Consider the following 72089-nt stretch of genomic DNA (forward strand, 5'->3'; position numbering starts at 1 on the left):
AAGAATTAATTTTCACTCCAGAGGAAAATTGAGTTGGTTTGTTGTGCGAGTTAGGTGAAATTGAAAAATGAGGTTCATTTTCTGTTTTACTGTCCCCTCTATGATAACATTACACAGTAAAATCAGCAGTGTTGATACAACACTTAAAGAGTCAATTTTAACACTGAGTCCATTAACATATGGTCCCTATCTACAGAGTGTTAAAGTAACACTCAACGTAGTGTTGAACTTTCACAGTCAATTCAACTCTCATAAGAGTTAATATTCTACACTGAGAAGTGTTAATCAAGTTTTACACTACAAGGGAAATAACACCCCTAATGTAACTTACATTTGACACTGAAGGAATTAAGTGTTAATCATAATTTACTCTTCTAAATCAACTCCTTGAGTGTTAAAACTACATCACACTCAGTGTTGATTAAGAAATTACTCTCAAAACATAATTTTTAAATGACTCCTGCCAGTGTAAAAATAAAACTGCTTTTTTACTCCCTTTAAGTGTAATTCTTCAATTCAATTTTCTATCTTTCCATGCCCAAGTAAGACTCAAACAACTTAAAGGTGGGAACAACAACACACAATTATATCAATTTCTAATAGAAATGTATTAAACACAAACATTAAATCCCAAGGTTTAATCAATTTAAAATAAGTTTCAATTTTCTTCATGTGCAATAGCATTCTGACAATGCGTTACATCACAACATGTCAACATTTTCAACAAAAAAACAAAAAGGTATTTTCAGACAACGCAGGGAGGATGTAAGACAGCAGGATGACCTCAGCCAGTCAACAGATAACTGTTTATTTCCTGAATGGTGACTATCAATACAATGACTGACTTTTTATTAAGTATTTCAGTTGGAGTTTAGAAAGAAAACTTCACAACAGCCAGATTATTTGGCTATCTTACTGGAGTCATCCTGCTACTTTAAATATCCTCCAGAGAAAATGTCTGCAATGTAAACATCTGGAAACATGTGGACAACTCCACTACAGAAATACAAAAACACTGTCAACATTGCTTTGACACTAAACACACTGGTCAAAGCTGCATTAAATGACAATATGGAACTACAAAAAGGGAGGAATCTGTTGGTCCATATGACATCTGCACATCCACTGGTTTGATGTAGAAAAAGTCTTGAACGTCAAACACCTTAAGCGCCTGGACTGGCTTTAACAAGATTTTAAATGCATGGTAATGTTGTTGTGAAGCATGTGATTGTAATTGGTACAAAATACGTAGTGTACCTTGAAGAGTTCATCAAAAGCTCCAAGAGAACTGGTTGACTTGCATGGTATGACCTGTTTGTCCAGGACGATGAAACACTCATGGATGGTGCTTCTCTTCATCCAGATGGCAAGTAGATAGGGCTGAGTGATGCTCTTGATAGCGTCAACATTCCTGGAGGCTTGTTCCACTCTGAAGATATAAAAATGTGTTTAGATTTAAATTAAATGCTTGAATTAGATTTAATAGGTTTAAATATCTAGTTAGGTCTCCCTAAGTGAAAAGGGAGTGGGCGTGTCTTCTCAGAGTACTTCATGGCTTTCAGAGTGACTTACTTTTAACACCATGGCCTGCTGGAGTACTTTTTTACTCTGCGTTTTTAACTCCACAATTTTTCACCAACACTGGGGAGCATGTTACTCAAGCTGTTGTTAGAATAACTCTGACAGAGTATCAGAACTTTATGACTGCATATTTAACACTGCTGATTTTACTGTGTAGGGATATGTCTTCCATTATCGTTGATTTCTTCTGGTTAGATGATTATGAAAAACTAGAGTTGTGTTTTAGAAGAGGAACCTTTCATGTGGCAGATTTTATCTGCAAATCCTGCTGGGAGATAAGGGAGAATACACTATTTCGAGGAAGAATGTGAGACATTTTACAAATAAATATATCAGAAATCAAGTACCGTATATCCTCTGTAAATGTCTCTCTGAATCATGACTCTACAATGAGTGAGAAGCATGAGCCTATAGCTGACTGTATCGTTGTGAGAGCCGTGTTTACATCATGTTTAAATAGACGGGACGGCCTTGCGCATGAAGCTGTTTAAGTCAAGGACTAGAGAAAAGAAGTTGCTGCTGGAGGAGAGTGGAGGCTTCAGAATAATGCAGGTGTCACCAAAAAACAGTTTGTTTTGGTTTAATGCTGGTGCTCAACGGCGACATCTACTGGATCAAAAAGTGGCACATGCTTCCTTTATGTAATATTAGGTTGACTGCAGCTGTTAAAGGAGCATGGGACTTTGTAATGTAATGTATTGTTAAAACCACTGCAAGGGAATCTTCCAGTGTCTTATACAGTCATGAGAGTTGTGTACTTTGGGTGCATGACGCTTAAATAAAATACAGTCAATCAATGCTATCTGCAATTTTAATAAGTCGTATATAAAAAGAGGAGTTAGTAACCTCCTCCCTACGCATGTTGATAGTTTTTATACCACCTGCATGTTGCAGTAACAGTGCATTATTTTCTGTTTTCACCTCGAGTACCACATTTTGTGTGTATGTATGTGTGTGTATGTGTCTGTAGCTCTTTCGATCTGTCACAAACTGCAGTAATGTTTAGTGGCAGAAAGCTAAGAGGTTTCACTCCGCTACAGACAGTATGTCCCCAAATATACTGACAAGAGATTGAGGGGAGAAGGGGCTAAAAGCTGAGAGAGCAACACAAAAAAAAAAAGGTTACACTCACACGTCAAGAAAGGCCGGGATAGACATGGCGAGCAGGAGATGGGAACCCGTCAAGGAAAGACGACAGAAAAGGCTTCACACCACAAAATCATTTTTAAAAAGATGAATAACGAAAATAAAAAAAAATCTTACATTGCCAGCCCTTTCCCCCCATTAGGTTCCCCCTAGTAAACAAAATCTGAATGAAAGAGGTGGCAAGTTGGGGAACAAACGACACTGCACTTTTTTACAAAAGTTACAAATTACATAAGTGGGCCTTGGGTTCTTTAAGGTGGAAGTAGAACATAGCCCTTCAAACCCACTAATTCTATCAAAATGATAGACACACATACCATTGGGGTTTTGGGGTATACCAAAACAACAAATCAGTAGGAGTCAAAGAACAGAGGGGGGTAATGGAATGAGTCACAAAATGGCCGAAAGGAAAATGTATAGTAAAGAAACCTCCACCTCCCTGAGTATCCTCCCAGCCCAGCTGATTCTAATCAGCCATCAGGTGAGGAGAGCAGTCAACAGCTTCTGACGAACAAGGAAACCAGTGACAATAGTTTCTTTGTGAATCTATCCATAACACCATGACATCAGGATTCACACCTGCTTAACATACTGCTGGTGTGCTACGACTGTGAGCCGTAATGTGCATTATAGGTTGTGTTTCTTGCTGTGTTGTTTTCCTTCTCGTAAAAAGGTGTGCCAGTCCCAGGAGCCAATTCTGCCCTACAAAGGCAAAAGACCGTAACTTCAATTTTTTTGAAAATGAGTTGTTTTCATTTTTGGAACATTACAGATGTGCTTCATCATGTGGACAAATATCTTGAGTCAATTCTGTTTATTTTGTGAGAAAATAGCAGGTCATTATTGCCTTAACTTCCAAAAGCCCACAAGAAACCAAGGCAGAGTCCCGTAACTTCAGAACGCTCAAACTGAGTTAAGGTCTTCTGCCTTTGTTTTACTGCGGATCGAAGTGAAGTTACTGTTTTTCCGCGGTGGAGTTAAGGTGTTATGCCTTTGCTTATCTGTCATCAAGCACTTCTGTCATACACAGCAGCTTCAATATGTAGAACATATATTATAGTGTTGTGTTATTTTAACCATGACCGATTGCTCTCGAGGTAAAATGTTGGTGGAGATGGCTTTGAAACGCAGACACCAAGATCAAGGTAAGAACAATTATAGCATAAATTAGATTTTTATGACATTAGATAGATCGACAATTTACTTGTTGAATGGCCAACTATCCACTAGTGTAAGCTAGCTAAAGATCAACAACTAGCCTTAACAAAACTGCTCTCATATCAGAATGCCAACAAACCATTTCAAATTAACAATAACTAGATGAATTGCCACGAAAAAAGCAACCTCATTCATCATCAATCAATCAATTATCAACATACTGTTTTGTGACTTTCAATGAATGTCCAAATTTTAGAGTACGGCTCAGTGTTTTATTTATTATCATGATGATCAATCATAATTGAATGGTATCAATCTTATAATCAAAGAAAAATAAATCATGTATCAAATTCCATTATTATGTCAATATAACTATTTATGAAATTTTAGTAAGATTTGATTAAAAAATCTTTTTTTTAATAATGATTTACAATTATGATGAATCATAATAATAAAAGAACTGAGCCGTAATCGAAAAGTTTCACATGAATTGAAAGTCACATATCAGTTACATTAAGAACAGGAGGTGCATGTTAATTCATGGGAATTGCTATTTACTGTATTAGCCTACACTGCATTATTCAATATGTATTCACAAAATAACATTGATGGTGACAGTCATACACCTATATGTCACGTAATGTATGCCAATATAATATCAATTTCCGATGCATGTCTGTAATTATTATTTGCTTTATTAATTTCAGGTTCTTGTGAAATTCCTTGCAAAATGCCCCCTGCAGAAGAAATAGAACAGACAGAGTGGACAATTCTGGACAATATTGATTCCAGTTTTTCTGATGATTATCTGTTTTACGGAACAGATTATCTACTCATCACCAGCACACCTGACTCCACCCTTGCCCTAGAGCTCACCCTTCCACTGACTGCCCGAGAAACTACCCTTGCTGCACCTATTACACCAGAGCCCTCTGTTGCATTCTTCCTCCAGTCACACCAGACCCCACTCTTCCTCCAGTCCCACCAGACCCCACTCTTCCTCCAGTCGCACCAGACCCCACTCTTCCTCCAGTCACACCAGACCCCAGCCTTGCGCCATCCCCAGAAGACCTCTCCCTTCCACCACTGTCTGCACCAGAGCCGCCCTTTACTCCAGCTACTGCACCAGAGCCCAGTATTGCTCCATGCCCTGTGACCAATCACAAGCCACCAATAGGAGAACCATGTGGCCCAAAGTGCAGAAGAAAATGCAGTGAGAAATTTTCAGAGGAAAGGCGAAGAGAGATCTGGGTCAAATATTGGGACTTGCCATACACAGCGAAACAATCGTTCATCTTTCACAGTGTAAGCCAGGTACCAACAGCAAAAGTCTGTGCTGATAGAAGACCAAGTCGGCGGGGCAGGTCTTTCATCTACAGGCTCAAAGATGAAGGCCATGTCCCACAGCAGGTATACAAAAATTATTTCTTGTCAACTTTAGGATACCAACCGTCCAATGACAGCCTGGTCCAATCAGTGATGAGAAATCAAATTACATCCCAGCTTGCGCCACCAAAAGATAAGAGAGGGAGACATTCACTGGCAAACAAACTCGACCTGGGGCCAGTGAATGTTCACATTGAGGGCTTCCACCCAACTGTAAGCCACTACCGAAGGGAGCATGCCCCTTGCCACCTCTACCTCCCGAGTGACATTAGCTTCAAGCTTATGTATTCTGATTATATTGAAAAAGGCAACAACTGCTCCTACGAAACAGAACATTGGCTTTACTAAGCTTGGAGAGGAGGAGTGTGAGTGTCTGCTGCAGGAACAGCATGGGACCACCAGGGGGAGGCTGCAGCCAACTGCCTACAGTGTGAGCGGTGGAAAAAACACATAGATTCAGCAGCAGAGAGCTGGCTACACTACAGTTCAGATGCGGAAAGGGACTGGCCAGAAGATACATCGACCAGAAGTGTCGACCTGCAGAAGGTGATCATGCTCCCACGAATGCCTGGTGTCAAGTCAGCCGTGTTCGGAGTGTTTGAAGACAGATTGTGGCATATCACGAAACCTTCGCGTCTGTTGGAAAAAAGACAAACAAAAAGAAGACCATCTCTGTTGTCTGGCATGAAGGAGTTGCAGGTCGGAGCGGAGTGGCGATAACATCAGCTTATGCGGTGGCATTGGAGAAGGAGCGTGACATCAAACACATTGTTTACTGGGTAGACAATTGTAGTGCGCAGAATAAAAACTGGTGCCTTTTTTCCTCGCTTGTTTCCTTGGTTAATTCCGACACCATCTCAACTTAAGTTCTTCAAGCCAGGTCACACATTCATGAGTGCAGACAGTTTCCATCATGGCGTGGAGCAGGAGATGAAGAGCAGACCAGGACCTACGATTTCGAAGACTTCCTCTCTGTGGTGGGAAACTAATTCTAAAAAGGTTGAGGTGGTGGAGGTCAGAAACGACAGCATCAGGGACTGGAGGGATGGCCACTCTGCAGCCAGAAGGAGGAACATATCAAAATTGGCAGAACTTAGATTTGTGCAGTTCCGACGGGGTTCAAGGAAAATGTATGTGAAGATGTCTCATGAGGAGGAGGACTTCACAGAGTTGAATTTCCTGCAGAATAAATTCCTTCTCAAGATACCCACCACCTTAAGGCCACAAGACAAGGGCATAGAGGAGGCCAAGAAGAGTGAAATTCTTAAGAAGCTGTGTCCCCTCATGCCACCCACCAGAAGACTATTCTGAAGCTCCCTGCCAGTGAGCAACATGGATGAAGAGTAGTAAAAGAAAGAAAAAAGAAGGATAAACACATTGAACTTAATTTGTACATGTTCCTTTTTTTCTGGTTTTGTCTGCATGCATGTTTAATTTAATATTTACTTGGTTTTCTGAATTTGTAATATGGGAGTTAGATTTAACTCATATCTGTTATGAAGAATTGTGGGAAATATGTCTTTGTAAGTTTCTTATGTTCATTTCTGTAATTTCAAAAACTTTCATAGCTATAATATGAAATTACATAGTTCCATAGGTAATCTGTTTCCTACTTTTTTAAAGCTTGACTTTAGGTTAATTAGATGTTAGGATAAGATAAGCATTACTTATACTCTTTGAGAGCTATTATTTTAGATTATAGATGATTTTGCATTAAAACATTTACATTTTACTTTCTGTCTAAGTGAATTTATTCTTGTGTGACTTTTATGAACTATTAGAAAACTTACACACAACATCATCAACAACAATTTTAATGCACTGTATGTTTTATCTGAAAACATTTACTGATAGGCGTAGTTATCTTGGCATTACAAAATCAGTTGCAAACTGCTATTTAAGGATTATGAAGAGAAATTGTCTTTTGTTTCAATTCAATACAACAATGGGGTTATAAAATAGGTCCTTTGTGATCTTCAAATATGCATTAATTAGTTCTCATTTACATTAAATTATAGTTATATCTATATTTTATTAATCTTAATTGTGCCATGATCACTCGATTTCCTGTATATGTTATCATTATTATCATATACTGATTTTATATAGTGATCAGCAACCAAGGGAGATATCAAATGGAAGTTACTGCCTTTTGCCTTGGCACGACCCCTTATTACTGTACAGGCAATGCAAAGGCAGAGTACCTTAACTTCCAAATAAGGGTCAAAGGTCAAGTTTGAGTTCAATATTTTCATGTACATTAATAACCTCATTAAAAAGACAAAGAATTACCTCATTTCCAATATTCTGCCTGCAACTCATTTGGCTGGACAACAAAAAGACTTTAAAGTCATTTTTCTAAGTTCTACATTCTGGCGAGTTAAGGTCTTTTGCCTTTGTAGGGCAGAATTGGCCAATCAATTTCCTGCTCCTACCAATGGTGGCGGCGCAAAGGGAACCACATCTTCCTGGCATTCCAATCGGACACGCCAGGTTTACTTTGTTAATTTGGTCTTAGTTTGTTTTGTGTTTAATCGCTTATTACTTGAACCTTGTTTTCTCATGATTTGGTTAGTTAGGGAGGTAAGTTGGTTGTCTTTTGTCCTCTTTGATTTATGGGGTTAGTTCGCTTCACCGGTAAGCCTCTGTTTTGTTTATGTATGGACACCAGTTCACCCTTATTCTTAGTTATTCACTATCCTTGTTTATTATCTACTTTATGAAAATAAACCACATTCTGATTGAAAGATTGAAACTGTTCTTTATGGCTGCTTGGGAAGTGAGGGATTTGGGTCTTTGTTCATGTTGAGTTTTGGCTTCCCCTAGATGGGGCATTACATGATGGAATAATAGATCTGTGTAGCCCAGTCCGCTTACAGTGATCGAAAAAGAAGCCCCTGATGTGCCCCTTAAAGAAACGTTCAAACAGCTCAGTTGACAAGTCAAAATTAATATACACCTTATGACGTCAGACATATTACTTTTTCTCTTTTTCTCTTTAGCCGGTGTTACAAATTAGCTCCTATTTGTAACAAGCAGAAGGAGCAAACAAACTTGACTGTTTTAAGTGCTTTATTTTAACAATTCTCACTCCCAACATGGGAAATAAAATATGCCATATCTGTGAGATCAGTGATGTTGTGTGTGTATGGATGAGTGAGACAACAAAAACACAATCTGCAAATAAGGAGCTGGTGTGCTCCCTGGCTGTCCATCTGAGAATGAGCGAGAGCTCTGTGTCTGCAGCTTCCTTAGCTGCATTGGAGTCAGTGAGCCAGGTGCTCGTCATTGACCTATCGACCTCCCTTCTCCACTCACTCTGCAGGTCACATAGCAACATAGGTTAATTAAACACACCAATCAGGACAACCTCAGGGTTGTCAAACTGGTTTCATCAGGTTTTTGATCTGTAATGAGATGTGGTTAAAAAAAAAATGAAATAACCTCCGATCTAACGGGAGTTCCTTCATTTTTTCACAGAGCCATTAAAAAAAAAATCACCTCCCCGTACAGTGCGTGTCCCTGATGACAATGTTTTTGTACCAGGCTGTAAACATGTTACTTTCTGCTTTAAAAACAGGATTTTTTTTAATATGATGTGTATAGCCGTTTTCACATATGCACTCCGGATAATATCTAGATAATTACAGGAGGACTTCCCAGGAGATTCTCCCGACCTAGTCGTTCACATATGCTCCTCACAGCGGGGGACTTTCCCTGTCAGAGGGGAGGGGGATCGGGGATTTCCCGAGGTAAGACGTGACGTAAATAAACAACGCGGAAGTAGTGGCCGAAGCAACAGAGTCCACTACACGACACTACAAGGAGAATATTTGCCTTTATATCAATGTTATGTGTAATACAATGAAATGACAACATCCACAAAAGAGAGGAGAACAACATACTGACCAACAGAAAACAGAATGCAGACCTTTAATTACGTGCATGGAGATCGTAGTGGTCGCGTGCAGACACTTTAGGCAGTCACTGTATATAAACCTCATTCACTTTCTATTGGCTCGAGTTGAAATCTCCAGAGTATATTCGGCCGCGTTCAGACATCAAGCTCACTCGGATTTTCTGCGGAAAAAATACTAGGGGTCTGGCCGGAGAAACTCCAGGTAAAGTCTGCGTGAAAAATTTGGCTGTTTGCGTTCACACATAGCACAAGACCCTACGGGTAGCCAAATCTCCGGAGTTTTTCAGGAGATTTCCGTATGTGTGAAAGTGACTTCTGGGGTTCAATTTTGTGTTGGCTTCGTTTTTCAAGACCGGAGGTTGCTGCTTGCTGGTGATTTACATAGGAAATATTCTGTAAACCAGACTTTCTCACTTCTTTCGGGCCTGAGTAGTCTGCAAAGACTGGATCCTTTTAAGAAAGCTATCCTGAATTGGGATACAGCTAGAGACACAGATATGTTTCCAAAACAAATGCCAAATGATAATATCTCTGTTGTTTCTGTTCTCTGCTCTCAACAGTAAGCCAGCTTTAACTGTTGCCCTGTTTGGCTGCTGTTAATGTAAACTTCATGTTATTAGGCCTGAAATCAAAGGCCTAGACGCAGTCTGTCTTCATCAAATTAAAGCAAACTTTTTATTTCTGAGATTGCACTTGAGACAGACAGTGATTTATCAGTGAAGAGGCTGGTAAACAGTACACCGCAGACAGTGAAGGATGAAGGTACGTGATGAAAAGCATTAAGACAGGCTTGGCAATGCACAACAGTGAAGAGAAGGATTTTTTAGGGGAGCAAAGGGCAATGAAACTGTCATGAATGAATCTGTCAAGGGGTCACATAGAGGGTATGGCCCTAAACAAATCCAAATGGGGCTGACATAGGGACCATCATGATCACCATACCAAATCCAGATGCTTGTTATGTACAATGAAGACCACATTCATTGACCTGTCTGTGCTGTTTATCATTCTGTCATCTCCTCTCCCTGTAGGTATTATCATTTCTATTGTATATTTCTCTGCTGCTTTCTTTTATTCTGTATTTCTATGTGCCTCACACACACACACACACACACACACACACACACACACACACACACACACACACACACACACACACACACACACACAGGCGCACAGTCCTAATACCCCTTCCAGACAGATATTGTTATAAATCCAGTAAGAATGAATGAATACACGAGCTGTTTCTGCTTCCTGAGACCTCAGACAAGGAGCCATTGTTGTATTGTATATAGATGCATTGAACTAAATGAATTCCGCAGGGTAGGAAATAACGAATGCTGTTGGAGTCGTTCTTTGGTGTGATTGACCAGCACAATGTGTGTTTTTGCAGCTTGCTTTTGATAATATTCAGGTGAAGGACTTTTTTGGAACAAATCCATCTCCCATCTATATTGGAAAGGGGGTTGTAAAAATGTGGTCATCTAAGTGTTTAAAATCTCAGCCTGAAAAATGATCACGTGTGTCCTTAAGTGTGAAGAGTTCTACATTTTGTAAATGGAGGCACACAATTCCTGCATAATCTAAGATCACTGATTGCATTAGGTGCTTAAATGAAACTGCTTCTTTTATATTGACAGTTTCAAATTCACCCCTGCTGTTCCTGCTGTACTGCTAACAGTGTGTTGTGCTAATTGTTAAAACTTGGATTTCAACACAGTTCCAACATTTGTTCATAATGTGTCATAGGTATTGTTGTTTGTTGTGCCCTGAGCTCCCCTGTGTTCTCTTGACGTCTCGCTTTGAGCCAGTTGTAGACTGTTCCAAAAGCAGGAGAAGTTTATTTTGGGTACATTGGTAAATGAAAAAAACGCTGTTACAGCTCCCGTCTGGCAAATAAAAGTTCCCTACTGTCTGGAGAAAGCTTTGTCAAAGCAAAGAACTCGCGGCCTTGCCGATTGTGCTGCTGCCGCTGCCACTGCTTCTGCCACTGTGCCTGTGACACACGCTAAGAGTGGGAGTCCAAACTTTTATAACTTCCACCCAGAGAGCTGTCATAACATCCAGACCTCACATGGTCACATATTCAGGCTGTAGAAAACTGTTTTTTTCTTTGTGCCACCCTGCTGCATTTTCAACATCTGCAAGTGTAAGACATATTTTGCTTTCTTATCCTGAACTATTCTATCCTGTGCAAATGATGCCAAGTCCTTTTTTAAGCTGAAATCTGCTGTACCAGCTGCCCAAACTTAAGCCTCATGCTTCTACCTATACTGAGTATTAACATTTAATACCTGAGCTATTGTTGCACACCTATTTATAGCTAAGTGCACTTTTGACTAAGTCTAAATCATTAATCAGAGTTTCATTCCCAATACCAGGTGCTTCTCTTCCCTCAGTGTATATTTCAGCCTTTGCATTAATATTCTGATGGCTACTAGTTGTCACCACAGTGAAAAGCATGTGCATTAAGATTGTGTCTTCCGGGGATGTCCTGATATTCTCCTTACAGATGTGAAAACCATTTTACTTTAAAGGCTTTGTTCAAAATCTGTCTGGTGACCTGATGATTTTTGATCACAATGGGCCTCATTCAAGAACAGTTATGGAGAACCAACCGTTCTTAAATCCTAGTGTGAACTTTTGAAGAAGATTCAATTGTATAATAATTTTATAGGGTTAACATTACAATATTTTGTTTCATAATTTGAAAAATGTTAATTTAATAAGTATTTTTATGAACCCGAGTGGTCTTTTAAAGGAAGAATGTGCGACCTGTTGATCCAGTGGATGTCGCCCTTGAGCACCAGCATTAAACCAAAACATACTGCTGTTTGGCCACACCTCCACTATTCTGAAACCTCTGGTCAGTTATCAATTAGAACACATCATACTTAAGCACCATTAACCGCAAGCAGTGGACAAAATTGACCTTTGCTTGAGCTGCAGTGGCCTGCATTGTTATGTTAGCAGGCTAATGTTAGCACACTTTGGTTAACTCATAGCTTCATATTGCATGTAAAGTGACACAGAATGACAGTGATCTAAAGACACTTATGTGACATCCAAATAAGCAGTGAGCAGGCTGTGTTTTTCTTCTAAACTGTTTTTTACACAAGGCCGTCCCGTCCATGTAAACATGATGTAAACACAGCTCAGACAACAGTACAACTGGTGGGACTCAAGCTTCTCTCTCATTGTAGACAGTCATGACTCAGAGAGACATTTACAGAGGATAATTACGATTTCTGCTGTGTTTATTTGTAAAATGTCGCACAATCTTCCTTTAAGTCATTTAAGAAGACTTTGATGAACCTTTTTAGAAATCTTCTTAAGAATTACTTGAAAAAGTCTGAGGAAAAACCAAACAAACATATTGCTGATTAAGGCACATTAACATCAATTCTGACTGAAGCCAAAAAGAGTAATGTCCATTTCTGTGCTGATAAGCAAAGAATAAATGCCACCAAACAAATTACCATTGTTTCCCTCTTTGATTCTGTGGTATCTTCAATGACTTCAAGGAAAACGGCCTTCTTCGTTGCAAGGATATTTATTGAACAAATAGTTAAACAATGAGTACTGAGGTCTGCAAAGTCCAGAACTGAATAATACACACGATACATGCATTATCTCAAATACATTTGTATATCGATTAGGGCTGGGCAACGATTTAAAGTTTTAATCGCGTTAATCGCATGTGTTCCTGTGATTCCCCCTTCCTGCTTTTGGAAGGGGGAGGGGCTCACGGCAGCACCCACTGCTCGTTGAGGACAGTAACTGCAGAGTAATATGTGCTTTCACGTCAGTTTTTTACACCGAAAAAGTCTCCAATAACACCAGAAAAAGTTGCTAGATTTGTCGCTAGTAGCTGTTGACAAAAAAAGTCGCCGAGGGGGTTTAGAAAGTCGCCAGATTTAGCAAGAAAGTCGCCAAGTTGACAACACTGTTTCCTCTTTCTTGTGAGCGCTGCAGCAGACATGCGCAGCAGTAAGCAACATACTAGGCTCGCTCACGATGGAATTTTACAAAATAAAAGCCAGTGAGCAACAGACTTTTACAATAAGAAAATAAATAATAAAAATTGCGTTAATGCGAGATAAAATAATTGTTGGCGATAATTAATTAATGAGTTAACGCGAAAATAACGCGTTAACGTGCCCAGCCCTAATATCGATATGATTTTCCTCCCCCCGGTAGATCTTATTAACACTCTTCTCTAGCCAAATCCAAACTTCCTGTTTTAACATAAGCATTATATCTGTCCCTCACATTGATCGTCCAAAGTTTAGGTTTTTTTTTTTAACCTGATGCATTGCTCAGCAATCCAAATACCACATTGACGTAATGATTATACAACATCGTATGAATCCATCATAAAGTGGAGAACTTAATGACTTTGTTATTGCCAAAATCATTTTCTTTGGAAGGAAAATCTCCGTTCACTGAGCCCAAGGTCATCCTCCCCTGTTCTCAGTGAACTCAGCAGCAGATCTTATTATGTTCCTCAATACAAATTGTAACTGTAACATGCACAAAACCTGGAAGTTAGCATTCATGCTAAAATGTTCAGTCTACTGAGGTGGACCCAAAAAAATGCCCACTTCCACCAGATACGTGTGCATTGTTTGTCCGTCACGGCTCGTTCTCAGCACAGCCGGTCCGCTGTAGTGCCACGACAAATGAATTCCTGTGGTAATTTTACACATTTACACACGACGGCTCAAGATAATATGATGCATCTGGTATAAAACTCTTTATAAACCTTAAAAACTCAAACAAACACACAAACGGTCATTTTTCTGAACCATCAAAACGGAGTGTTGTTCTGTAAATAAACCAGATGTTTCAATGTTGTTTCGGTGTCTGACAGTGTCCCGCTTAGTCTTTTCTCTGCTAAATCGATGCGTCGTGCTCCAACATCCGGCAAAAATAGAAGCCTTGCGTATCTGCTACGGAGGGCTCCGGACTGCCGGAGCTGAAATGCTTTTGTAACATCTCGATTAGCTTTCCACACAAGCTAGAATGGAATAAATGTGAAATTTTCCCATCAAATGTTTTTTTTGTTTTACAGACATCTAAACCAAGTAAGGAGACAATAAAGGAGAGATGCACAAAGAAAATACAAATTAAAAGAGGAGATCAGCTGGTGGAAATAAACTAAACGTACAAGTCTTGTCTTGCACAGCTAGTATCAGGGGAACTGATCAAACAATATGGATTAAGGACCTACTGCAAGACGCTTTTGGTTTTGATTCTAAAGCCATTAGAAAAACAAGGCAAGTCCAATAAACTGGCAAACAGAAGAAGACAGCAAAATCAGTGAGACAAGTTTTCCTCAGGGATGATGTCTACAGACTAACTACAAGAGGGTAAGGAGACAGAGAAGGCTACTGTCTGAATCCGTGCTTAATCTCAACAAGAAAAATGAGAGCAACAACAAACTTGTTATGCTTTCTTCTGTCGTCAGAAACCATTTGGATAATTTTCATCAAAGGAGAGCGATGGAGAGATGTTCCAATGTAAGAAACAGGAAAACTTACATTTCATGGCAGACATTATACAAGCTTGGCATTGCAAACTCTAGAAAATGTGGAGTAAATGTTGAACAGCACACTCTGCAGCAGCTCCTCAGGCATCTACATATCCCTTGAACAAGTCTTCAAGTAGGGGGGTGACCCTACCCCAGTGGAAAGACAAGAGTAAGAACAATCACTGTCAAGACAGATACCCCAATGCAAGATGTTGAGCTTGTGTTACAGTGCCAGGATAGACTATTTTAACTTCAGGAGGCATATTTAATATTAGCTGGTAAAACAATGCATACAAGAATCTGAGAGAACCTCACTGCTAAAGATGCCCTAATCAAAAAGTCAGGCCCTGATGCCCTTCTGCACCATCTCCCCCAGTAAAAGGCACAACCCACCAGCTATATGGGCTCATTTGGACCCTATTCTTCAGCTCCTGAAAAAAACCCATACAGATGCCTTAAATCTGCACTTTTTCAGTGACAGACATGCCATACAAAAACCGCTCAAACTTTTACATCATATCCACTGAGCCACACCAGAAGAGATGCTCGATAGTGACGTGGAACTTTTTCAAGGCAAGCCACATAAAAGGTGCACTGTGATCCTTTCCATAGCAGTCATGAACTTCTAACCCACTAGCTCAGCTGGTACGAAAGAACAAGGAAACCAAAGAGGGCACTTCGGAAGACTGAAAGTTTCAAGCGGGGGATTGTACAGGGTTTTTTACGTATCCAATGATTGATTTATTTATCCAGTGTTGTCAGCATACAATTGCATTACACATATAAAGGCTAAATAATAGGGGCCCTAAGACAGAACCTTGAGGCACAGCCATTTTAAACTTGTCACAGAAAATCCAATATGTGTGCCAACCATGCAAAGCTGTGAAAACAAATTTCCCCCCTGGGGGACAATAAAGTATTTTATTGTATATATTACTATTGCAGAGTGAAATTTTGTGTCATTGTATAATTTCAGCCCACTCTTGGCCATGTATAGCTGCTTAGTTGTTACTCACAGTTGGTGGGGTTATATGATGGTAATGGTATTGGATTGCAAAGAATCCTAATCTCCCCTGGGGCACTTAAATGGCCAGAGCTGGTCCTGTTTTAAGTTAAAAAGAAAAAACTGAAAAGAGTTTCTCATTGTTCAGAGCTTTTAACACAGGAGAGATGAGTCACTAAATCCTCAGAGTTTCGGAGATTTTGGAGATAGAGTCGCTGAGTTCTTGTAGTTTCTCAGAGTAAAGGAGATGCCACTCAGTCACTATTTCTTGGAGTTTCTGAGTTTAGGAGATGAGTCAATATTTCTTGGAGTTTCTGAGAGTTTAGGATAGCCTAAAAGTTGCAAATAAGAAGGGTTTGCTGAATGTAGGTATTAAGCTAAGTCATCCTCAGATGTACAGAAAGTGCTCGGATAACTGCCGTAATCAGCACAAAATGTGATCGAGGCAGCTTTTTCTTTCCCTCCCCTTTGGCAAAAAAAGTCAAATGTTGTGGACATGTCCTTGGAGAACTAACTCCATCAAATCTAAAATAAGATCTTTCAAATTTGAGATTTACGATCAAGACTGGATTTGACCACTGCGGCCCCACCTCATCTGGATGTTCCCCCATCACTTGGAAAGCTTTTCCATCCCTATAGCTGCTCTATCTCCCCTGTGACAGCAGCAGGAGTGGCTGCAGTAATCCAGTTAGAGGAAACTCACTCACTCTAAATAGCAGCCCACAGAGATTATTCCTCCGGGTAAAATGGCACTACTTTGTGTGTGCATGAGTGTGTTGCGGCATGTGTGTGTAAGTCTCGAGGGAACATGCAATGTAATCACAGGAGGCGATTACCTGGTAGCAGTCAGGCTTTTGCCAGTGTGCGTGTGTGTGTGTGCAACTCCTAGGAGAGCAACACAATGTAATCACAGGAGACTGTTACTCAGTGGCAGTCAGGTGTGTATATGTGTATGTGTGTTATTTGGTTGGAGAGATAAGAATGTATGCACTAAGATAAAATATGAGCTCTGCAGAGGCTGCATCACCAGGCAGACACAGGCACAAACACATCAAATCTTCCCCCATCAGCAGTCTGCAACCAAGTGAACTTCAGATTGCAATTTTTAAAATGTATTTTTGAACATCAACATTTTCACTAAAATGAACATCAATGAATCACTCTGAATCCCACATTCATAAAGTGTAGTGTCTGCATGAAAACCAGGAGTGATGCAATCCTTCCATTTACATCAGTGGAAGAACTGGTCGACTGTCGAGTCAAAAAGTTGAGTGTTTGGTTCCTAGCACCTGCCGGCACATGTCAAAGTGTTTTTGGGTACTGAACCTCAAATTGCTCTTGCTGCTATCCCAGTGGCTTTTCAATATGCATGAATGGAATAGTACTGACGGGCAGTCAGGCCTTTTATGTGGCAGCCTCTGTCATCAGTCTGTCATCCAGGTTCGCTCCTGAGTGTGGTGTTTTCCATGGTGACTGTGCTGCAATGCACACTTACACAATCATTTTAGTCACTATAACAACGTCCTGCATCTTTAAAATCGTCAGGTGGGAATGTGTCACTATAGATAGTGATAATCAACATCTTGGCATAGACATTAAAAGTGGTCAAAGATGTTTTAAAATCTTTTTTTCAGTGAACAAAAAGCTCACTGAGCATGTTTGACGAATAGCTTCTCCATCGCCCACAATACGTTACTTCTCAAATCCTGCTTAGCATTCCTAAAAATTTATGAATGCTACTTCTTTTCAGCTCGACCACACTTGTTATCAACTTCTGAAATTATTCTTTTCTATTTGTCCTTCTTCGATTTCTGTTTGGTGAGGGCACAAATGTTTTTCTTCATTTTCAATTTTTTTTCAAAATCAGAATATTTGACTTCATAAACAGAGTTTTTAGTCGTTTACTGGTTCTCCTGTGTGTATTATGACTTTTCGGTACTTTCTCTGAGCAATTCTGAGTACTATTTTTGAAATCAAATCACAGGAAAAGCTCTAGCTTTTGAGAGTGATAGACCTATGTAAACCTTCTTCAAGCTGTCAACTTCCATCTAAACTTTAATACCTGACATTTACTTCCTTATTTTTGTCCTTTCCCTTCCTTTCCTTTTCTGTTCTCAACTTTGCTTTCTTTTTTCTTTGTTCTGTCTTTCAATCTTTTTCTATTTCTCTTCAGCTTATTCCATGCACATTAGCACAGCCTAACATTTATATAATAAATACTGAGAATGTTGTCCATTATTAAGTCAAACCCTCCTCAGCTGTATTGAGTAAGACTTTAGCTCACAGCTAACCATTGGCTCGGTTGCTTTACAAAAAATGATAAAAGTCCCAAATAAACCAGAAGCTTCTGTTAAAAAAATAAGGAGACTGCACAACTTGAAAGGATACACTGCAGGGCAGGACACAAGTGGAGGCAAAACAAAGCAGCTGCATTATGACATTTTAAAGGACAGCCTTACAAACTGAGTATTAAAGCATCAGAGCTTCCAGGCAAGTCTTTGTCACCACACTCCGATGGCTTTCCTTTTAACTGTGTTCTGTATCTTTTTCCTTTTTTTAAAAGAAGTTCTAAAAAAGTGTTAACCCAGATCCTGGCAACATCCTGACAACCAAGGTATGCAAGTTGCACTTGTTGTCGAGCCTGTGGGGTTGAAAAGAAGCTCTTGCCCAGAATGTGTCAGAACACAAATTACTGACATTGTTTTTTATTCCACTTCTTTTAAGGAAACCGACCACGTTGTATGAGGCTTCTTGCATAAACCAGTCTTCCCATTTCAGTGGGATGAAATAGGAATTTTGTTTGGAACGCTGTGGCACCAAGTGAAGGTCTCTGATGTAAAACACTCAGTGCTGTTGCTTTCCCCTCATAGAGGTTCTTATATGAATAGATTGACCACTAGAACCATGGCAACCAGCTATCCCTATACTCGTGACTATAGTACATTTGCTTAGCACCAAAGGGGCATTGAAAAAAAAGGAAAAGGTACTCTGTACATAATTTCCCTCCGGAGACAAGGAACGACCTATCCCACAACCCATTGTGAATAATATCTCTTCTTCTTCAATGTAACATTTGTAGTTGTTATCATGTTTAAACTGCCATTACAAGGTTGTAAGATCTGGTGGTTTGTGTTGTTGAATATATAAATTACATTCACTGCCACATAACATTAGTACATTCGTGTTAGCTAACTAACTAGCTAGCTTGCTCGCATTTGGCACCGAGGGTCGGGAAACATTGCCACGCTAACAGTGATGACATGTTGCTGTGACACTACATGATCGTGTGTAGTTCTTTTCCCCGATATCGAGAACAAATATTGTTTTTCTTAAAACAAGTTTGATATCATACGAATTTGTGTCTCCTACAGGAGCATATACCATCGTTTCACACGCAGGTAGCTTGTGGTAGCTAGTGGTTAGTCTAACTTGGATAGTTATGACATCATGGCTAACAGTCAAACCTGCTATGTACAAAATTAATGTGATTTTAACTTCCAGAACCACACTGTTGCGCCCTATTGTCACCACAAAGGGCATGTTTATTTTTTTTTTTTCTCTTTTTTGATTCAACCAATTACAGCTTTTGAAAGCTTGTGTCACCTTGAAACAGAGTCAACTATGTCTCCTCACAGTGATAAAAGTTTCTGTCACTTCCTTGCTCAGAGTTGCTCAGTCAATGTTCCTGTAACTCCTTCGCCAGGACTTATTATTCATTTGTTTTAGCTAAGTTAGAAGCGCTCTGAGAGGAATCTTACAATGTTTGAACACTCGCTCAGATTTCTTACTTGCCTTGTTAATACAATTTTATCACTTTCTACTTGGAACACAGCTTTTCTTCAAACATATCTAAACTTGGATCTTTGTTGTTTCCTGCTTAAGTTCAGGAAGTCTGATGAGGATTCAGCCACATTTGAAACAGAATCTGAAGGCATGCCACTGTCTGCTCAAACCAGGGCGCTGATGTCCTGGCCATGCCCCAGTTATGGAAGCTATAGTCCTCCGACTGGCAGCCCGGTCTCAAGGCTGACCTGTGGCTCCTGTCCTGCATGTCATTCCCCACTCTCTCCCAATTTCCTACTCTATCCATTGTCCTATCAAATGAAGGCAAAAAGCCCAAAAATAAATCTTAAAACAATAAAAACATGACTACACACCATGAAGCACAGACTTGTTGAATGTTGATACCTAAAACAAAACCAACATATCTAAAAGTCATTTCTGATTAAAGATTAAAGTTCTGCCTTCAATTATGCCTTTAAAAAGGTTTTCAGTTTTATCCACCATATCAGAGAGGAATTAGTATAACTAAGTCTTAGTCACGAATATTAAAGTTTGAAGTTGTGTTCCTAATATTTGCATACATGAGAGGGCCAGAATAAGGGAACAATCTTTCAATATAATAAACTCAAGAGCTACACCAGAGCCCACTTAAACCTCAAGAATAAACACAAAGAAGAATGATTGATTCAGAGTATAGCTAGTTTATTTGGAAGGTGTACCTAATGTACCCAACAAAGAGGTCTGCCATGCTGGCATCTTTTTTTTATGGATAATTTCACCTGTGAATATAAATATCCCATGCCTAATGCCCCACGAACATTCAGTAATAGGATAAGGCAGCCTGTATTTACACTGAGAGGTGAAATGCAGGGCATAAAAGTTCCCAAAGCTATTCCTGCAGCACTCACTGCTGTTTATTTAGTTTATGTGATTGCATGTTAGTAACAGACACCTTAAAATATGAAAGTGAGAGTTAGAAAAAAGGGCATAGAACATAATGTAAGTGCATATGTGGAAAGCTTGTTAGTGTAACTTCTTGGTTGTTTACTGAGTAGTGGTTATTTTACTTACTTTCCCCAGAGTATGCACAGTTACATCATGCTGCGTTGCATGTTGGGCCATGGGCACCATCTGCCAAGGCGTGTAAACAAACTCTGTCAAATTCTCCTACCCGTTTTGTTTGGTTATAAACAGTGAAAAAAAATCAACATGGTAGGGCAATTACTGCTGCATTAAAGACTGCCACGGCATATCCCATTGAAACAAATTATATAGAAATATGTATTCTGGGCCACAAACAGTGTCACCTTACCTTTGTGAGTACAACTGTGCTGTTTCAGGTCTTCAGCTTGTGAATTTGCAGATCTTTCGCCGATCCACTGCAAAACTGCTCATGAGCTTCCAATGGTTTAGAGCTTTTGAACTCATGCAAAGTGTATACACTCAGTCCAAACGTAAGGTAGTTAACAATGTCCGGATATGTGAGTGGTGGTATTTTGTCTGGGATCTGTATAATTTTTCACATGAAATCTCTCATATAGCCTTGTTTCATGCTGAAATTCAGCTTTTTCCAGGGGGCCCTTTTGCATTTGCCTTTTGTTTCTCAATTCCTTCCCTTCTAAATCATATATAAATAATTTAAAAAAAAATTCTTTCAGCACAGGTGACAAGTAGCAGGGAGTAACAACACACCAAGCATGACTGCACAGTTTCTAAAGTTATTTAAACAATGCTTTATTGAAAACTAAGGAAAAAATATTCTAATAAAAGAATACGCAGTCTGTAGATGAGTTGATTGCAATGGTGAATGTGTGTGGTGTTGAGGAGGCTAAAAAAAGACCACAAACCATAGTTAGTTTCGATAAGAGAGCGATAAAGAGACTGAGAGGCCAACATGTTAATTGTGTCTCTCCATTATATCAATTTGTGTCCCATGACACTCCCTGTCTGTGGTCATGCTTGTCATTTTCTGTCTTTCTCTTCTCCCATGATGGAAACAGATGATCTGACATACAGGGGTCTGAAGGACAAAAAAGCAGAATACTCAAAAGTAAAGGATTCCACTTGACCTGTGTCTCCTGGCCCATGTGACATAAAGCCTCTGAGCAACAAAGCAGCGCAGCATGGAAGATGGATCACTGCGGAAAGATGTTTGGGTTCTTTCAAAGCAATATGCTTCCTGTTCACATGTATCAAGAGAGGGAGACACACACTCACCATCAGATGGCAAGCTGAGAAATTCCCATCGAAGCAAAAAAATCACATTCACGCATTTACTCTTGATTGCCCGTAGTCATCCATGCGAGAGCTACCACACAACACACACTTCACACACAGACACACACACATACACAAACATTTCTCCTGTTCACTCTGGTGCACCTCTGCCCCTGAAGGTATTCAGGAAACACACACACACACACACACACAAACCCCAACCATCCCCACTACCACCACCACATACACTATCTCCAGTGGATCCAGAGAGAGACTGTCTGACATGGTGTCACGCTGAGTTCACCTGTCTCGCCTCTGATTTGGTTGTCGGGCTGGACAGGGCTCTGCAGAGATTTTTTTTATTGGTCTTGAGAACGCTGCACGACTGCTCATAACCTCAGTTGAACCCAAACAACTTCAGCTAAACATCACATCCACTGCAAAAAATCATCTTTAACCTTTGAGTAAAGATTTGCTTTTAGTTTGGGAAATTATTAATAATTAGGTGGTTTCAGTTTGTTTCTTGTCATGTACAACCTGCTAGAAGGTGGGGCGTACTGTGTGGTCTTCTACTGAACATGACCCCAGTGGAAACACAGAGGGGAATTAACAGAAGAAGAATGATAAAACAAAGAACTTCAGTAGCTTTAGCTTTTATCATGCCACTGAAACCTGAAAGAGGAGGAACAATAGTAAAAGGGTGTATCATAACTCCCAAGAAAATTCCCCAGGTAAGACTTACACTGTTACAGTCCCAATAAAAGCTATATAAGGTTCCATGTAATAGTGAAACAATAATGGAATGCTAACATCAGCATGATAGCTTACCCACAATGGAAATAAAAGCAGCCTGTGCTGACATACTACTAACTTCTAACTAGCACTAAGCAAAGTGGACTGTTATTTCTTTCTAATGTGAAAGTAAATATGTCTACCAGTTTTCCCACCAATCAACCCAAAAGTTGTTTGAGATGAAGTCAGAGGATACCTAGTGTTATCAGAAAACTGGTAAACATGACTGGATAAAAGTCTGACTTAACCTGCTGTTTATGCAAATTTATAAAAAATCAATAATTGTAAAATCTTTTTGGGATTAGCCTATCACTGTGTGACCCATCAATATTTGTACCTAATTTCATGGCATTGTATCAATGTTAAGTCAACCAGGAGACTGGAAATGCCATCCCTAGATCGACACAGTGTTACCTCTTCTATGGTGACAAAGTCAGCAGCGTAATCTGGAAGTTCTTGTGAGTAGATGTGTGCAGATGTATGCAATATCTCCATGCTACCATATGTGTCCAATTTATGTATTTATGTACAGATTCAGAGTTCTTCGTAATCTCAAAAAGGAACATCTCCTTTTCCTATTTTTATAATTGCTAATATGGTGTCCTACGTGTTCAATTTTAGGCGACAAGAGATGTTATACAACAATGGCGGAAAGTTTTCAAGACAACCTCATAGATAGGCAACTACATAGGCAAGTATGTGAACATTTACGTTCACGACGCAGCATGTTGTCTAAGTGTTCGACGGTTCAAAAGCAAGTATATTTGTTCATATGTGAACTATATATTAGTTCACATATGGAAGCCTGTTACTCAATGCATAACTTGATATCATGAACCAATCAAAATGATGTGACAACTTGTGATCTTTTTCCTGCATGATGGACTCCGTCAGTCCTACATCTAACATGATCGATCACTCACTGTCTGAAGATCACAGAGAGCTGTTGTTAAAGTTGTATGAGTGCAATCGAGTGGTCGACAGCTACAGTATATGTGCTCATCTTGTGTCCGCATGACCGGGCCAAATGATGAGTGTTATTACCCTCACTGTCAGAGACATGCTTGGTGTGACACAACTGTGTGAAAGAGTGACTTTTCCATTATCCAACACGTTTTACTTTTACTACCTGGACATATTCAGGAAGATTTGCCATGTAGGAATGAAGAGGTAACATGTACTGTACTGTTACAGTAGCTTGCATTACTGAACAAGTCTTAAATTTTAGCAAACCAAAGGCTAAATAGTTTAGAGTAGCATATTTCAGTTTAACAAACATAACGTCTCGAACCATGGATAGAAATGGTTCAGAGTTAGCTGCATAGAATCTTTACAACTTAGCCCAAAATGTAAGTCAGATTAACTAAGTCCATCCATTCATTAGTCCATCCATCCATTTACTTTTGTTTTAAAGAGGTCAGGTCTTGGTGACAGCAGGCTAAACTCTGCGTTCTCAAGAACAACAGTCTCTGATTGGCCTTTTTTACAGATGGTATCAGTGTTGACATCAGAGGTAAGTTTTTCAAAAAGTATCATACCCAAGTATTTATACTGACTCACTGTCTTTACAACTATGCCAATAATAAAAGGTGGTGCTGTGACATGTGGGTTTGTGCTGAAGTCAATCAGCAGCTTTTTTGTTTTAGAGGCATTGAGAAGCAAGTAGGAGTCATCACACCATTTTATAAATTTGTCCAGAACAGGACTATGGCCCACCTCATGGTCCTGCAGGAGGCTAACTATGAGCGAATCACTGAAAAATGTATGATGAATAACAACAGTCACAAAACACACCCCTGAGGTGAACCTGTTGAGCCCATCAATGCCTCAGAAATAGTGTCATTAACACCAGCAAGAATATGGGGCTGAAAGCAATTAAAAGCTGACAAGAAATCAACAAAGCACAACATGCATGCGTTTTCAGGCCCTCCAAATGAATAACAACAAGATCCAAGCATGTCGTAGAGGCATTGTCTACCTTTTCTGGCTTGATATGCAAGTTGGAGTGGGTCGTTATGCTTTGGTGTATGTTTAGTGAGCTCCTTTTCACAATACATTCAAAACCTTTCATGACTAGGGAGATGAGAGTTGAAGGGCGATAATTATTCAACACGTTGGGCTTTGTAACCTTGGCTTCTAGTACCACAGTGGATTATTTCCATAACCCAGGAACCTTTATATGTTATAAAGAAAGCTGGAAGTTCCTCAGTAAAATCATGTGAATCAAATCTTAATTCAAACTTTTTGACTCTTCTGCCAAACTAGAGTCAGGCTTATCACGATTTAACAACTCCTTTTTTGGTCCTAAATACCCGTGCCAGCTTTAATTCCCCTCCAGGCATGGTGAGAATTACCAATCCTTATTTCATCCTCTACCTTTGAATTGCATTTTGGCCAGCTGCATTTCTTTTTTCACTAACTTCTGACTGACAGAGTATTACAAATCCACATAAAAGACCACATTAAAAGCACTCGTAACTAATGTTGCTTGTCGCTGCAACATGAAAGCACCATATTCAATGGATTTGTATGTCCACAGTATACTGCTGATGCTGTACCAACTGTCTGTCAATCTCAAAATCCCCTTAAGGGTCAGCTCCCTCTTCCCCACAACCATTATGTTACGATTCCCAGGAATGGTAGAACAGCACCTAAAATGAATCCTGCAAAATACAAGGAAGGTGCAGCAGCAATGAAGACACGAGAGCATTCACTTTGCCTTCCAGGCTGCATCTCTTATTGAAACTTCATTACGTTCTTACAACATACATGTGCATTAACATTTGTTACAGAGTACTTCAAGTACAATATTATTCATCTTTTCTTCCACAGTTTTTACAGAGCCATATATCCATTCAGTCAACATATCAAAATTACGTGCATTTGGTAAAGTTTTACTGTTTTTTAATCTGAACAACATAAAAGTACACATCCACCTATTCACAGGTGTTTCAGAGCATAATAGAGCAACTTACCTCTCACTGTACTTGTAGATAGCTACATTTAGCTGTCTTGAAATTCAAAACAGTTTTTGTTATGCTTTTATTTTGTCCTGTTGGTACTTGACTTCCTTTTTTGGAAGTAGGAAAAAAATTTACTTCCCATAGCTCATTAAGGTACAACATGAACTTTATCACAGAAAAAAAAGGAACTTGTTACAGATCATAAAGTCCCCTAAAGGGGACATTAAAACGGCAGATTTAAATTTTAAGTTGTAAACTGAGATGTCTAGAATTATTTAAAAGTGAACTGAGCCATTTAGAGGCACAGTGGTGGTCTTCATAATAACTGTGGCAAAATGGAAAGGCTGTGGCAGCTTACCTATGGTCCACCTAAAGGGACAAAAAGGCATGCAAATAATGCAAATTTAGAAAAAGGATTGATTAATTTCCAACCTTTATCACATCAGGTTTAGCTCATTAACTCTGACAACCCTAGACAACATGTTTACACTCAGAAGAGAAAAAGAGAAAGTCCACCTTCTAAGAGTTAACAGTCACTATTATGTGTAACTGTCTTGTCTGTCACACTCTGTATGGAGTCTGATGATGAGAACTCATTTAAAGATTTTTCCTGTTGGAGTCCTCTGCCCTCAGGAAATCTGAAGGTCTCAACCTGGCCTGAAGGCACTGATGTCATGGGTGGACTGAGGAGCTGACCTCAGGCACTGTGCCTCCTGCCAGGACCAATTTATGAGCTCCACTTTATGAGCTGAACTGCATTTTAACTTTGTTCTGCAGGGGATGCTGACAACTTAAATTCAAAATCTAAAAATAAATCTGGTGAGAAGATGGATAAATGACTAGTCTATTTATGTGATGTAAATACATCAGTCTTTGAAGGGGCACACACATTTAACTCATTCTGCTCTCTTTACCTCTTCATCCTAAGCTTCAGGTTTGTTTACAACCTGAAACAAATTCAGAACAAGAACACAGCTTCTTAAAAAATAAAATGCACGAATCGTATGCATATTCAAACAATGATTTTCTGTTTCTATATTTTTTTCCCCTATGATCTTATTTTTTTTAACGTATCCGCTCTGAGACTTTTAAAAGTCTTTTTTTATGTTTCTTTTTTCCCCTTTGTCTTGATGCTTCTGATGTCATGTCTGAAGTACTCTGAATTGCCTCGTTACTGAAATGTGCTATATAAATAAACTTGCCTAACCTTGATTTTTGCTATGAATAAAGGTCACATATCATTCTCCTTTTCAACCAGTTGAAATAAGTCTCAGAGCGCCCCAAAACAAGTCTGTGAAGTTTCTTGTTATAAATCCACTCTGATCCTGTATTTGATCATGCCTATAAACCCCTCTATTTCAGCCCTGCTCACAACAGGCTGTTTCGGTGTCTGTAGCTTTAAATGTAAATGAGCTGTGTCTGACCACGCCCCTCTCTGGAAGGGATTGGGTGGCTCGGGCTTTCTTGCTCCATGCCCTAATGTTTCCAGCGAGAAGGCAGACTCAGATGGCAGAACAAACATGTACCTGTGGGAGTATCACCCACCTGGGGGAGGGGTTACTGCTCTTTGTGATGTCATGGAGGGAAAATATCCAAACGGCCTGTTTGAGCACACATTTTCTGAAAAGTGGAGCTGGCAAAAGACAAAGAGGATGGACTTTTCTCCTAATTGGGGGGTGTGTTGACAGACTAGGGACACATATTAGAGTTAGAAACCATGGTGGGTATTTAGCATAATATGTGACCTAGAATATTCAGAGTGTCACATGGTATACCTTTAACTTGTTATCCATATGAATTACTTAAATAACTTTTGTTGCAACAAACACCATTGTGATTTATTTCAGTGAAGCCGGTGGGGGTATTAAACGATTTGCCACCATTATTTGACAAATCTGCGTTCTGAGACAGACGATATCGTCGTCATCTCTGCATCAGTGATAGAACGCTCTGTAATCCTTTTTCTTTGTCAGTCATCTTCCTCCCTGCTGAATCTATTTGAATATTCCTCCCACTGTGCATTTTGACTCTGTGGCTTATTCAAAAACCCACTGCCAATTACCAGAGATGCCGTCAGAAAATAACTCAGGAGTTATTTACTTTGTGGAAAATGAGCTGTGAAAACTCTCACGGATATGTGATGGGTTAGGAGTGGTGAGGAAAGCTATCAGCGACTGGAAGGGCTTGATGGCAGCACAGGTGCTGGAAAAAAAACACATTAGTAACAGGTTTAGATTGAGTAAATATTATGGCTGTATGGTCTGTTTGAGATAATGGTGGGAGTTGTGGCAGAACGATATGGAGTGTAGGATAAAAGAAAAGGACAAACATGGAGTAAGAGGAGAATTAGTAACAGGTTCAGTGAAATCCAAACAGTTTCCATTTTTTTATTCCACATATTTTGCTTTTATCTTCCAGTATCTGATCAAATAAAAAAGAATGTCCCTTTCAAGGTCTTCTTAATGTTTTTTTTAGTTTACAATTTTCTGGAAAACAAAGAAAATATTTCGGACAAACCTTGAGACACTCATTTTGTCTCGAGTGAAGCACTTTCTTCTTATGAAACAGTTAACAAAGTACAGAGCTTCAGACACCAATCAATATCCAAGTCAAGTTTCTGGTTTTAAAACACGTTTCTAAATATGCAGGACCCGAAAGGGAATAGGTCACAGCAATGGTTCCCAACCTTTTTTCAACATCCTAAAACTCTGGCCAAAACAAGAAACGTGCAGAGTCTCTGTCTGTCTGTCATCCATTCTGCAGAGACGTCCCGAGACGTCCACAACACATACAGCTTTTGGCTCAAATTAATTTGTTTTCAATTATTGCAATAGTTTGTTCTACTGTGTTGCTAGTTAACATTCATTTTTGAACACATTTAGGCTTTTCCATGTGTATTACTGTGGACAGAGGAAGAAAGGCTAGGATGACAGACTGAATAATGGATGACAGACTGACAGAGACGTTTCTTGTTTTGGCTTTGGCCCACATTAGCCTGTGTTAAATATACATTTTAATACAATACGTGTTTTATTAATCATGAATTTCCGACAACCCCATTTGAATTCCACGAGACCTCGTGGGCTTGGGACCCCAAGGTTGGGAAAGCGTGGCTTACACTTTAATAAAATTCAGTAGCTTATTAAAACGAGGAAAAGGGAATAGAAACTAAAGAGACCACAGGAACTGAAGATACCTAAGAATTGTTTTCTGTGGGATTTCATCCATTATACTAGATATTAACATTCAGAAAAGTTCATCTCATGTTGGTCTGGAAATTGTCTTTCAAGTTTGTTAATTAAAGCAAGTTTGTTTGAACATGCTTCTGATAAATTAAGAGCCTGTGTCCACTTACGTCGATTTTTGAGCTGGCAGTACCCACAACCTTGGTTTCAGAGTGTGTCTTACCAGCACTCATTGTTGCTAGGGAACTGAAGTTAACCTCCTATTCACTCTATAATGACAGTTAGGTCTGTTTTAGATAGCTCATTTTGCTTAAGTTAGTTCAAGGAAATATCACCAAGAAAAAATGAAAGAAATGTAAATTAATGCTGTCCTCGACCTGGAAACTGTAACCCTCAAAAAGACAAGTCTGATTAGTTTATTCTCTGCCATTGTTGTTGACAAAGCTGATATCAGAAGTCCCGCCCCTTCTTGATTTTGATTGGTCATTGAGGGAGAAGTGACAATGATGAGCACTGTGCTTCTCTGCATTTTTTTCAACTATGAGCTCTTTTAATGCATCAACGAAAAAATGCTGATGCTCAAGACATCTTTGCACTCAGGATGCTAAGCACTGAAAACACTGAACTGCATAGGTTGAGTTTAAAAAATGGGCGCTGCCAGCGAGAAAAAAAGCAGTATAGTGCACACAGGCCCTAAGTCTATGACATCTAAGACAAGTCTCTTAGACTCCTAATAGGTCTCCACCAGCCAGGTTTTTGTTATCGTCTAACATTAAATTCAGTGTTGAAAAATGACGTCAATTCTGAAATGCAAAAAAATTGCAATTCCTCAAAGTCTCCACTTGAGGCTGGCTGCATAAGCCAAGGAATCCCCATTAGGTCCCATGTTAAAATGCTGATTTTTAACAGCTGAAATAAACATGTTTACAGCCTGGTTCAAAAAACAGATTCAGTCTGACAAGCACATTACTCTATTCGTACACACTATACGGTGGCTGAACTGTTTAGAAACTAATATGTTCTGATAACACTAATGCTAAGAGTTATGCATACATTCGCATAATCAGGAGCATGGGTTATCTGACAACCAGATGAGATGGGCTTGTTGTAGCTGTTTGCCAGGAGGCTTAAAGCCCCCCTTAACTCTAACTGTCTTCTAGATGGATAACGCATCCTCAATATAACAACCACTATCATCACAGATCACATACTGGTTTTATACAGTTTCCACAATGACCTACCTTTTCCAGTATACTGTGATTTATTTACCTTAAATTCAAAAGACATTGAACCTAGGCTGGGATGACAGTAGCCTCCTTACATTAGATGTGCCACTCACCACTGCGCTTCTGACCCAGATCTCAGAATTAGTGGACACATTTTTCCACATAAAGTAAAAAAAAAAAAAAAAACACATGGAAAGTTAAAAATGAAACAAACTAGTTCACCATGCGGCACTTTCAGCAACGCCTGATTTCCAAGACATATTCATGACTGTGTTGTAACAGGCTCTTGAGCCGCTGTAGTTTCTGGAACATTTCAGCAGGATCTGGGACAGAACACACTAATTAGCTGTGTTGTAGAAATCTAATTTTAGAGACGAATTAACCATGATCACATTATTCCCTTTTACTCAGACAATTACTGAACTGATTGGCATCTGCATGTCAACAGCCTCTTTCAGGCATCTCATCTATTTTATTATTGCCCTGTTTATGTACTCGGAGTCATTATTTTCTAATGAACCACGTGACGATGCTTGCAGCGGTTGCTATGGACACGGTGATGCATCTGCAAAGCCTTTATAGTCTGCTGCTCAATACATAACACGGTGCAGTGGGTGTACAGCCGGCCGCCCACAGTGCAGTGTCATGTCTTTGCTGTGGCTGGTCGGAGAGAAGAATGAACTGTCACATCCACACGCTGCCCACTCATCCAGGGAACACCACTGTCATGTCTTTTCAGAAAGAGGAGGGATATACAGACTCTTAAATGTGTGTGAGTGTGTGTTTTCTGTTCTAGATGGATGTGATTGAGACACTCTGATGGCAGAACTCCTTGGCTGTAATATTATGCCTTCAATGCAGCTGTCCAGATGTACTTGTGATAACAGATGTGGCGCTGTCGTCGTTGCTGTGTGTTCATCTTTGTCTTCATCCGTCAAACGGCTTCATGGCGCTCCCGCCTGTCATCCTTTTTTTCTCCCTCTTCTTGTTGTTTCTCAGTCTTCCTCTCTTGTGCCTCTCCGTTCTGATAGCAAATGTTGTGTTCTCCTTGAAAAATCTAAATCTGCTAGATCTGTATACATTTCTGTTGGCAAAAACAAAACAAAAGGAACCATAGGCTCAGCAATAAAAAACCATCATTTTAAGGCAGATGATAAAGACAGCGGGGGAATGATGTGACGCGAGCCACTTTTTACATTTATGCTTTGACTGCAAAACAAAATGTTTTCCATTCAAAATAGAAGTGACTGAGAACACCAGGAAGTTTTGTAATTATGCTAATTGAGACAATAACTACAAAAATCCACCTATAAGACAGCCACCCCATATAGGGCACAAAAGAGCTTGTAGATGGTCCCATAAATGATGTGAACATTCCTTACATCAATGGCTGAGTTCAAATCATAATATTTAATTATTAAATAACAGGAAATATTAAAGACACGACTATTATTTGAACATTTTTGTACGGTAGTTTTCAGCAGTGGATTGGATGTGATGTGAAAGCTTCAGTTGTAATCATTATGGAGTTTTAAAATACAGCTGGGTGCAAAATGGCGCTATTGTGTTTGAACTCCAACAAGCTGTCCAATTATTTGCTTTACCAACGAGCTGAAAGTCGGTCCAAACAGAGCGTCTAATCCCATTCTCTGCTTTAAAAGCAGCAGTCTCATTAGAGGAAACACTTCTGACTTCGTAAAAGTAACTGGGAGTCGATTACGGGTCATTTATCCTCCCTAACATCTAGAGCCTCACATGAGTCACAGCAGGAATCTGCAGCTCTAATCAGCCAATGAACTCCTCAGATAGAGGCACAGAACACTTTAATTGGATCTTTAAGTTGGAGTATTTCCTTTGTCACACTGAGTTTAACGTCACATTGTGTGGATGTGCTTGCTGAGTTTATAGAATTTGCAGTCTTACTCATGGAAAAAAAACAAAAGTGACACCGATGATTAAAGATCTCTACTTATAGGAGAGTAAATAACTACATCCTGCTGCTCTGATCTACATTCGCTAGATCTCCATCCATCAGACTGGTGTTGCATTACTCCAAATCAGTCTTGGTCTCAAGACCGGACTCGAGACTACTTTTTGAAGGTCTAGGTCTCTGAATGGAAAGCATTTTTACACGTCTTTACTTGATTAGAAGGAAAATGCCTCTTCCTAAAATAACAAAGAAACAAACAAGCAATCCCCGGTTATGGACGCAACCTTCCCGGTATTACGGTCTAAGTGAGAGACACACAAGATGATGATTTTTCAGTCTCGGTCTTGTCTCGGTCTCGCCCTGCCTTGGTCTTGGTCTCGACTCAGTCTCGATCCCTAAATGTCTTGGTCGTGTCTTGGTCTCTGAGCACTCCGGTCTCAGGCATGTCTTGGTTAGTGTATAGTCTTCACTACAACACTACATCAGACATTTTTATTTGGGTTCATGCGCCTAGAATCCCATTTATAAAACTTCAAAAATAACAAAGGGAAAAAAAAGCATTTTAAACTGAAATGAAATGCAACTTGTCTTCAAAACAATTTGCACTCGAAAGTCATTTGAGCTCTGCAGTGTTGGCCCTGGGGCATAGCCTGCTCTCAGTGAAAAATAACCCGGGAGAGGAAGTCAGAGTCTCAATTGAGCTATTCCAGGAGCCTGATGCATCAACATTAGGTTCTATGACAACTACCATCAGTAATATAATTGTTGTTTCTCTGTGTCTGCACACTTGAATAGGTATAGTTGCACTTTATTTGAGGAATCCAACAATGTGAAATCTAAACAAACAAATATCTTGCTAAATTGCTTTCTCTCTAGTAGTGAGATTATAATAATGACATCTTTAAAATATCTGTTTGACTGAGAATCTTACAAGTAGAGGCAGTTCCCCTAGGCCAGGCATACACTGTATGATTGTATAAATGTGGTGGAATATCAGCTCACACTGTACAAGCAAATATTTTGCAATGCACAAGCAAAGCTCACAAATGGCATGCTAAAGCTGTTCGGTGTGGTTGTCAAGCACGATCGGAGCGCTCACGCTGTTCCGTGGTAAATCAGAATAGAGCATTGACATAGTTGGTAAAGTTTCCTTTGAAAAACTCCCACAGATGGAAGTTGAAGTCAAATCTGTGTATTCCAGTTCAACTCAAAAACAAACACTGGCAAAAATGCCCTTGCTCTGTCACACGCACACTCATTTAGCATCACCAACAAACACTAGCTAACTAGCAAGCTAATTCATAAGTAAGGAGTCCCTGGCAGTTTGTTATCCCCAGCTGTTGCCTCTCTTGTTTATATCTTTTGTGATAGAAGGGGGAAGACACATTAAACAGGTATATAGTGTTTTTCAGAAGTCATCTGCCATTTTGTGCAATCAGGAAAGAAAAGCCTTGAAGTTGGGGAACAGCCTTGAGGCTCTGCTTTCACTGTGTTAGAGTACGCATAGGTTGTGCCATAATTTCAAACTTGACAGAAATTCACAAGACGGTTGGGAACATCTGGCAGGATTGGGCCACACACACACCCCTGTGTACACTGCATGGCAAACAATGCACGGTCAATATGAAATTTGACTGACTTGAAGAAATCAGTTATGCCACTCAAATAACCTTCCCACAGTGTACGCCTGGCCTTAGCCTTCCTTGACATAGAGACCAGAAGAAGGCTGCAACATTTAGACTAGCTCTCCTTAATTGTAAATAATATTTCTACCAGCATCCTTTAAGTTCATTACACAACATGTAATATCTTATTTAACGGTTCATGGTTTTAGGTAAAGTGAAGTAGAATTAAAATATTAGCCAAAGGGACTTCTTGGACTCATGATTAAAGAGTTAAGTATCAAGCAAATCTGTCATCTGGAGAATAATTTAAGAGTATCAAAGAGTGATATGAATTTATTAAGATTTAAAAGTATATGGTGTTTGTAGACGACCAGAAATATACATTGCCAGTTGAAGGCAGGACTGTTATGGCTGTGTTACATCATGTCTTAAATGTAAAAGACAGGAGTGGAGTGGTGGAGCAAAAGCATTCTTCTCTTGATCTGTCTTCAGAGGTAGCAACAAAGGTGTAACTGAGATGAAATGGCATCTCTGTAATCAGACGAGCCTGCAGGATGGGACTGCGCCATGTGGCTGAGTGTGTGTGTGTGTTTATCTAAAGCTTGGGCTGCTTGTATCTCTTTTTATTCTGCACAGCCATAAGGCTATGTAATTCAAACACCATAGGACACCATATTATGGGGTTCGGTATTGAATTACAAAGGCTTAGCTTGGCAGAGCTTCATTATGTCACAAAAAACGACTTCCAAGAATTGCATCGATCAAAATTCAAAAGTCGGCCTTTCCTTGTTAGAAAATAACTCAAAAGAGTCAAATCGTTTAGTTAGCCCACAGGTCGATCAACAGGGTCAAATTAAAAAGCGCCTGCACCCATACGGCTTCCATCCACATGCAGTTTCAAGGATTCTGTTGCAATTACAACAGAGGAAAACAGAAAAGATTTTCTAAAGCTCATTGACACAAAAATGTTGAAGAAAACTAGATTCTTCAGATACGTTTTTTACAAACCTGCTGCACTGTCCTTCAAGGCCAAGAAACTTGTATGTAGTTGTTGGCAACAGAAATTGCCACACATTGCCACACATTTTCCTGCCTTGCTACCTTACAAATTTAGGAGAGTTGAACCATAGCACCATTTTAATGAGAGTAATTTACTAGTACCCTTCAGTGTATCAAATGATCTCAGACACTGCTTAGAGACAGAGCTTAGCTGACCTGTTTAGCACTGTCTTCTCAGGATAGTCAGTAAAACACTAGGACTTTCATCTGGTTTATCCAAGTAACTGGGCCAGTAAAATAGGGTGACCATATTATAAAACCTGCAGATCTGGACATGTTCATTTTTTTCAAACCCCCACGTATCGATCAACGAATCGGTGACTTGCACTGATCACAAAAGGTGGTAGATCGTGACAGCGCTACTTCAAACCCGTACCCACCGTTTGTGTTTGCTCGTTTTAATTTGCTTTGTATGTCGAAATTTTAACCGTGGGCGACTCAAAATGGATACTTGCAGTGTCTGCAAAATACAGCATATTCATCCCCTGGTATTTTTCATAGAGAGCTATAACTCTTCTGGAGCTCTTTGGAAACACTGACTTCCTTTTCAGCCTGACAGCTAGCCAACCTTTTGTTTCACAGCAGGTTCTGTCAGTATTATAAGCTAGGTTAGCTAAGCAACAGCCGTAACCCTGAGAGTGATTGACACATCAAATCAGTGTTGAGCTTTGACTTGTCTTGCATTAGAGATGTTTCTCTATTGGCTAAAACAGCAACAGCCTTGGCAACAAAATGTTTTGACATATATGCAGACAAACAAGTGTTTAAAGCATGATTGTTGTGGTTGGTTAAAATCGGGACAGTGACTTTTCAAAACCAGGTAATATTAGTGTTTTATAGATATTTAGGGTGACTGGGGACACAGAGCTTGAAAACAGGACAGTCCTTGTAAAGTCAGGACGTTTGGTCCCCCTACATTAAAACTGATCTGAAATCAAGATCACGTTTTCAACACATCCTCAAAAAAAATTATATTGAAAAGCAATCTGAAAAGCTGTATTACTGACAAAGTTTTCCCAGTGTGACACATATTTTACCAGCAGATACTAGCCATTCACGGTTTACTTCTATCCACCCTGTGCACTGCCTGTCAGCACTTGTGTCTGATTGGACTTGAAGCTGTTGGTTGGCACTGACATTGTTCTCTCCTCTCTAATTCCTTGTTTGTGTTGTACTTACTCTAAGATGTGCATCGCTTCCGACAAAAGCCTCTTATAAATGACTTGAAGTATATTGAGCAGGCTTCCAGGAATACACCCCCCCCCCCCCCCCCCCCCCCCCCCCCCTAATGGTCATAATAGTCCCCTCCTTATATCCAGCACCTTAAAAAATGATGGTGGAAAAAAGTATTATAAGTGCCTTTAATCTTATTTGCATTGAATCACTGTGCCTCATGATCACCATGAAGGAGCTGGAAAACATTTATAGGGAGAGGGATGTACTGGCTAACTTACTTAAGCCTGCTGCTGTACCTGACCTGGCCGCCCGGCTCAGGATAGTGGAAGATAATTGATACCTGGATGGGTGGCTTGATGGATAAATTGCGGTAATTCCGATGCTGACAGGTGACTCAAAGTACAGTGTTATGTAATGCAGGATGAAGAAGCTCTGTCATGTTTCATTTAAGTTTTTGTTTCAGCCTAAAACCAGTTTGTTCCATCTACTCACAGTGACACCAAAGCATGTTGGTAGCACATTTGATAATCCAATGGATGTGCACCAGTCCATGTGCACCGCGGTCTGTCAGCATTGCACACAACATTGCCATTTGCTGCGACATCTCAAATCCGCTCCAAGTCTTTTTTCAATGGAGCACGGTGCAAGCATGCGTCAAGCTGGACAAGAATTGAACCAACCAGACACAAAGTCCGACAAGGAGGCATCCGGCCAATTTCAAAGTGAAAGACAGTACACGGACCCACGATCGTATTTTCCATCGCTTTATCAACATTACATTAAAAAAAGGCACCAAAAGAACAACAAAGAAACCTCAGAAAGAAGTAACATGTTGTCTGCATGTTTTTCTCTTTATTCCCATGTGATCCTGTAGTTCTACTATGATGTGTGTACAGCTGTTCATGGCTGTGCTTACGCTCCAGAAACTGACCCAGTGGGGCAGGGCTTGCATTATCGGACGGAGCAGAACGTGGCGCTGACAGAACGCAGCACACACAGATTATGTGGAGATCGGCAATCATGAATCAAAAACGATATTTGAGTGTAAACCTTGTAATAACATCATGACGGTGGATAATAACATTCAATATTTGGCTACTTTAAGGATTTATTTGTTTTACTGTAATAAAAAGAGATGACCAGCATGTTTTACAATGTGGCATAGCTGCCCCGTCTGTCTTCAGAGTGCATATGAAGCTGTTAGCATAAAAGAAAAAGAGAGAGAGTAACCATATTGGCTCACAGGAAAGCAAAGGGACGACATTATGGGTATAAAGGTTATTTAAGGTACGAGATCCCCTTGACGTTGTTCAATAGGCCTCAAACAGGATTTAAAAAGCAGGCAGTAAATGTGTAGTTAGGGGGACTGACATGTCTCAAAAAAGCCAACAGCCTGACTGAAACTGTTAGATGCTACTGTTTTGTGCAGGTCTGTGACCGATGGGCCACCATGCCGCCTGAGGGGATCTTCCTGATGATTGACTGTTGGAAACAATTGACGGTGAACCTGAGGGGAATACAGTGGACTCGAGTTATTATTCAGTATAATGTTTCACAGTCACTCAGGGCTTCTGTGGGACCAGACAGAACAGAAATAACTCCAGGGAAGAATTATGATGCCATGTTGGATGTGATCCTAGTTTAATCTGGAAGTGATGAACCTGTATGCTTTATGCATTTGGTATGATTTGCATTGCTCTAAACAGACTTTTTGTTCTTCCAAATATATACTGTTTATTTTTCAATTCTCTAACACCACGGGGAAAATAAAAACACACAATGCATTTGGGACAACCTACTTAAGCCTCTTTGCTGAATCTCACCCCATATCTCTCTCCTGGGCCTGTTCTTTCAATCTCTAGATGTTAAGGTAAAACAATACCTTCCAAAAACAACCTCTAAAACCATACATCTGGAGAACAATAAAGACAAAAACAACCATGGGCGAACTTAACTCAACTGTTCTGGTGGACGCGACACATTTCTTGGCAGGAAGCTGGTGTATTTCCCCTGGCCACTGACAGTGTGCTGGCGAGTTTAGGAGTGGATACAATTCAGCGATTCGACGAGATTCAAACCAGCAAATATGATGGACATGTACATAGCAGTGAAGAAGATAAAATATAATCATAGTGAGGTGAAACACCAAGTGGATATATCTCAATCCAAAAGAGGGTAAGCCTTGTTTGGCACTGGGTTTGCCTGCTTTCTGTTTGACAGGAAGGTGCCAAACATCGGCGGTAAGCTTGTGTTAGCATGCGTTAGTTTGCAGTGTAGGTTTTAAGCAGTAAACGTACACACTACGCCCTGCAGTGAGTTTGTGCCTCTGGACCTCTGATTGGATGATTGAAACATGGTTAGTGGTTGGGTGAAGTCATTTATTATCAAACAATTGTGTTTGCTCTTTTTAAATCATAATGGCAACAGAAACTACCCAAATTACCCTGATCAAAAGTTTACATACCCTGGAGGTTTGGGCCAGATAACATACAAACAAGTTGACACACACGGGTCTAAATGGCTACTGAAGGTAACCTGCAGGTCAGGAGACTGAGATGGCCACTCCAGAACCTTCACTTTTTTCTGCTGTAGCCAATGTCATGTCAACTTGGCCTTGTGTTTTGGATCATTGTCATGTTGGAACGTCCAAGTACGTCCCATGCTCAGCTTCCGGGATGATGAGTGCAAATTTTCCTCCAGTATTTTCTGATAACATGCTGCATTCATCTTGGCCATCCATTTTGACCAAGTTCCCTGGTCCATCCCCAAAACATCAGCGATCCACTTCCGTGTTTCACAGTAGGAATGGTGTACTTTTCATCATAGGCCTTGTTGACTCCTCTCCAAATGTAGCGTTTATGGTTTTTTCCAAAAAGTTCTATTTTGGTCTCATCACTCCAAATAACTTTGTTCCAGAAGTTTTGAGGCTTGTCTCTGTGCTGTTTGGTGTATTGTAAGCGGGCTGCTTTGTGGCATTGGCGTAGTAATGGCTTTCTTCTGGCGACTCGACCATGCAGCCCATTTTTCTTCAAGTGCCTCCTTATTGTGCATCTTGAAACAGTCACACCACTTTTTTTCAGAGAGTCCTGTATGTCAGCTGAAGTTATTTGTGGGTTTTTCTTTGCATCCCGAACAATTTTCCTGGCAGTTGTGGCTGAAATTTTTGTTGGTCTACCTGACCGTGGCTTGGTTTCAACAGAATCCCTAATTTTCCACTTCCTAATTAGAGTTTGAACACTGCTAATTGGCATTCTCAAATCCTTGGATATCTTTTTATATCCTTTTCCTGTTTTATAAAGTTCAACTACCTTCTCCCGCAGATCCTTTTATAATTATTTTGCTTTCCCCATGGCTCGGAATCCAGCAGTGCAGCACTGGATGAAACATGCCGGGGTCTGTCAGGAGCCCAGAAACTCACTGACTTTTTATACACACACACTGATTACAAGCAAACAGATCACAGATGAGGCAGGTTACCTTCAGTAGCCATTTAGACCCGTGTGTGTCAACTTGTTTGTATGTTATCTGGCCCAAACCTCCAGGGTATGTAAACTTTTGATCAGGGTAATTTGGGTAGTTTCTGTTGCCATTATGATTTAAAAAGAGCAAACACAATTGTTTGATAATAAATGGCTTCACCCAACCACTAACCATGAGTGAAAGAAACATTTTTGTACTATCATTCATATTCTCTGAAAAATGACCAAAAAATCATAAATTCTGACAGGGTATGTAAACTTATGAGCACAACTGTATATACAGTATGTGTCAACGTAAAGAATTGAGTTTTTGCAGCAGAATTTGAGGAGATTTTGTAATCATTTCAACTCTCTTTAAAACTTTGGGTTGACTCAAGTCTTAGGAAAGAGGCTGAGCCATTGTTATTCTGAGAAGAACCAAAAACCTTTGGAGTGTGGATTGGCAAAAAAGCACCACTTTTTAAACAAGCACAAATTATTCCTGACAGTAAATTAAATATTAATAACTTGGCACGACTCTAAACATCTCAAAGATTGAATGTTCAGAAGTCAGGAGCGCTGTTCTTGAGAGATATATTTTTGTATGAAGCGACTAAATCATAAAAGTTAATTGCATGACTAATAGTTTGTAAGAATTGTGTTTAACTGTAAGATTTGTCTTCATTTTTATTGAGTGCTTAAATAAATGCGAGTACCAAGATGAACTTTGTATTTTCTGTTTGACCAGTATTTCTTACAGATGTTTTAGTTTAGTTTCTCTCATGATTCAGGGTTGAGTTCATTCAGAATGCAAAATGTCTGCATAGCCCTTTGCAGTTCAATGCAAGCCAAATGCTCCATGAAATCGAATCAGATTTTGAAGGGTCACACATTTCTCTCTTGAAAAATTATCTATTGGACTAAAATAACACTATTACATGTGCTTCATTAGGCAATGGCAAAAATCAGAGGAACAAATAGAGCAGGGTAAAAATGTGCTGCAACTTTAAAAACCGATGTCATGATACAGACAGTTTACCACATGTGAAACATTAAAGGAAGAATGTACAACTTTTAACACATACATACAGCAAAAATCAAGTATATCCTCTGTAAATATCTCTCTAAGTCATGACTGGCAACGATGAGTGATAAGTGTGAGTCTCGCTGTCTGTGTTGATGTCGGAGCCGTGTTTACATAAGGTTTACTTGGACAGGGTAGCCGACTCCTCCCCTTGCTTATATAAGCTGTTTTAGTTTAGGACTAGAGGAAAGAAGAATAACATACTCATTTCTTATTTAGATGTCACGTGAGCGTTTTGAGATCGTGATCATTCTGTGTAAATTCACATGCAATGTGAAGCTACGGGCTAACTAAAGTGTGCTAACATTAGCCCGCTAACACAACAATTGCAGGCCACAGGAAATTGCAGCTCCATCCAAGGACAATTCTGTCCGCCACTTGCGCTTGACTCATTTGTGAGAACTCGAGTGGAGGGGGTTGGAGGTGTGTCTCTGGAGGAGACGTAATAAAACATATCATGATGTGGTTTAATGCACAGTGGAATAATCTGTGTAAGTATTAAGGAATTGTCACTCAGACAGACATAATGGAGTATTTTTTTAACCCCCCTTTTTTCTCTTGACTCTTAGCTCCTATCTAGTGCCGTATCTCATAGGAGAAAACCATTGTGTGGTGGAACATCCTCTCCACTTGTACATCCTCAAGATGTGTATGTCTGACTAGCAATACAAACATGATCCAATTACATATTGGCTCATGTGAGATTAAAGGCGCTTGTGAGGACATAATAATAATTACATGAATGTACATAAAGCATCTTTATAGTGTGATAAATACATCATGTGACGGTGAATAATTTGATTCATTCAACGAACACATTGCTTTTTTTCCCCACATGAAGCAACAGTCAACACAAAATCCAAGTTCCTTCCTCTTGCATGAAGAAAACGATCATGATGTATGTGAAAACTGCACATTGAATCAGTTAAGTTTCTTCTTCACTGTAGAGACCAAACTTAGCAGCAGAACTAAAGCACCCCTTATCAGATCGGTGGAAAGAGTTAGAGACATCGTTCTTAGAATGAATTCAAAGAATGAATTATGATGAACACAATAAAATGTCTCAGAATATTTTCTCATCATAGAAGGATTGCCTCGCGCCCTCTTAATGACTTATCATACAATTTATCATTTAATGACATCACTGAGAAATTTTGTCTCATTAACGTTTTTTTCTTGAACAACAAACCTCTCAAAGTTGTTTAAACTGTTTAACATTACGGGGCACAAACATGCATTAATTGTTATTTTGACACAACTGTTATTTGTATCATTGTGAGAGTGTAAGATAAAATCCAATTTATAAGATGCAATTTTAATATCTTAGAACTGAGCTGTGTCCTATACAACGGTGTGACCGATATACCAGTATAGTTCCACGAGTGCAGCCCATCACCACAGACTGCACACGACCTGACCTGATTGAAAATGTCATCCCCATTCATTTGTTTATTGCAAGCTGTGCAGGGAAACAATGCACAACTGTTGGCCCGGCTACTTCCCAACTTTCATCGTGGGCTGAGAGCTCAACTACCGTACTGTAGCTAGAAGAAGTGTAAACTCCACAAAGGGAAACAGACGTTACTAAAAGAGCTACACGGCTGTACAGAAACTGCATGTTTGTTGTTTTCTTTCTGGGAGAACTCTAATATCAGACTGCCTCTTACATACTTGTGTGACTTAGATTTTGGATTTTACTGTGGTCCTGTATGACTTTTGGTTAATGATTGCTTCAACACAATATGAGACTTTGTAAGGTGCTGTGTAAGTTTAATGCATGATGTATAAAGGGTATGTTAAAAGAGATTATGTAACAATGACATTGGTCCATTATAGAAATTAATACAAAGAAAGAGGTGGTCAGTATAGAGGTAGACCTGCAGGTACGTATGAGTCACCATCATGTTATAAAGCTTATATAAATCCACTGATAGAAGCTCAAAGAAAAACTGGACCTCTGTTTGTTTTTCCCTTCACTAATGCAACTAGAACAGCTGATTATCATGAATATAGAAAATATATAGATAATGTTATCTTTTGTGGTGCAGTGGTAAGCGCTGTTGCCTCACAGCGAGGAGGTTCCTGGTTTGAATCCCCGTCTGACAGGACCCTCTCTGTGTGGAGTTTGCATGTTCTCCCCGTGTATGAGTGGGTACAGCCTAGTATTTTCTTTCTAGGCTGCGTAAACATATTTAAATGAAAATGACAGATATGACAAAGGAGACACCCTGCCCTTCTTTTTGGACACTGCTACCTTTTATTTTTGCAATATTAGTATCTACTTTATTTTTAGTCTTTAATTCATACCTTTTGGACACTTCAGTGGCCTAAAAATATTTTCAAGCATTCAAGGGCCAAAATAACAGATGCCCCTGAAACATTATTCTAAATGCACTCAGAAAACAATCAGACAGCCCGGCCCTGAATTATTTGGAATTGCTTGTTCAAACATATCCCTGACAGCGGGACATTTTCCCTGTCAAACGTGTCTCAGGAGGCAAGGCATGAATTTAAAGGATATGACAAGATGGTGAATGATCAGCACAGTTCAATGCTATGATATGTCTGCCTTTATATCAATGATATGTGTAATTGGATGTATTCACAGTATAAACAAACGAGTAGAGAAGGACAGAATTCATAATGAAGTAATTAATAACAAGCATGTGGATCGCATAGGTTTCCTTCCATATGCAGGAAATAAACGTCCCCTCCCATTCTCTAACGGTGAATTTCCTGATTTTTTTCTGTGGCATTTTCACATTGGCTCACCCCAACATGAAAATTTACAAGGGGGCTGGCAGGAAAAAATATCAGAAAATAGTCAGGGTGAACAATTTGGCTGTTTGTGTTCACACATGCAGCTCACTGTGACATTTTAAGGAGTTTTGTACGCGTGTGTGGATAGAGCTCCAGAGACATAAACTTATCTGTGTTGGAAATTTCATATTCTCCTCTTTAAACCACACATGTCTCTGCAAGTTCCTCCCATAGCCTCCTGTTCTCCATCTGAATCTTTCTAACAATCTCTGTTATCTTCATGGTTGTCATAGTGCAGATCAAGTGCCTTCTGTTCCATACATACTGATTACATTATCCCCAGCGGATCAGAAGCCGTCTCATCATGTCACTGGAACATATACGGATTGATGTCATGCCACAAGCATGGCCCCCTAGTGAGATCAACGCTTTTTACAGTATGGAGGCCTATAGCTGGTAAGATATCTGCTTGTGTTGCATCAACCTATTGTGGTCCCATATATAAGATTTTATAAGATCCTAGGAACAATTCCATAAGGTCCAACATTAAGAAATAGTCCGTATAATAATCAGTTCAAAGTTTCATTGAAAAATGGAGCCAGAAGGGAATAATAAGATATTTTAGTGACAGGACTGTCTCCTTTGTCAGAGCAGTATTTTGTAATGCCAATATCACCCACAGGAATTCCATGAATCAGTATGAGACTTGGCAACGCATTAGTATGGAAATGAAAGACCTACAGAAGAGGTGTGAATTCTATTACTGTCACTGCAGGATCAGGGGACCATGGCAAGTCCATCAGTGAGAAGTCATGTACCATACACATTCCAACAAGATTTACATAGAGGTATATTTATAGAAAATGTAAATGGAAGGATTCTGCAGCCTGCCATGACTTCTCCAGTGTAAGTTATACCAACAGTTAATCGATTTAGAGGCAAATTCAAGATACAGTCCAGTCTTATAATTTACCTTTTCATCAGTACAGCCCATTCAAAGGTGCACTATGTAGTTTTGGTAGAGAAATTTGAAAGTTGGAGACGTGTACAGATTCTGTGGTATTTGTTCACAACTCAATACACAAACTGTCCTCAGAGGAAAAATTGGTCACTGTAACAATGTTTGAAGATAAAATGCTAGGCAAGACATTAAGTTGGGGGGCCTGCACAGTAAAATGTAACTCTCCTGGCAGCTTTTTAGCTCCAAACAGTGTTCCAGGGACCCATTTTCTTCTTTGAATAAAGTTTGTGGAGTCTGTTGGTGTAAAAATATAGAAGAATATATAGTTTATATATATATATGTATATATATATATAGTAGAAAATATAGCATGAAATTGTTTAAATTCTCAACTTCTACCAAATCTACATAAAAATAAATTAAATTTGCTGATTAAGATTGTATTCAAACTTTATCTGAGAAACCAACCACACCAATGAATGACATTTCTTTTCAGTGTATAAAATGTCTTCATTCTTAATCTTATAGCCCATAACAAGAGGGCTGCAAAATCATGCCGCGCGTCAAGACAACAGGTGATACAACACATTACCCACACAGAGACACGCACGACATGAATCATCTTTAAACTGGACCGTTTGACAACACAATTCTTACATGTCATATTAGCTTAACAAGCTAGCACTAGTTTACTTTTTTACTTCTGAGGACTGACTGTATGAAACTAATTTTAAAAAGCCTTCTTGTACTTAAAAAATACTTCTTACTCCTCTGAATTTATAGAACATATTTAGTTTGTTTGCTAGTTACTTCTCAGATTTAGATTTATAATGCAAAATAGGATGAATACTCGATTTGTCAAAATATCTTTATTATGTGCCCAGGGAATTCACAAGGTATCCAGCTACATGTATAAATACATTGAAACAATTTCTATTACTCAAGTTGGGTTAGATCCAGATGTAGCAGTGACAACAAAATGAGGGACACATTAATGCATTTAAACAAATAATTATATAATTAATATTCTTTAAAAGGTCATTTTTTCCAAAACAACTATTTTTGCTCTGTTGTTACTACTTTAGGCTGCTAAATGTTAAGAAGAACAGAGTTGGCTTATTCCACTGTCCTAATTAATATCAAAACAAGGTCCCCGTTTCTTATAATCTAATCTCAAAATGGTTCAAAATGGTCCAAAAAGTTTAATTTTGATATTAAATTGGCTACATTTTTCTTCTGGGGGGAAGTCCCCGTGCGACATTACCCCTAGGGTATCAGTGCCCGGCTTTGACTCTTGATTAATGGAGGTGCTCAAACAACCTAGAACACATCTTATGATTTTGTTCCATAAACTTTCATTAAGTACAACACACCGACACAAGTCTTTGTAAATAAGTCCCCAATGAGTCACAGTGGCTGCGTTCAGCTGAATAATGGCTTTTTACACACAACACAGGGTCTGTTAGTTAATCCACACAGGAAATCTCAGAATCTGCGCCCACGTAGCAATTATCAAAGTTTAAAGTATAACTCTCCCCATGGGAATCATATTCTTCACACACCAATCAACAAGTCAAACCAGTTGCACACTGAAATGAGTCACTTCCTGTTGTTGGGAATAGCGTGCGTCATTAACACACCCCTGGTATTAAAGAGAAAGAAGGGACCTGATACAAATCGATGACATTCAGACAGGAAATGGCACTAAAGCATGTTAAAAAAGCTTAAAAACAGAATGATTGTCATGTGGTCTGTATGACAGGTGTACTTTAATGCACCTCCCCAGCTGTGAAAACTGTTGACAGAAACAGAACAAATGCTCTGATTGCTATTATAGAAACACTATAGGGAGTCTGTAAATCAATGACAGAAGCTTCAAAAATCAACTTAATAAATTTATGGTGCATACCATGCAAAAACACAAGCAATACAAGGGTTGGACTTCCATTGATTCCTTGATAATTAAGGAAACTCCATTAACATCACAGCAACATATGGCTCAGCTCCATAATACCATTCTTATCCTTTCTGTATGGTAATTAAATGGTAATTATTGCAATGTTGTGCAGTTTCAAGTGTCGGTGCGACAGCTGCGGCCACGTGTTTCATCTCATTAATGGCACAAAGAACAACTGACGGTCAGGCTTAGGAGATGAGGGAAGACTGATCAGGTTTCCAACATCAGAGGACGAGAATGAAGCAGCTGTTGTGTATCACTCAGGGATACAATGTGGTTTCATTTTATGGTGTTCAATTTCAGATTTACAAAACAAGTAAGTAAGTACATTTTATTTAAAACTGCACTTTTAAGTGCTTTACATCAACTAAATACAACATACAGTACATATAAAAATACAGTAACAAACGAGTACTTCATGGACAGACATTATGAACAGGACTAGGAACAATAATGATCACAATAAAACAAAGATCAGTATGTAGACTGTGAACGTGATTTCCCATAGGCGGGTCTCAACATCAATGTTTTCAGCTGCTTTTTAAAAGACTCAAGAGAGTCAGAAGAACGTAACGAGAGGGGCAGGGAATTCCAAAGGATTTGTGCTATGGCGGCAAACACACGATCACCATGAGTCTTAAAATGTGTCTGTGAGACAGACAGCAGGTTTATGTTGTGAATACAGGTTAATCAAATCATTATTTGTATAGCGCCAATTCATAACAAGTGTTATCTCGAGGCGCGTTACAGAAGAGCATATGGGATAAAATGCAGGAAGGATTTCTCCTGTTGTTCACACTGCCTTGCTGCTGAGGTGGACGTCAGAGCAGCCGTGCATGAATGACGGCGATGGTTGTGGGGACGACGCAGTCTGATGGTGGTAGCTGGGCGTCAGGGAGGGATGTCGGGTGGTAGTAGTTCCAGATCATCTCACTGAAGGTTGGGGGGAGCTCCGTCTACTTGAGAGCCTGGCTTCTGCTGCCGGGACAAGGCCTCCTGGAATTCTACAGGTGAAAGAGTTCTGACAAATCTTATGGGGCCTGACCGTGAAGGGCTGTAAAAGTGAAGGTGAAAATTTAAAACTTAATCTTATAAGCCACAGGGAGCCAGAGCAGAGATTTCAGTGTGGGAGTGATATGAGACGGTTTGTTTTACCTGGTGAGTATTCCAGCAGCAGCAGCATTTTGGATTGCTGTCAGTCTCGAGCATTTCTGCTCAAGCTTTAGTATCAGTTGCAGTTCCCTCTTCCTAATGGACTGGTCCCATCGTACTGTGCGTTCTGCCCGCCCGCCTCATAGACTGTAAATATTACGCTCGTCTGCCTGGGAGCTGGAGTCTGACGTCACTTTCCTGCGTCATCCACTTTTCCATTTCGTTTCAAGTTGGTTTGAATTATGATCACTTTTTAGCACGGCAAGTTTGAATTATGTCATGCAAAATGCATACATAGAGAGTAAAAGTATAATGCAAACTGGATGACTGAATATTCATTTTAAATATAGGTCAAATAATGCACCTATATTCTGACAATTAAAACACGTTTCTGTTACTGTATTTTCATTTTAAAATGAGCTATTTCATTTGAATTATGATCACTAATCGCTTCCATGTCAGCAACTTTCCGCAGCAGGTCTGCCAGCCGTCTCCCGGTTGAAGTCATGCTAGTCTGCTTAATGTCAACAGGAAGTCTCGCTAGGAATAGATCTGACTGGATCGCTCAGTTGACCAATCCTGAATGAGACTGACGTTAGTCCCTCCTACCTCATTAGCATACGGACACAGAAATGTAGAAATAAATAAATGTAGAAGTAAATAAATATGGAAATAAATAAATGTAGAAATAAATACATGTATAAATAAATAAATGTGGAAATAAATAAATGTGGAAATAAATAAATGTATAAATAAATAAATGTGGAAATAAATAAATTTAGAAATAAATTTAAGACATTTAATTATTTATGTCCCATTTATTTACCAGTTTTTAATTATTTATTCACGCATTTAATTATTTATTTATTCATTCTTTTATTTATTTATTCCAGTATTTATTTATACATTTATTTATTTATTTATTTATACTTTTGTCAGTTCTCATCCTCCATACTCATCAAGTCATCAGCCTGCAGTGCATATATACCCCAGTTCTTCAGTCATTCGTCTCCAGATCGTTCAGTCTACTTCTGTGGTAAAACGTCAAAGCCAGTGCAGTCAGCCTACTAATCTGTTTCACTGGTGTAATATGTTTCAATCATTTAACATCAAATGTACACTATGTGCTCTTACTTCTTGTTGTGCCTAAAACACATGACAGTTTACACCAGTTTTGATTGCTTTTGTATTTGCCGTAAAAAAAAAAAAACTCCATAGATTCAGCATTCATCCATATTTTCCGTTTGGAGACCCGTGAAAACTACATCTGTAAATTCACAATGTGCTACATCATCATACAACGTACAGTTAATCATACTGTGTAACGTCACCGGCAGACGCCTGGACCCTGAGCAGATGTGACTACCCGAGCGAATCTGGTACCTACAGCGGTAATACTGGCTGAACAGCTCCAACGTGCATTAAGTGCCCATAGAGATGTGCACATCCACCTGTCACCATCACTGCTCAGTTTATTAAAAAACAAAAACAAAGGAATTGATACTCCAGAGTCTGGTGAGCTGAAGCTGGCATGTTGGTGACAGAGATGAGCCTGAGCAGAATGAGAAAGAACTGGGGTGTATATGCTCTGCAGGTTGATGTCCTGATGAGAGACAGGTGAGCAGCTTAGGAGAAGTGAGGATGGCCACACCCAGAGACAAACAGAGAGAGACAACAAGAAAGAAAAGGGAGGGGGGAACACTGTAGAAACACAGGGAAAAATGGATATAATCGTCCTTGACAAATAATCCTGATAATTCAAATAAATAAACAGAATATGCATTTGCACAGCACATAGTATGGCATCGTATATAAAGACTTCCCTCAGCACCACAAACTAAAACTTCCATCCAGAGTGGTTCAATAACAGCTTTAGGAAGCTGTGGGCGGTCGCTGCACCTTGCTTTTGACCACAATGACATTTTTCCATCTCAAACATGTCTCACTTCAGCAGATCTTTCTCAGCGCTTGAGCAGCAGGCAGAATGCAGTCGTGCACCCTGCCTCACGCCGTCTGGTGTCATGGGGCCCTCTGCTTCTGTTTCCCTTTTCTTTTCTATCACAGTAGGTGTTGTAGTTTGTGGTCATTGTGAGAATAGGTTTGCTTTTTTTAGCTAGGTAAAACAGCAACAACAACAATATCATCCACCAGCATGTTTCCATGTGTCAATAACAATCATTGTGGACAACACGTCTTGACAAAGCTGTGCGGAGTCAATGAAAAATGTTGGCGCCAAGAAATGTGTTCATGTTTCTGCTTGAATTAAGAAATGCACCAATGGTGGAATTTAAAGCTGAACTGCATAATCTTTATTTGACAGTAACATCACAGGCATGCAGCTTATTAAAGGAGCAAGACTGATAATGAAGCCAATAAAAGATGTGATTGGAAATGACAGATTTTCTTTCTGTATTGTGTGGAGCTCAAGACTTACAATTTGAAATTGCGCTCTTGGCATTGATACACGTGAAAGTGCCGAACATGATCAGCTGACGGTCTCAGGGTGAAAAGGAAACTCAATTTAGGTTGGCGATGAAAATGTAGCGTGTCACATGAGACACTGAGGGAGATGAGGAGAGGGACAGAGATAGATTATTTGAGCTGACAGCCTTTCATGTCATATACTTTCTTCATCAAGTGAACGATCATCTACCCTTCAACCCCCCTCCCCACCCCCACATACACGCATATACGTGCACAAACAAACACAGAGTCACAGTGAACTGCCTGATTGCCTAAGCCCCCGTGGTTTAAGGCCCTTTCCAACCTCAATATCCATGTAAATCTTCGTAAGCCTACAGTAATGAAAGAACAACATGGATATGGCACAACTCTCAGGAGGCGTGTGATATGATGTGACACATACACACACACACACACACACACACACACACACACACACACACACACACACACACACACAGGAAGACACACAAGCACACATACAGCAGAGGGAAAAATAAATAGGCGTCGCTTATTCAAAAGTTAATGACAATTTTACCTTTAGTGTGCATGTGTGTGTATACGCGCGCGTGTGTGTGTGTGTGTGGGCAGGCGTACAGGTTAAAGCCAGCTGCCTTTTCCTGAAGCTCCTAAAGCTTTTGGCTCTAACTTAAACAGCCACTAGTCAATTGTGTATTGAATGATTCGCATAAGCGAATAAGTGAGCCTTCTTCTATTGTTGTTGAGGATGATTAGCATCGTGACCTTTGCCATCATGAAAAGGCCACTCCTTAAGTTGAGATGAATGCAGGAGCTCTTTGAAGGATTCAGCTGGGGGTAAACAGGTGGGTGGCTGCGATAATTGGTTGTTGTTTACCCTTTTTTTTTTTTCTTGCAAGATAAGTAGAGTAAACTTATACCATCGGGATAGAAAAAAAAAACATTTTGAATACTGTAGATATATAGTGTAAAAAATGGAAGAATCTCCAACGGGTGATAACAAAAAGCAATGTGGAAATGGTCACATGTGTTAGTTTTCTTCATGTTGGTGATGGAATGAAGGTCATAGTGCAGTTTCATTTACCTGAAGCCCTGTCTCATTCAATTAGAGGCACTTAAATGTCACGTTCTATTTAAATAAAGGTACAAAATAGACATCGTTGTTAATTCTTGCATTTTTCAAAGTAAAAACAGCACTGGGACTTTTTTTTGTTGTTGACACACAAAAAACATGCGCACGCACGCAGACACTTACACACACATACGCACAATCTGCCGCTCTACGGCTGTTGAATGCCCTCCCGGACCACCTGAGGGCACCACAGCCTGTTGAGACGGGGCAAACAGGATGATCGTTCTCTTGTCGGTAGCCAACTGCTCTCACTTGTTTTTAATCCTCATTCTCCTTAATCTCTGAATCTCTTTTACCTGTTGTTTTTTTTGTATTTTTTATTTAGTTATTTAGTTGTTTTTTGGGCATTTTTGACTCCACTGCATAGGTCAGTTATTTGGTTATTATGTGTTCTATTATGTGACTCAGATGAACTCATTATATCATCAAATATTCCAGCCACTTGGTTTCAGATTATTGACAGTGATTCAGTCCTGCTCATTATTTCTGTGTTTGCATCAGTGCCTGTGTGCTTGTGCAGATGTGCATGCATTTGTGTGTGTGTAGAAAGAGAAGGAAGAACTGATCACTGTGGGCGTTATTACACTGATAAAAGTCTGTGAGCATGTGGATGTTATTCAATATGATTTTATCTTTTCCTACAAACATGGAGGGCTTCCACCTGAAGAGGGGATATATGTGTATGAGAGTTTATTTTGTATTTTTACAATTATGGTCCAAGTGTGTGTGTGTGTGTGTGTGTCTAAATTATTGTTAATTGCTGCAGCATTAATGAAGTACATAGTAAAAATCTGTTGTTGTGTGTGTAGTGGGACCTGGAAGGAGAATGATTGAACAGAAACCTCTGAACAGAGCATCAATATTTCAACAAGCACGTGCACTTCTCTGCAATTATTCCAACATTTCCTCCACAGTCATTTGTCAGGAGCCAAAGAGAGCAGACTGGTTCAGCAGATGTGCAAGAAACGCCCCCGTTTCCATAATTACCTACATAGAAAACATTCCCTGTAAAAATCAATTTACCTCTAACTAATGCACTCGTAAAGCAGTGAAGACAAACACAATGAAGTGCAGGGAGCAGCCGTAGCTCCTACTTGTTAGATGCAGAGATGTCCCACTGCAGTACCAAACAAGTGCACAAATCAGCTCCTCTGTTTCTCAGTGTTTGATTCATGTCGCTTTCACACTGTTTTTTTTGACTAAAATACCATGCAGTGGTTCTTTAGTCAATAGCAAAATTAAAATAGATGCTACTTTGTTGATGGAAAAACAGACAGGGGGCTCTGCTTTCAATCATGCAACAAAGCATTGATATACGGGTGGTAACTATGTTGCTGCCTCTGGTTTTTATTTTTATTTATTGGATGGTCTAGTTCATTATGACATTTTTAGAAAAGAAAGAATGAATCCTGATGATGTTCGTAATCTTTTGAATGTCCCCCTTGACATTGTCGGGTTATAGTGACATTTCTTGACCATGATTGGACGGACATGCAAAAAGAATACTTTGAAGATTTATCATACAATAAGTTCAGTACTTTGCATCTATTTTTCTGTTGTTTAGCTGTTTTTATAGGTCATACAAAATATTGAAATATTAATAATATAGAAGAAGATATGCTTTACTAATACCGCAAGGGGCAATTCTATTTTACACTCTGTTAATGAGGAATGCGAGACACACAAAGGTTGAAATAGACACACCTGCACAAACAGGATCTTATAGACGTGCTTTAATGTCTGAGTGAGGGAGCTGCCCACGGCATACGAGCCATCTTGGGGTTGGTGAAGGGGGGTTCTGCAGTGCTCAGGAAGTGAACTGGCATCGCTCCAGCTCCCAGACCAAATGTCCACACCAAGACCTGACCCAGCGACACTCTGGTTGGCAACCCAAGTCCCGACAGAGTGAGCTACTGCTGCCCTGTCCAATATGAAATGTAGACAGGCATTGGTGGTTCAGAAATGATAGGAAATTAGAAACAAAGAACCTTTTTTAGGTGAGAATGTCGTGGTAGGACACATCTTGCTCAAGGACACATCGGTCATGTGGCTGCAGGAGCTGGGGATGTCGAGATACAAATCACAAAAAACAAAAAGGTCACATAATAGAACAACAAAGACAGGTCAGGATGATTCTCAGTGGAAACAATCACACACTGTGGTAAAGTGGTTTGAGATCTGTGTCTTAATTTGTCCAAGAGAAACAAGAGTATATTTCAGACAAAGACCCTTGGGTATCGGACGTAGGTTAGAGGTTAAGAAAATATATATTTGCAGGTGTATGTTATCCTTTGTTGTGTTGTTGATACTGTCATTTCGGTAAAGCCCTATGACATGTAATCTACTGGACCTATCCGAGGATGTACACCTACAACTCTTATAAAAAAGTTCCTCTCAAAAACATTTTTTTTCCAGTAAGAACAGAACATGCCCTCTGTGCCCTTATTAGAAGCAGGCAGCACAGCCATGAAACATTCATGAGTTCGACTTTCAGAACAATTATTGCTCAAAACGACAAAGAAGAACATTTCTCAACTACCTTCAGGAAAGATACATACAGTAGCTCCCAGTTTAATTAAATGTGTTGACTAAAAAGCTTTTCATTGTTGGCTCGAGCCATTGTATCAGCAGCCATTCAACGCTGCTTGCAGGACCTTGACAAGATTTCCTGCTCAACTCACAGAACATGGTCATGGCCTGAAAATAAAATGTTCTTTTTCTCATTCTTTGCCAAGAGAGATACATCAAGAGAGATACATCAGTTGTCCTTCTGTGAATGCTTTCATGAAAGGGCTCAGAATGAGCTGCAGAATGTGAGCAGATCTCCTACTATTCAAGACTTCAGTACTGTGTTTTCCTCACGTGCGGTAGCACAAGACTCTGTTCTATGAATCATAAAAGCATAGTTAGCTCCAAGTCTTTTTAGATTCCAGAGCTTGACCTCTTCTATGACTTAAAATAGAGTATGAACTAAAGTGTTGTTAGATGATATACAGATTTATAAGTCAGAAGAAATTTATTTTAGACATTTTAATATTTTTTCCTTCCCAATGGTGATTCCAATTTATAATCTATTATCCATATGGGGTGATACTGAGAACCCTAAATAGCTAAAGACTAAATCGCTTTAGATTTTTAACAGCCATATACGACTATTCCTGGGCTGCGTGGTGGTGCAGTGGTCAGCGCAGTCGCCTCACTCAGGGCCACTCTGTGTTGAGTTTGCATGTTCTCCCTGTGCATGCATAGTTTCCCTCTAAATACCCCGGCTTCCTCCCACAGTGCAAAGACATGCTGGTTAGGTTAATCTGTGATTTCAAAATTGCCGGTATGTGTGAATGTTTGTTTGTCTCTATGGGTCAGCCCTGTGATCAGTACCAATAACAGCTGGGATTGGCTCCAGCACCCTGTGACCCCAGAGAGGGAAAGCGGTATAGGTGATGTATATTTGGATAAATACCATTAATCCTGTATGTGTCTGAATTTATTGATTTGACTTTTGTATGGCCAGGCTCAGGTCCAAACCACATACCTCTCTTTTATCATCTAGCAGATATTGCAATTTTAAAGAGTGTTTTCACTAATCCCCCACATCTTCTGGGAGCTGTTTGCGTATGTTATCAAGTAAAGTCCAATATGCAGACCCCTAACTAGCTTTAAAATCCAGAGTTTGTGCCCTAAGTATATCCTTCTACGAGGATCTCTTTTTATAACTGCCTGTATTGCTGGCTGGAGTCTTCAGGGCTCAGTTTTCTTCAAGTACCCACTGGAATCCTAAAGGATGGACATTTAAGCAATTCCTTCAAACTTCTCTCTCACTTGTCTTTTAGGTAACGATTTTAGTCAATGGATGACAACTAACAGAAGAGTCTGTTTTTGTTTGGTCGATTCTGGGCTACTGTAGAAACATGCCAGACTCTCTGGAATGATAATGAAAGAGGATATTTAAGATATTGGTGTGCTGTCCTGGAATATTACTGATACTCCTTCGTTGAGGATTCAGCACTCATACAATTTGACTGAGGGTGGGCGCACTTTTTGATATCCTTTATAGACTCTTTGGAACAAAACCCACTCAATCTCCCAATCTTTAAATAAAAAGAGCTAGTTCAACACACTGGAACCCCACGCATCAAAGAGGGAGAGGCTTTCTTCTCTGACTTCTTCACTTCCTAAAAACAGACCATTTGACAGTCCTGCCCATATTATGATATGATTGGTTAGATGCAGATGATACAAGAGTTTAACAATTCATTCTTGCTACTGTCATTTTTTTATGCAATAGAATGAGTGAATTAATGAGAAATAATTAAACAAAAAGTGGTTAAACAAAAGATTGATCACAGGTGAGTTCAATCACAAGCCACATCAAGGGGAGAAAACACCACAACAAAAACACAACACTATGGCATGTAACAGTGAATTTACATGATATACACAATGACCTATGTATTTGTTCGGGCGACTCTATTTGGGAGCGTCAGTAGTCTGTAGGGACTTGGGTTTGGAACTAGAGGGTCGCTGGTTTAAGTCCCAGTGCGGACCAAGTCTCAATATTAGTCTGGTAACTGGAGCCCAACATTGGCCAGAGTTAGGATAATCCCACATTAAAATGGGTTAAACTAAAACAAAACTTCACCTCAAAACTTTTTGCCTTTTTCAATCCATCCATCCACCCATCCATCTTCTCTGCCATGATTCAGTCTCTCTTGTCTTTACCTCATTCTCTTCTTGTAGAGAAAACTGAGCAAATCTCCCGACTCTGTGGGTGGAGACAGCTGGCCATCATCCCAAATCTACTTTCAAGGACACTGTGACACACTGTGTTTGACACCCTGTTTGTTCTTGTACTTAATTTAAATTTCTCAGCTTCCTTATACATTAAATCAGTACGTTAGGTCTCTGTATGAAGTTGCTGTTTCTTTATGTCTTTAATTTAATGTTTTGTTACATGATCAACTGTCAATTCAACTCCCTTTCTGCATTGTTATAATAAACATAAAGTTATATTAAACATTTAAATGGTTACTGATCTATTTAACATGTAAATTATGTACTACAGCTTTCTATGTTTGTTTAGGCTTGCATTAAAGATAGAGTCAGCAGCTTTTTCCTTGAAAGTAAAGTATAGACTCATTTATGCTTAATCATCACTTCTGGACCTCCATACTTGTTGCTGTGACTGCGTCTGCAGAGAGCCTGTCCTCTGCCTGGGTTTTCATGGTTTGGTTTGTATTGGTTGACTTGGGACTTTTCCTAGGCTGGGAGCTGGTGTGGCAGCTCGCAGGTGAGTTCAGCAGTGGATACAATTCAGCGATTGGACGCAATTCAAACCGAAAAATAGGACGGAATTGGATGTAGCAACACAGAAGAGAAACGCTGAGTGGATTAGGCTCGTTCTAAACCGTGTGTTGGCTTTCACCCTTGGATGTGGAGCTGCAGTTGCTCTCTGTAGGACAGGCAGTTGTCGCACACCACTGGTTAGCTTGTGCCCATGCGGTAGCTTGTGGTGTAGGTATAAGAGAAATTCTGAGAACGTACCGTTGCAATACCTCATACCACCATTTAATATACTTTCTTTCTGCTTTGACATGCTAACCCTTTTAATGCTAATCTGCTATTTAGCAATGCAAGTAGCCACATTGAAGAAAACACCCAAAAAAATCTCATTGAGAAATTTTTTTTGGGCCATATTCCTCGCCCTATGTCTTGACAGTACTGGCTTTACACTTTTGTTTTTGATCAGTAAAGAAGAACTCTCTCATGCTGAACGGGGACCGCTTTGAACAGCAACACAAAGTCAGAAGGCTTATGTTTGAAGGATAGATGAATCATTTTTAAAGTAAACTTTATGTATTTCTGATGATTTCTACTTTTAAATGAATCTCCGGGGTAATTCAGTAATTCAAACTAGTAACAAATAAATGGTAATTAAGCTTCTTAAGAAGTAATCACTTAGTTATCATAAGTAGGTCATCTTTGAAGGTCACATATAATGCAAAAATACACTTTACCAATGTTTTTCTAACACTAATATATGTCCTGAGTTTGTCTACAAACCCCCAATTATGACAAAAGTCCATCCTCTACGACTTTTGCCTGCTTCATTTTTCTGAAAATGTGTGCTCAAACAGGCCGTTAGATTTTCCCTTCATGACATCACAAAGGGCAGTAACCCCTCCCGCAGCTGGGTGACACTCCCACCGCTAGGTGTTTGTTTTGCCCTCTGAGTCTGCCTTCTCATCGTAAACAATAGGGCATTGAGCGATAAAGCCCGAACAACTGAAGCCCTTCCAGAGAGGGGCGTGGTCAAACACAGCTCATTTGCATTAAAGCTTCAGAAAAAGGTACAGCCTGTTCTGAGCAGGGCTGAAATAAAAGGGCCCATAGCCAATGCTAAAATACAAGATTGGAGTAGAGATTGGGCAAGAAACATGTTTTGGAGACCTCTGAGACTTATTTAAACTTTTTGAAAAGGAGTGTAATGGGTAACCTTTAAACTGGACCTTAAACTTTACTTTTATCACAAATCAACCAGAGAAAATGGACTTTAAAACATCATTCTAGCACATACGCCCTGTCACCTGCTCTTTACTTTAACAAACAGTCCACAGGTGTAATTTAAAAGCTGCCTGCCAAAAGTGGCTTTTTCTATTTTTCAATAATGGTGAGGAATGGAGTTCCATTACACTTCCATTAAACTCACAGTGTCAAATAGCAGCATGCCACTTAAAACTGCAAGCAAAATGATTTTTTTTGGCAGCTACAGCTAATGTTTGAGCTCCAAAAAATAATACTGAGACGAATTAAATTTTATCGGCTTGTCACTGATACACCGTGTGAGACATCCAGCTGTCGTCTGACTAAATGTCTGCTTTTGTTAAGCATTGGACCACCCTCATTATCACAAGATATCACAGCCCTGACAACAAAGCCAACGTCATAGTGTGTAGTTATAGGACCTGTAATAGAGACTTTTGATCCTTTGCATATCAAGATGAAAGCGGTCATTATGAAATCTTTAAGCTAAATTTCACATGCTCTGTGTTGTCATAAGGCAACACGTTGTTCATTATTCAGACTGACGCCTGGAAGGATTTCGATTTTTCCTCAAGCATTTAAAAAATCACATCAGTTGTCAGAGACATAATTTGCATGTTCACAAATCCCTCAGAGAAACTCACATCTGAGTGCTTCACCGGAGACCTGCCACACATCCACCCAGCTTTCTGTTTAAAGCAGTCCCTGCATGACGGATGATTGGGACCTGCAGCAGTCTGACAGTGAGACGGCACAGAATAAGCAGGTGGAGCTGAAGTGGAGGAAGGAAACATTTATTCATTCTACCTTCATGTCAGCAGTATGAGGAGTTCTTTTGACCCAAAACTTAGCCCTTACTTTGTCCACATCCTTAAAAAAGTTTTGTTTGACCTGCCCTTTTCATACAGACAAGAATATCCAGCCCTCTGGCTGCTCTCTTTGTATTTGTGTAATGGTGTTTTTGGGCACTTTCCCTTCAGTGGATCCGCTCATGCGAAAGGACATCCCACTCCAACATGAGAACATTTAGCTTCAATGCTCTCTATTCACTACGATGAAACTAAACTTTACACTTGGACTTTACTGAAGTGTTTTCTCGCTAAGGAAATTGAGAAGATAAGGTTGATCAAAGTCAAAGCACAGTGCAACATCTGATTATCATAAATACTAGTGTTGTAGTACTGAAGATCGATCATGGTCTCTGTCTCGTCTGTGGATCGAAAGCATTTTTACTCTGTCTTGTCTCAGACCGGGCAGACTTCGGATTTTAAACCAAGACTTGTCAAGACAACCATTGAAAGGCTATTTTTGCACGTCATTAGTCTTATTAGAAGAGTCCCCATTTCTAAAATATATTGTGACATGCCCCCCATGCGCAAGTTGATGATTTTTCACTGATTTATATCATCTTGGTTTAGATTGGTCTCGATACCGAAATTTCTTGGTCTTGTCTTGGTCTCGGTTGCTGTGGTCTTGGCTACAACACTAATAAATACTATTGTTATCATATCAGTAGTATTAGCAGTTTTTCTTAACATGACAGCATCATTACGCTGATGACACTGTAATGTACTGCTCAGCATCCACCACCGACCAAGTTCTCTCCCACAGTTACAACTTGATTTTATCTCTATTTATCTACCTCTGTACTCACTTGAGTGTCTATGTTGGACTACGGTTATGTTTCATAGATGCACGCCTCGTCTCAAAGCTGACATTCTCTGGGCAATGTGTATCATGTAGCTCTGAAGTTCATCACTAATTTCAAAGCCCTCACTCGTCATTGTTTGTTGTATGCATGCATCGGATGGTCTCCTTTGTCTACATGCAGACTTAAACAGTGACGTATTCTTATCTATCAGGCTACTTCAGGCCTGCTTCCATTCTACATCCTTACTTACATCGATCAGAAGAGTACAGAAACTTCCATAGGTGAAAAAATGGAGTTCCATAGGTCAGAACTGAACTTGGGAAAAGGCGTTTAAGTTTGTTCTTCCCTTTACTTGGAACTGATTCCATAAAGACGTGATTGGCAGGTTTAAAATAAAGCCGGTGATGTCTACAGCGCCATTCAGAAAAGTTTAAAGATATTCAACTCAAAGCCCTCTACAATTAGAAGATCTCAGTCATTAATGTATTTACAGAACACATGTACAAGGTAATCAACTTATTTACATGACTCTAGCTTCACTAAATAAAAAGACGTGTTTTCATGCAGAGCCATGTTGGGGCTTACTGTTGCAGTCTCTTTAAGCTCAAGAGAATGATGTCATAAATCATTCAAATGTTTTATGTCATGGAAAATCCACTTAGCCTAAAAATAAATGAAAAGTAAAAAAGAGAAAACAAAGACAAAAATCAGAAGATGGAAATTGCTTTCAAATCTCTGAAATACGGCAAAACAGCACAATTGGCTTTTTATAAAAAAACACCTGCCAACAACTTTAAGGGTCAATGTTAGCAATATCCACGATTATCTCTGCTGTTTCTACAAATTAAACAATGCTTTCATTATGTTTCTTGGCTCTTAGGATTGACTTCCTGGAATCTCTGCTGGTTGCTTGGCAACTACTCCCAGCAAATAAAAAGTCTGGCTCATAAAACGTCATAAAACTGTGAAGCTTTCTTACTACAATACTTGTGATTTCTATGGATTAAACAAAGGTATGCTTCATAATAAGGTGCTAATTAGTGACAGCAGGTATACTTATAACCGGCTCCACCTCCAGTTATCACCAGGATATTGAAAGAAATGTCAACCCAGGCAGAGTTAATGAGAAATGCATAATGAGTAGTTAGCTTCTGTCACATCCTTCCTTCACACACTGTGACGGCGGCAGAGCTTGATGGATTTCCTTAAAGAAGAGGATTACAAAGGCTGTGACCAAGCTTTAAAAAGTGGTATAATAAAGTTTAAGGGCGTCAATTTTTCTCTTTTTGGCTGCGGTGTAACTGCACTGACACTTTCCATATTGCTGATGGGAATTTTCAATCAACAAACCGTGCTATGTTGCTGCCTATGCTCCATGCCAAGGCTCAGACTTATGAAATTGCCTCTCAGTGGTTATGGGTTTAAATTTCTTTTTTACAATTTAGCTCTTTCATTAAAACGCTTCTGTTCTTTGCAAGCCACATAGTAAGTGCATTAGCTCTGTGAACTTTTATACATTTATAAAACTGGTTTCCAGAAAATGAGAAGGAACCCACTGAACTCAAACACGGGAAACAAGGGAATTTGTTTTATTAGTGCATCTTGTGCTGGCTGAACACTCTTAGCACTCTGTTAAATCTTCTTCACATGGGGAAGTTCAGCTTGGGGACAGCGGGCTGCTGGGCCCTTTGATGGTGCTGCTGGTTTACAACGCTTTGACCTGTGATTTAATGCTGACACGCAGGTCTTTTGCTTGGCATTCACTATTTCAAGTTAAATTTATCACAGTCAACATCAAAGCAGGATGACTTAAGCTCACTGTCCTAATACTTTGTGATTGTATTTGCCATTAGCAGGCCCATTGGTCTCTTGGAGCTGTAGAAGAAGACATATGCTTCTGTCAGCTAACTCCATAGGCTCATTATTAAATGCCTATGGATTTATGGTCGGTTTATGACCAAGTCAATATGGTTGTAAAGAAGCTTCAAGCAATGCTCTCACTGAGCTGAATCACTGACTCTGTTGGATGTCATCCTGCAGTTCCAGAATTTATTTGACAATAAAATCATGTAAGTAGCCTATATATCTGTAGTGGTCCTGAAGAATGCTAAATAAGCTTCTTTTCAGATGTCAAAACTCACATGACGAATGAGGGAGTTTGACTCAAAGTTTGCAGAACCTGAAAGACAAACCACATCCTCTAAGAACAAAAGAAGGCAGCATGTGGCAGCACAATCCTGAAAATTGTGAAAAAAATTAAACAGCACTGTGGTTTCTTGGCAGATTCTCAGTTATGTGAACATAATGAATCTGCAGTGTACATGCAGGACTCAAACATAGCAGGTATTATTTTCACTTTGATCTTACATGTTAGCACACACCAATCCCTATTTTAAAACTCACATATAGCATGACAATACTTGATGCCCATACAAAACGTGGGCAAAGCGTCATCACGTCTCCCGTTGCTAAAACACATTCTACAATAATGAAACATGTTTAGTCTATTATATTGTTGGCTATATTAGGCTATGCATTTTAATAAAAACACTGCAAAAAAGAGATAAACACTGATGCTCCTCCTCCTCTCTGCAACTGGGTTTGTTTACCCGACATAGAGGAAATGATTGAACAACGCACGCACGCCAAAAACAACAACAACAAAAACACGACTATCTATGGGCATGACAAACGATATAGCCTACAAAAATAACTGCAGAACTCCATAACGCAGCGGCGAACAAACAAACAGATGAACAATTGAACAATCAGCACCTTGGACAGCACCGCGGCACATATCTGGGACGAAAGTGCTCAACCTTTACGGTGCACTTCCCACTCACAGGGTGCCTGCACCCCTCGCAGGAGACAATGGTCATATTTTTCTTGCAGTGCGTGTTTGTCTGACACTGTCTCCTTCTCAGCTCCTGTGGATGCTGTGGCTCAGTGGGCACCGACGTCAGACTGGCCTTGACATGCAGGTGTTCCTCTCTCTGTTCCTTTGCCGGCTCAAGAATGAGCATGTATCTATCTGTCTATGGTCTCTATCTATCTATTTGTATATCTATCTGTCTCTCTTTGTTAAATTCCCACGCATATGAAGTCTATAAATAGAAACAATAACTAATAAAAAATAAAACGATGCGCAAAAACTATCCAGGGAAATAAATCATTTTCAACTGCCGTCGGCAGCAGCGGTTAGAGGTATGAATGCTCAGAAATCTTGTGTGTTTTATTTTAGTTACACATAGGCTTCAGAAAACATACAGGACACATATTTAAGAAAAGTCATAGGATGAGAGGATTGTAGTTTTTATTTAAAAAGAGTTATTTGTATAAAAACCCAAACCGTCTTTCAGATGGTCTTTGCGGTTCTAGTATTAAAGAGGCAGAGGCTGAAATGAAGGTTTTTACTGACGCCAGTATAAGATAAATAAGGTTTTTTGAGCTGCAATCATGTTAAGCTACTCTGTATGTTTCACAGACTGACTGTGGACATTTTTGTATTGTTTTCAGTTTCACACAAAGAAACCTCAGTCAACTTCATGACAGTCAGCTATGTTGTTGTGGAGTTTCTTGTGGACTGTTTATCTGGTTGGATAGTTAGCTTCAGCAGCTAGCTACACAGGCCACACAGTACAAAATGTATAAAAAGCAACAATAAAGGACAAGAACAGGTTGTCTTAAGGAAAGAAAATAAATGTGAACCGAAGCAGTGGAAGGTGGTGATCGATTTCAGAGGGGGGTGGGGCGATTATTCAAATCTGAAGGAGCTTTATTGAATGACCTGCAACCAGTTTCTTTACGGATTCTGGGGACAATGAAATAGAGATGGTTCATTTGTCTGAGTGGATATGAGGATGGAACCAAGAACTACTTGAGATATACAGTAGATCAAATCATTCATTTTTACATCAAGGTAAGCTTGCAAGCCCTGTCCTACTCCATGCATCAATGTGTCAGGATGTTCTCATCTATTATCTACTTGTTAGAGATTTGGTGTAGAGGCAGGGATACAAAAAAGTCTTGAAGGATTATTTCCGAAGCTAAGAGGTTTCAGTTCAGCTGGTCCTGGTACGGCTCTTGTGTTATTAAAATTAAGTCTTCAGACATCCACAGAGGCACAGAGAGTATTACCTTGAAACCTGCTGGATGAGACTGTCATGCTTTTCATAAACCAATGAGCAGTGATGTCTGGCCACAGTTTTTATTGCAGGTTAAAACATGACTCTAGCTACAGCAGCACAAATCTGCCTCAGGCTTTCATCTGGGGCGGTTCAGCAAATTTCATGGTGGACTAGCAAGTAACATTTTAAAAGCATCAGACAGGGGAAATAATGGAAAATGCAAATGCAAAGCAGATCAAACTGGCTCTTCAAATTGCACACGGACGCATCTAAGTATAGTCATTAGGCTGATACTTTAATAGAAATCCGACATGTAGAGGAATCATTTACACAGCGGGTTGAAATATGGCAAAGAACAGCATGTTGTACGACTTGTTACACTGAATATTCAATGCTTTAAACAAAAAAAAATTTGCAAATGAGACAAAATAAATGTGGACACCAGCCGAGACACATTGGCATCAAGCTTTCTTCAAAAAAATACAGCCATTGCAGAAAGGCTCAGAAAGTGAAATGTAACAGATGTAACAAAATTATTAACAGATGAAAACTAAATGCACCAGTAAACATTTAAAATGAAGCTTTATATCTTACCTGAACAACCAAACTATATGAAAATAGAGATGACAACTTAAATCTATTTTATTCCAATGGTACTTAAACTCTTCTTCAATAGAATTATGTGTGTGTTTGTTTTTTTATCTGTGTTAGTTTACATAATGAGATGTGTTGGTATTAACCCTGTGTAAAGCCGCGGTCCTTCAGAAGTAACTTTCTGGGAGAAAGAACGTTGAAATATGTATCCTAGTTTAACCAAGTTTCTGCTTGGGGAGCTTGTTAGAAATATGCAAAGGCTTTCTTGGTCAGGAGGAATCCGTTATGAACCAGCAATCTTGCCCACTTTCATGGCTGCAACAGCTGTTGGTTTGCCGTTTTGCCTGGCAAACCAAAGGGCGTCGAAAACGGCCAAGTGGAGGTGCCTTAAAGTTGACTACTTCTCTGGTCAAAACAAAAACAGAACAGGAATCAAAACTTAGAAGGAGGACATACTGGCTAATACATTGTTGCCAGAGAAGCCAGCACCTTTGATGATATACTACACACTAAATAATGTTGGGTCATTTACATGACCCAATTGCTGGGTCCTCGGCTGCTGGGTCATTTCACTGGGTTGATTTTGGTCACGGCGGGAATATTGACCCAATATTTGGTTATTGAGATTGACTTAAGTGATCCAACGGCTGAGCTGAGCTGCGTCACAACTCAGCGCTGGGTCAAAAGTCCCGCCCAGTGCCCTCCTCGCGACCCTCGCGACTGCCAGGAGCTGCTGAACAAAAGGATTGCTTCTGGATTTTAACGTTGCACTTCGGTAAGTACCTAAAATAAATTTTTAAAATAGAAATTATACACTAAATAACATTAAAACACAAATACTATTAATTATGACAAAACAAGTATGGTAAGGTCTTTGCCTGTGGCTTGTTAGCTGGTGTAATGTCACGTTGTTCAGGTAGTTAACTTACTTTAGAGTTAGCAAAAGTAGCGGTTAGTTAGTTAGTCTTACATTATCTGTGTTTATACAATATGGTCTATCATAACGTAGTTAGCTAGCTAATTGGGCACCTGCTCATAAAGTTCACAATGGCGAAGTTTATCACTGATTAATGTTAATGTTACTCTGCGTTATTATTGTCGTCACCTCAGGCATCCCTATGAAGACTTGCCTTTCAGTAACATCTTGACTCAACTTATTCTAAACGTTTCCAGCGAGAAAGACGTTTATCAACTAATGTTTAAGTTATCTTTATAGTCCCAAAAAAATCTGAGAAAATTATAACGTTCACGTTACAGTGTTCACGGAATTTACTTGTTAAAATATGGAGCTAAAATGGAAATTGTTGTAACGTTACGACCCGAGGGGTTGGTTTCATGAACAACAAAGCTGTTGAGTCACCCAAGGCTGGTCAAGACTGTACCGTTAGCCTGCGGTGGTTGATTAATGTAAGTGAATGTAGTCTTCAAACGCAATCGCAGGTTTAACGTTACTTTGAAACGTGACTATTCATGTTAAAGCTAACGAACCTGATGTCTAAAACGGCAACTTTTTAAACTGACGTTGCTACATCGTTTGATTGTGATGAAAAGAGATGCGACTGTGTGTGCCAGCAAGACTGTTAATACTCAAAAAAGAGTGTGAGGCAACATCCCTCTGATACTGATTTAAGGATCAAATGTTAGACTTTCTTGAGATTTGAACAAGTCAAGGAAGCTAAAACTAGTTGGTTGAAATATGACACTAGCCTATTTCCTTTATTTATTAATGGGCATTCTAAGAATTCAGTAAAATGCATCTATTGATCATAAGGTCTAAGCATCTAAGGGCTAATTTCATACGTAAGGTATATCTACAGACACATTTATTTTAAATAAGATTTCCACAGAGCGGACATTTTTGATTGAGGGCATCATACCAGCGCTGTCATTGACATAGGAAATAACCAGAAATGTATTTCTTAAGAGTTACAATTGTTTTTGTTTGTCTATAAAGATTTCATGGACAATTTTGTGCGAGAGACACTGGTGGCGTGGCACTTGGAGCTGTTAACTCCAAAGTTTGAAGGTGAGTGTGTCTTTGTTTGTATTTTGTAATTGCGTGTGTCTGAGATTGAATTGCACATTGCATCACCATTTACATAAGGAGTTAGATCAGTCTCAATATTCATGAATGGACAAAGAAGGATTCACAAATGTATTTCAATGTAAACACAAATATGTATTATTCTAAATGTAAAAAAAATCCACAAATTAAAATATAAGGGTCACAAATGTATTTCTGAGTACATATATATTTAAAAAAACACATTTGGATCTTGTTACATACTCCCCTGCCGTGGTTACATTCACAAATGGATTTTTTTTTCAGCAGGGAAATATCTGTAGCCAATCAGATGTCTCCTTCCTATTCAGCCAATCACAGTAGCGTAAATTCAAGGGTATGATTTAATATGATCACTCCATTACATATATATATATATATATATATATATAAAAAACTATAAATATTTGTGTGTGAATCACAAATAAGTTTGTGAATCTTATTTTTTTATTTGTGGATTTTTTATATATTTATATAGAATGATAAATATTTGTGTGTGCATTGAAATACATTTGTGAATCCTTCTGTGTGCATTCATGAATATTGAGACTGATCTAACTCCATATTTACAAGAGACACTAAGAAATAACTAGGTCTACGTACATGTTTCTGCTGTGCTGTTTTAGGTGTGTGTGAGGATGAAGTAGAGCAAGACCATTAACCAAAAATTGATTGATTTGATTTAAAATTAAAAAAATATATATATCTAACACATATTACACATGTGGTAGTAAGGACACAGTAAATTAATGAACAAACACAGAGGGGAAAGCATAAACAGAATATAAAAAAGAAAAAAAGAAAAAAATTGACATTACATCGGTTTGAATGTTCTGAATGTTGGTTTCAATTAGTTTTTGATTAATTGCCCTGTTCTACTGCATTCTACCACCGACTGTCTGCACTGATATAGACATTTTGGCAGCTTATACATTTTATTGATATTGATAGCTTAGGGTCTGTATTAAAAAATAGTTCCTAGTCCAATTTTGTTCATATTGAAAGCAGATCTGCCAACCTATACGCAAGTTGCGTAGCAACCATTTGAATCTATTTGTATTATTAGCTGTAATTGGCTCACTAAATAACAATACATTATTTTTAAACTGAAGACATTAAAAAAAGAAACTAAGTTTAAGACGTGGACACATCTAACATTACTTTTGCTTTTTCTACCCCCCCTTGTTTTTCAGATGAGATGATTGATGAAGAGTGTTTCAGGCTCCTAGATGGCCCTTCAATTGCTGCTCTAATCCCAAAGATTGGCATCAGGCTCAAATTTGAGAAACACCACAAACAACTTCTAGCTGTAAGTTCCGAAGCCGAACAATAATGGGTTATGTGTGCTTTAGATGTAAAAAAAAAGTTGGTCACTACAAAGACTTGCTTCGGCACCTGAAAGCAGTACAACTGCTGAACTTTCTTTTCCATGAGGAGTCCGTTGCTCTGCTGACACCATTTTTAGCGCTCCTTTAGAAATCTCCACAATCTTTTTTTTGCTACCAGCATGTGTGTCTGCCGGGCCCTGCACTCATGCCCTTTTATGGGCACTAGTGGGCGTTTACCTATGCCAATGAGGAAAAACACGCACACGCTTTGAACTTAAGAACACAAAGAACACTGCGAACTATTCAGTATTTAAGAACATGTTGATGAATCTGACAGAGTCTTAGAAATTTTCTTAAGAACACCCAAAGAAAAAATTCTCAATAAATTTTGGTGAATTGGGCACAATATCTTTCTACTATAACCACTTGTCCTTGTTTCTCCAGATATGAAAGGGGACATGGCTTTACATACAAGGTGGGCAAACAAACTGTCCGCCCCACCATGCAGGAGGCCCAAACAGCCTTCATTCACCTGAAACCTGTAAGTATACTGTATAATAATTTGACTTTTCCTCAACTGTAGGTGGTAACTGTTTATCTATTCTTCCTGAATTGTAAGGGTACATACGTTATGGATTGTGCATGTAGTTGCACAGAGAATACATGGTACGTATGTGGCCCAACATAGAGTTCCTCCTTTAGGGGTCATGAATGTGTTTTGCAAATTTGAAAGTTATCACATTCACACAAAGGATCTGCCGTGTTGGCTTCAGTCAGGCCAGAACCATAATAGCCACCGCCACATAGTTTCAGGGATAAAGTTAGTGTATGTTCTGATCCGATTCCCTCAAAACCTGAAAAATATGTTTACCTTAACATAGCAATGAGGCCTGTAAAGTTCTGAGTCGTGTGGCCTCATGGTGGCACCATTCTCATTAAAATACATTAAAAAACTTTAATGACTCCTTAATGCTTCTCTTTTAAAGTCCCTAATGTGACCCACACGAGCACCGAGGAGAGAGCATTTTGTTTTAATGCCCCCAAACTGTGGAACTTGCTGCTTCTGGACATCAGAACAGAAAGCTCTCTGGGTGTTTTTGAACGCAAACTGAAGACCTGCCTTTTTAGTCTGGCTTTTCAATTAGGAGTTATTTAACTGCTTTTAGTTTTTCCTTTATCATTGTTTTTACATTTCTTTTATCTCTTGTTTTTATTTCGTCTTATTTAATGTCAGTACTAGTATGTCAATTCTTTGTATTTGACATTCTTTGTGTTTTAATTCTGTTCTTTAGTGAAGCACTTTGGGCTGCATGTTGAGTTGCGTTAAGGGCTAGGCCTAGGGGCATGTTTGAAAGCTGGATTGAGAATTCAGACAATTTGTGATGTCTTGTTTAAACTACACAACGTCCAGCCCTTCTTTCATTATCGCTTACAAAATTTGACAAATTTTTAATAAATGAACATGAACACTTAACTGGCTTCTGAGTAACCCACAGTAACTACAGATATATTGATCGGACATAGAATTTTCAGTGGTGCAATATCTCTAGTAGTAATTACTGTTCTGTTTTAAAGCATTTTTTTCTTTTTGATTGACAGGTAGGAACAAATATGCCGGAGTTCCTGAGAGAGGCCCTGAAGACCAGACCAGAGCCATTTGTCCTGCTGCTGGGGGCATCACAGGTCTTCTGTGTGATCCACGGAGAGACCCTGGAGCACAGGATACTACTTGGGGCAGTCGATGCCTGCTTCAAGGCATTTTACGTCTTGGATGTTGTTTACCCAAAACAATGTGCCTCTGTTTGGGACTTTTTACAGACAGCTGTTTATCAGCTGCCTGGCAAAGAATCACCAGCCATTAAATTCTGAAGGACCTCAATAGATAACGCCACTCCAACAAATCCCTGAACTATATATATATATATATATATATATATATCCCTCTTAGTTAATTTGTTGTTATGAATCAGTTTATTTCATTTACACCCGACCAAGATAGTGTTTGTCTATGTTTACCTTCAAGAGCTCATGGTTCAGTTGGGTTTAATTTATTGTAAAATAGGTTATTGTGTTTGTATTGTTTGTCATTTAATTATATGTACTGAATTTTTTTGAATTCAACATTTCAAATGTAAATAATTGTAAATAAATATATGAATTATATTTGTGTTGATTCCATTTGTTTAGAAGCAGTTTGTGTAGTGCTGCCATTTTAGCAGAAAAATATAATTACATAAATAACCCTATGCTGGGTGAAAATAAGCATATATAATAATAACCCATGAAAAGGTCAAAAGGAACCAACGTTGGGTCATTCTGACCCAATTTAAGAATAAGAAAAATAACTCAACATGCTGGGTCATTCTTTGCAACCCAGCACAGCACTGGGTCAAAATGACCCAGTGCTGTGCTGGCTCAAAATGACCCAGTGCTTTGTAGGTGCTAGATTGACCCAGCGCTGGGTTACGAGTTAACCTGTATTGGGTCAATTTTGACCCAGCATTTTTTAGTGTGTAGGGTCATTTATGATTTAATTCAGTAGATACCTTCATATCATAATGGTCCTGTAATAGTTGATTTTATTCAAGAAACCTTCACAAATGAAAAGATGAAAATTAAAAAAAAAAAATGTTTCAAGTGTCAGATGGGGCAATTATCAATACATTACAAAGATCAATTATTTTTGATTGGAGTTCATTCATTTCTGGAAAAATGGTCCATTTCACCACAGAAAACTGCAGTAACGTATTCAATCCCCAATCATCACATGTGGTTCAGATCACCTCTCCAGTAAGTATCATTGACAACCATAACCACGCTGTTTAGAGTTAATTGATGTCTTCATATGGAGGCTCAGTGTAGAGTGCTCGGTGATAATTGATGAGCTGCATGCGCTGTACTGAAGGGTGTTTGATTGTAATGGGTATCTTGGTATGGATTCACTCAAGAACATTGAAGTGTGTGGATGTGCACACATATGTTCAGCCCTTTGTGTTGGCCTGGTGTGATTTGTGGGTGATGTATTAATTGATGACTGGCTGTGCACACAGATAAGCTTCATGGCTTCAGTAGCCCTCCAAGACGTGTTAATGAGATTGGTAGTGACAGTATACAGTACAGGCACACACAGAAGTGCATGTGTCTAACAGCTGTGTCGAACAGTGTTAGTATTTGGCTGTCGTTTGGAATTAAAGTGAAACTTTCAAATTGATTCAGTATTTGGAGTAGTCAATCAATGTTTTCATTACAAACACAGCAGGACACATGATTTCAAACAATTAGTGGAGGCATAATGAGACATTAATGGTAGCACTCAATGCTTTCAGGTGACTCTTGAACCACTGGTGTAACACTCAACAACTCAACAGGAGCTGTGGAGACTTTACTGAGAGTGTAATTAAGAAGTAATTTAGTCCTTATTTTTATAACAATCAATTGGAAAGTTTCCGGTCACCTTCTTTAAGTATTATGCAACTTTGGAAATAGTACGTACGGCTTCATGTCTACGGCTCATACACCAGCCTTAAATTAAAACGTAGCCATTTAGCCCCTCTCTGTACTGTTTGATACTGTTGGGGTTGTATCAAGTCAACTTTGGTTATATTCTTTAATAATTATACTTAATTATTAATAATATAAATAAAATATCATTAAACTTTGTTTAATCTCGTTTTGGGGTTACCAACCTGTAATCAGGTAAATATAACCAAAATATCACTCAAATCAGTCTCAAATTAGTTATTTAATTACTAATATTATTAATAATGAATAACTATATTTAATAAATTGAAGGCGTGAAATCCGTACACAAAGCCTTCGCACCCAGCTTATATCACAATGCAAATACACCAGTAACCACAAACAACTGCTCTCTTAAATTATAACAGAATTTATTTAAACAAAGCAACATCAATCCAAAATCAATGAACAATAGAATTAAACAAATAACTATATAAACTAATCTAAGCAACAAACATTATCAAGCAAAGGCTTGTGGAAGGGTGTGTGTGTGAGAGAGAGAGGGGGGGGAGAGGTGGGAGATGGTTTCGTACCCACGTGGTCGATCACGATGGCGCAATACCCGGTTATAACGCTGTTACACTAAACACATATAGGACGCAGCGGTCCGAAACAACAACAAGAGTTTTAAACAGTTAAAACTCAGGACGCAGCGGTCCAACAAAGATAAAAATTACAGTTTCTGCTTCGATCAAACAATTGTTAAAAACACTCTCTAAAGCTAATTCTGCCCAGACCTAATTAAGCCTCACTTGTGAATCGCTTTGTCCGCGATCGGTGAAAGGAAAAAAGTCCGGCGATGGAGCAGATCTTCTGTCCGTCCTGGTGCAGAGGCGTCTGATGGCGGCGAGGGTCCCTTACGGCGAGAGTGGCTTCGTTGGTTCTCCGTCGAGTGGAAAGATGTCCTTTGATGTCCTTTTGTTGCAGGACGGAATAAGACCGTTATCTTTCTGATAATCTGTTATAGTCTGACGCTCTCCGAGAAACTGAGATGCGTTCACTGGACAATCTGAGCTCGGAATTTAGAACACTTGTGTCTCCGAGCAATTGAAGTCAGCGCGTGGAAAGAGGAAGAACAATGGAAGTCTTGGAGTTTTGTAGCCTGGCCTGCTCCATGGGGGGTCTACCTCAGGTCCCCTCCAATGAGGAGAGAGAGGTTCCGGTCCCCCCTTACTTCACGCGTAGGTGTGAAGTACCGCAGGGGATTCTGGGATTAAGAGTCCTTTTAGGCCTCTTTGTGATCTCAGTGAATAACTCAAATGAGGCTTCAAACAGAGGTGCAGGCCCAAGTCCATTGTTTGACTGTCCTAAGCCTGCGTGGCCCAACAATACCATGGCTGAGGCTAGGATGAAAGAGGATTGTGACAGATGAATCTAAGAAATGAGAGTGACCAGGCAAGGAACTGGACTACAGTAAATATTGGACAGGCTTTTACATGTTTGTGTTAGCTTCATGAAAATATCCTGCAAGCCAATGTGATGTCCTCTTCTATTGAGGTTGCAATGCATGTGACGGCCCTGTTGGTGAGTTCTGTTAGGTTGGGTGAGGGGGGAACAATTATTTTAGCCGCTGTGGTTGTGATGCATATGAGTTTGGCCCTGTCTTTAACAGATAACTTGTTGAAGAAGCAGGTGGAACA

The sequence above is a fragment of the Labrus bergylta genome, chromosome 9 (genome assembly GCF_963930695.1).
Source record: "Labrus bergylta chromosome 9, fLabBer1.1, whole genome shotgun sequence".
NCBI lineage: Eukaryota > Metazoa > Chordata > Actinopteri > Labriformes > Labridae > Labrus > Labrus bergylta.